Here is a 60,068-nt window from a genome sequence, read left to right as displayed (position 1 = left end):
TATTTTAGTACTCATCTCTTTATGATTTATTACACAATTTAAAAAGAATTAAAAAAACTGTTTGCTATATTTTTAAAATGGCTAAACCCTTTTCTAGGCAATGTATCATATAGGATACATATGCTTGCATTTTTTCTCATGAACTAGAACAGTAAAACACCATTAAGTTAAAACCACTTAACCATATTTTTCATTCGTAACTGCATTATCACAATTCGTAATATACTTTGATTAAAATAAAGAAAAAAGTTTGGAATTTTGAAGCTTTTTCAACTATCTAATGCGTGAAAAAAAATATTTTTATATTGCCAAGATAAAGGTTAAAATACACACCCCATGTAAATTTATACAGATTTCAGTAAAATATGCATAATTATCATATATTTAATTTACACTTATATTATCATCTAGTAATATCTATAGAATAATATAATTATGCATGAATAAGACACATTTAAAGTATATAATTATGAATTATAGAAAAAGCCACGTGTTCACATATTAATCGTCTACATCATATTATTTTATATGGGAAACCAACAGTTCTACATACATATTTATAGTAAACAAACAGATATAGTGTATAAACAGATTTACACAAAGTATACAAAGTTAGTAAAGAAAATATATTACATATTATATTAATACACATAAGTTTATACATATAAAAATGTTATTTTTATGGATATATTTTTTAATAATCAAAGAAAATATATCAACTAAATTACTAAATATTATGCTCTCATCAAATACAAACAAAATTATTATGTCTGTAGGACTTTTGCAATCAATAATAATTATTAACATATTAGTAAAAATATATAAAAATATAGAAGACGAGTCCAGTAAAATATATTTGATTTGACAGTCAAAATGTTGAGAATAAAATGATTATTTATGAAATATTTTAATTTCCCTGTGAATTACAACAAGTATTTTGCCATAATGGAGTATTACTTTTGACGATGAAAAAACATTAACGAAAATATATATTTTTCATTAAACATCTTAAATATACATTTAATAAAATAGATTTATATTGCGTTACTTCTCAGTGGATATGTTTTAAGCTTGCAATAAAATAAATGCAGCTAATACTAATAATGACATTTCTATAAAATTACACATTTCAATTTCATGGCAAACTAACCAAAAATATATGACAATAAAATCTGTCTGTTTGAATTGGATCTACAATTCCAGTGAATAATTTGTTTATTTTATTCTGAGAAAACAACAGCCATTTCAACAAAAATAAAACGTTTGCAAATTATATATTACCAAATACAAAGCAAAAAAACATAAAAAAATAATGCTCACTTCTGTAAAGTATCACTCCACATGTAAAAATGTGTTTATAACATAATTATCAATAAAAAATAGTAATTTTAAATGAGTGACAATTGCATAGCAACTAGCAACTAGCAAGTAAGCTCACCCAATCTTTAGGTTTTTTTTAGTTTTTAAAAAATAAAAAAATATAATCAATTTATTAAAATCTAGGGTGTAGGGTACGAGCGAAATGCTTGCTAAATTTATTTTTATATATAATTATAAATATATGTATATATAATTATAAATATATGTATATATATAATTTATGTTTTTAATTACTTGGAGAGTTATTATTACTTCTTAAACATATCATATTTATTAATATTGGAAAACATAAAATTACGTGAATTCTTTAGTTTCTTAGCTTTATAGATTTGGTATATTAAATTTTAATGTATCGGAATTATGAACCCTGAATCATTTACATTTAAGTATGGCCACCATTTATTTAATTGTCAGTCTTCATAGATTATCATATTAAAACGGAAAGGAAGAACATTTTAGATAAGGAAATATGGAAGTCTAGGCATTTACAGGGCTTACGACCTGTTATTGGCTGGTTTTAGTGGCCACTTCACACACTGTGTAACTAACATGAACTATTTTGCCCATGTCTGAGCATCATATTTCTTCTTTTTCTGTATGTTGACTTTTGTGCCGTCCTTTCCCATCAAAGGGAAGTAGTGTTGCTAACCCTTGGTGTTGAAATTGTCAAACGTAGTACCTACCTAATAACGATGATGTGATTAAATTGATGCAGTTAATAACCTTTAAATAGCAGTTCTACATGCTTGCATGATTATGGGATTTATCTTTTTGTGACTTATATGAAGGGCGTCGCAGTTAGGAAAATAAAGATAATTATAATAATTTGACGTTATTAAATTTATAAAATTACAATAATGGACGTAGGCTATTATGATACAAGTAAATACAGTGTTTGCTACCGTTTGTGTTTGCAATATAGTCATGAGGATGATTGACAATATCTGACAAAGGTCCTACATGTAATTTGCTAAACTAGCAGTGAAAGACTGAAGAGTTAAATGCAATTGAAATGATATGAAATAAATGAAATTAAAAATTTGAAAAGAGTTACTCGTTTATTGACAAAAAAGCATTGCTTTTTTGTATGAGTGAAGCCGATAAAAAAACCCACGGTCTTTAAAACGGTTTTGGGTTTGTGGAAGAATGTACCTTTACTGTTGATTTTTGTGAAGTTAAATTGTCAATGTTACGTAGTGTGTAAAGTGGCCAGTTAAACCATCCAAAGACAGGCCATAAACTCTGTTTATACCTAGACTTCCATATTTTTTCTTCTCTAAAATGTTCTCCATTTCTGTTGTAATATGTTAATCTTAATCACTCCCTAGGGCGTGAAATCCAGTCTTTGTCTACAAAATTTTGAACACACTCAAAATATTTACAGATTATGCTGATAATTATGAGTCTCGTCTTTTAAGATTATAAAACACCTCATTTGTCTCCCTAAATGAAAGTCTAAAATGGGAAGTTTCCATTTATCTTCAATTTTATTGACTAAGTAAAATTAAGTTTTCTGTATGAAAAGCAGAATATACATACAATTTTTCCTTCTTAACGTGTTCAATTATAGGTTACCGATGAAGACATTTTAAACGTTTATGCAAATATACTCAGTTTCGTACACAAATACCGGTTTTTCTTTAAAGACAGTCGAAGATAACTCTAATAAAATAAATAACCACAAAGTTAGTGCTTCATTTATAAACTTTTTATAGAAGATAACTCTGTTTACTTCCCATTATAATCGGGGCCCTGTTGGTCGTAAAATGAACGTGGCAGTGCAAAGTCATTAAAGTAATATTAAAATTTTATTAGTTGTTGACATAAGTTGTATTCGTTATTTTCCAAGGACATAACAAAAAAATATGTTAGCATCTAATACTAATAATTACAATTATTATAAAAGTAACTGAATTTAGTAGTTAGTAACTATGAAAAACAGGATTATAAGTAGTATTTTTTTCATTGCAAAAACAATTATTATTAACATAAGCCCTGTTTGCTTTTACAAAATCCTACTACATAATTAGTAAAAATTAAAGTAATCTGCCAAATCTAAACCAATTTTTGAAGGCATATTGTCAATGGATTATTTATTGTAACGAGAGGCAAAAAGTTGCTAGTACGCCGACACAGATTTCTAATAAGTTGGAGTAAGTTTATAAACGTATTTTTTTAATTTTCCGCTGAATTTTTAAAAATATTGGATAAACTTTCTTTTAGTGTGCCACTCTACGTTTTTTCACTTGCACAAAAGTTTTTTTTTATATCAAACATAACGGTGAAAATCTGCAATTAGTTTAATATCCTACAAGAAAATGTTCATTAGCATAGTTAATCTTAAGAACTAATTTATATAAATCAGCAAAAGCTTTTAGATTATTCAAATAAATACACAGAAGGCACAATGAACATTGAGTAGTTAGAGTATACAATAATTTATTAAGTATTATCATAAATATAAATAGGTTTTTTTTTATACAAATAAGTTTTGATATAATATTTATGCTTGATTATAAATATATTTTAAATATATTTTTAATATATATAATATATTCAGAAGAAACTAGGTATTTTAAAATTTCATGAGATAAGTAGTAACTTTTCTAATTATTCTACGTTTATTTGAAATTCTTCCTGCCAGTGCCTAAATAATAAGATTAAATGAAGTATAATATGCGTAGACACAATTATTCTCTGTTTTACTTTTTTTTATTTCAATGGCAAATTTTTCATGTTGTTTTTAAAATATTAGTTACTCAGAATTTTTTATGTATTTTTTCTGCATCTTTTATGCTGTAGCTTCATGTCCGGGTATGGGTTCCTCCGTTGGAATCCTAGAACAATATAATTGTTTTTTTTTTTTTTTTAATAAATAATTTTGTATACTAAGTAAAATAACGTTCTCTGTATGCAAAATATAATATATCAGGGTATTAGAAGCAAACTTGGAAATCTCCATTGAAGGCGTTAGTGAGATATTTGCGAAAAACTTTGAAAAAAGAATTGTGAGATTTTTCACAATCTCAATGGAGAATGCTAAGTTTACGTTGTCAAGTATTATGATTAAAATCTGTTTTAGTAAGATTTAGAGACGGTTTTGAATTACGCTATTATTAAGGTTGTTAGGTAGGTTTTTATGTATGGTTTATTTTGGTATCAATAACTAATTTTGCGAAGTGGGATTTTTTATTTATTCATTTTATCTCTGATCTCAAATATCTGCTATGTGAAGGTGATGTGATCAGTCTTACTTTTCAGGTGCCAGTCCAGGTCCATAATAGATTAAAGATATTTTATTTAACCAACACGACGTAATTATTATACAAAAAATTAAAATAACTTAGTGGCTCATTAAGTTAGGAAGAAAATGAACTGAAAGCTTATTAAACTACATTGCAAAGTAGGTAATATTCATATTAACCACGACAATTTAAACACTATACAATACAAAGACAAGAAGGATAAAATTTACTAACACATATTTATATATATCATCATCATCACTCCCTTTCCGCACCTAATGGTGCATGGGCACTGCATTAGTACACCTAACGCAGCGTATCTTGATCATTTTTGTTACATGAAGATAAGGTTATCAATCTTACGCTTCAGGTACCAGTCCAGGGACTATGAAATATTATATTGTAAAAACAACTTTTTAAATAAATATTTCATGTCAACAATGTCGAGAATCGAACCCGAGACCTTTTGTATGGTAGGCTAACGCGCTGACCATTACACCACGATATATATAAATGTATGTATGTGTATGTAAGGGTGTGTATGTAAGGGTGTGTATGCATATAATGTAGGAAGTAAGTACAACTAACTTTGCATTAATAACCGATGAACCGGAGATTCAGTCTGTTTGTATAATATACTCATATAAATGTCTATTTATTTTTCATTTTGCTGAATTTTTGTGCTTAACAATGTGTGCCTATGTAAAATTTACAAACCTGAAATGCATCTTTTTTTTATTACTTTTCTTCTATACTTCACTCTTTTACTGTAAATTTTTTTTTTTTTTTTTTACTATGCAATACTTTTACTGAGTTTAACCATAACAATAAACTATGTTTTATTTATATAACTTTGTATTTAACTTTAATTTTGTACGAATTGGCTACGGCCGTTAGTTATAATTAAACATAAATTAATAAATAATATGTAGATATTTAAATAAATATATATGTTAGTCAGCCTTAGCACGGGTCTTCTCCTACTAGGCATTAGTTTATAATATATATTTTTTAAAATCAAAAAATCTATCAATAAACTAATATATTTTGCAACGGTACAATAATACACCTTATGTTATAAGCGTTGTGGAAAAACAAAATTGAAACAATAATAACAAGAATTTAATAATGAAAAAAATGTATTAACCTGTCATAACAGTGCTAAGTGGGTGTGGGTTGAGTAACTTTCTTCCTGCAGCAGCAAGATAAACAGCGTAACTTGGCATCATCACCAACCTGTGAAATAATCATAATATAAGTTATACAGCTATTACTTTTGTGAAAAAAAATCTAGACAGCCTCTTAGGTGCAAACTGGCTGTACACGATTTCAATTTCAATTTCTTTATTTTATTCGTTTATGTTCATTACAAAAATTTTTCAAGGCAAACATAACACGAAAAAAATTATACTTAAATTTAAATATACAAAGATGGTAAAATAAAAATACCCAGCAATTATAGAAAAAGGATGCTATCCTCTCTGAACTTTTTTTCACTAATATGAAAGATGTCGATATCCGAAGAGATATGGTTGAGTAATTGCTCTTCCTCCTGGCATTACCATCGGCAGGTTGGTTCTGCAAGCAGGAAGATAAAACAGCTTAGGCTGCCTATGTCTAAGGTAGTCATTAGGAGCGTAAAGAAAAATACTCTCCATCACACCTATGTTGATCGTAATACCACGGATTCATCTGAAAAAATACATAAGCAAGTATGCATTTCTTATTTTCTCCAAACTATTGTAGTGAAGCATTCCCAGTATGAAGCTAGACAGGTACAGCCACGGATAGTTTTCGCACTCCCTTGAGTAAAGATACCTCAGAAATTTCTTCTGAACCATCTCCAGCATAACAGAGTACTTCAATTCGTGAGGCGCCCAGATCAGAGATCCTCACTCAAGTCTGCTTCGCATCAATGAGTTGTAAAGAAGCCTAAGAAAACGAGAATTCAAGAACACCTTAGCTGTTAGACGATAGACCCATCGAACAGATCATAAAGTTTAAGCACCTAGGAGTGGAGATATTTAGTTGCAGCGATCTGAATAATGATGTCAAATAACAGATTAATAAAACAGTAGTAGCAGTTATTTCCGGATGCCCGAGGGACACTGTTTAGGACAATGAACATATGCTGGTGGAAAGCAAAGTCAGAATCATAGAATCACAATAGTCCAGAAACCGCATGCGCGCATCAAATCCGGCTAAACTACTCACATATTAGTAGTTTTACGTGTTGGCCATTAAATACTCTATAGACGTGGCTTAGTACGCAACTGCCGATTTAAATTCAACTATGCCGTGTTGTGTCGTTTACAAGTGTCAAAATACTGCTGGGATTAAAAGGGCATACGGTTGGATCACATTTAACGTGTAAGAAGCGAATTCACAAGTAATATTATTTAAGAATTCTATTATTTTACCATCTCTCAGATTGTTAAATAAAAGTACGTGTACATTTTATTAGTATTGCCAGGGTAGTCTAATTTTTTACCCGGCTTTAGTGTAATATTAAACGGTATTAATTTAAACTTATAATATTAGAAATCAAACACTGATTTGAGTCTACTGAACACTTTATTTTATTTTTACAAATATAAAAAATATAAAAACAAAAATTTCGTGACGATTGTTTCGCCTTGTTAGGGCATTTTCAAACGAATGTTATTAATTTACTTAATTACTAAATTATTATTTAATGACTTTTTACGTTTGCCATTAGGCAAGTTTTTTTTGGCAATTTTGCCATTATTTTTTAAAAAGTACCTGTTTTTTTTTATAAACCAGTTAGTAAAATATTTTTTGTTGTAAAATACAACATAACGTAACACAAAATTATCTTATATTTGGGAATATTGTTCACGGTCTAGTAACATTACGGGGCCACTTCACGCATGCGCGCGGGCGGGATGTCAGGTAGAGGAGGGAGTTTTGGACATAGTACGATATATAAAAACTTGGTTCTACGCGCCTTCTGGTATATTATAATTCTATGGTCAGAATATATTTATTTATATATATTTTTTTTAAAGAAATATTTGCGTTCTTATAATTTACGAGGGCCATTTTCAATGAGTTGTAAATAACTCACTATTAGAAAATGGAAATCAAGTTGGGGTAGAGTGGGATTCGAACCACGGATCTTTGATCCGTGAGTCCGAGACACTAGCCACGGGACCACAACCCGATTCTGCATCCGACCAGATCCATAATGACTTACGGGATCGAAGCGAGAGCAGTGGCCTTACTCTGTAAGTATTTCGTTTCGTAAATTTAATCTTATCGTATGAGAGGGAACGAGAGCGTACTACTTCGTACTAAATACGCGCTTTAAAAGTGTTTTCTTCGGCCGCGAGAGCGTTCGGAATAGCAACACAGATACTGTTCTAACGAAACATCTTAGAACTTCCGAAATGAAAACGTTGCGACCCATCGTAGGTCGAACCCTCAGAGATAGGATACCATTTGAAGAGATTCGCCGAACTTACAGCAAAGAGGAAATTGTGAGATGAAGTGGGCAGAGAAGACGATCCTGGAAAGACCACGTTGAGATAATTCTTAACAGAAAGACGCCGACCACCAGGACGATCGCCAAAGAGGCGGAGGGAAAGTTGGACGTCTGCATCGCTGGATCAAGACTAATATCCATTCAAACAGATCGCAAGATCTATAGAAAGTAGAAAACTTATAAATTATACTGTGTTTTTTTATACTGGAGTTGCAATATAGCTGGCAGCTCCCGTGATGTAATGGCCATTATTTTTTAAGTCTGGGTGTTCAGTACTGTAATAATTAACCGCTGTAATTAAGCCTCCTTGCATGTGTGGTTAAAATAAAATTATAAATACGCATTCATCTTTTCTGTATTCAGGCGGGTGAAGACTACCGTTTTTAGTGTAAAATAGAACCAGAACCTTAGCTGGTGTTTTCGACTCGATGACTGCTTTAAGTGGAAAATTGGGCGCGGAAAGGTGGATAATGATGATGGTGATAAATATGTATACTATTCATTTGCATATTATTAAAAAAATAATTTTAAGTAAAAATTATTCATGCTGTAGAAGTTAATTATGTACCTTAGAGGATAAAACACGGGAGTCCATTTTTTGCCATTTTGAAGTTAAAAATGCAGAAATTATCGAAATAAGCTATTCTATACGTGTATAAAATGCCGAAGTCTACGTTCGTAGACCAACCAATATATTATATTAGTATGTGTGTACTAGAGGTGTTGAAATTGAAACAATCGTTCATCAGAAACAGCTAAAACAGCTTCACTACAGAAATGAAAAAATAAAAGAAACTGCTTCCAGAAACTGTTTCTAAAAATAAACAGTTAAAAACAACGTGGGAAAAACTGAGGATTAATTTATTTTTCTGAAATTGTTTCAGCACTTGCTTGTTCCAGATTTTTTGTCAACGCTAACCTAAACTGTTTGTCTGTAGAAAACGTTTTAATAGTAGTTTAATTTGTGAAACAGTAACCGTTACTGCTACTCATATCTAGTGTGTACTAGGGAGGATATAAGTTTTACCTTTTTTAAAGTTTTCTAAAAACACGAAGAAAGAAGCATCTATCATTATCAAGCCATCTAAAATCATTATTTGTACAATGTAATAGTCAACACAAATTTTTTTTCTTTTCATTTTTATGCGGCACAACATTTGTTATGAGTCATACGTATTTTTTTTATAGTTTCAATGTTTCTCCTATCTGATCGAAATATAGATAATTACCTTAACAGATCTATTGATGATGCATAATGTGGTGAATGAGATGACGAAAAGAATACTCGGTACGAGGACAGCTATCATCAGCTCTCGCCATGTTTGCTTCAAGTCAAATCTCGCCAGCACCAACGAAGGGTCGTTCTGAAAATTTATTGTTAAATAAAATAAGTTATTATTAAAAAAATGTACGGGTAGTAAAAATGTCTTAGATTATTCTTCCGGTTTTCAGATTTTGTATTTTGTTCGATCAAAAAAGGAAAGCAATAAATGAAACCAACGTGAAGTACAAACACACTTTTGTTAAATGCAAACAGTAACCTATAATTTAATTTTAACACCGCCAGGTATGTAGGCAATTATCTTTTTAAATTTTACACAAAAATAATTTACTTCTACAATAAGGAAGTGCGGGGATTTTTTTCCGTATTTTTATTTGTTAATTAACACTATCAAACTAAGGTATTTAAAAAATAATTTATTTATTGTTTTATCATCACCATGACTTTTAAAAGTTATGTAATTTTGAAATTACTCCACCCGTAACGTCTCTTGTTATCGTCGGTGAGTTGTTCTGATATTTAAAAAGTGAACCCCGTACATATGAAAACACGCTAAACATGGCTTCCCGGAAGCTGCTGTTTTTAAGAGCCGTTTTTTATTTTTTTAAATTAAATATTTTTTTGGAAAAAGAACAGAAGCTATTCCGCTATTTTGATAAAATTTATTTGATGTTCAAACGTGTATCTTGGAAAATATTGGTCCAAAGAAAAAAAAGTTATTACGATTTTTAAGTAAATTTTATTTTCTCAGACTTTTGTTGAGAAAATAAAATTTACTTAAAAACTTTTGACTTCTCTCAATTTTTTTCTATAAAATCTACAGGGACGTAATTATACACAAAAAACTGATTTTAAGCACCATTTTTTCAAAATGGTGGCATGAGTGGTGGTCGTTCAAGGTCACAAACTAAAGGTTTTACTTTGGACCCTATGTCCACCAATCCTGTTAAGTTTTAAAACATAATAACCTTTTTAAAAAAAAAAAATGAAAAAGTACATACCGAATGACCTTGAACGTCCCATACTTATAATAAATCTCAACAACCACTCGATGGATCTAAACCTCGTTTTCACAGTCAAGTAAAGTGCCCTAAAACAAAGCTACTCGTATTTGTAATATTTTTGATAAATAAAAATTGGTACGTCAAATTCGTTTCTTACCGAAAAATACCGAAAAATACCGTATTAAAATACGGTAAACCGAAATCTGGTAAAATTCCCGTAAAATACCGCGGTAATTTTACCGCCTTGCATCTCTAGTCCTGACTAGCACCTGAAACGTAAGACTGATCGTTTTACCTCCATGCAACAAAAATAATCAAGATACATTGCGTTTGGTGTACCAATACAGTATCCTATGCACTATTAGATGTGAAAATGGAATGGTGATGACAATTCAACTTACAGCTGCCCATTTTAGTCCTGAGCCGGTATTCTGTCTCAATTTCGTTTCGTAAGTTCGTTCGTTTCTCACATATCCATCTCACTCTAACGAAATTAAAATCGTATTTTGCCCTCGTTCCCGCTCAAACGATTTGAATAAATCTACGAAACTAATTCGTACTACCTGTTGTATGTAGATTCGTAATATTTGATATTCGTTTCTGTCCGACTGGTGGTTAGAGGTCTAAACGAAATATTTATTTAAAATGTTTCATACTCTCAAAGTAATAATGCGTAACCTAGAAAGAAGCCCTATCACTTTGTTTCATAGAACGCAAGCGATGTTGGTTTGTTGGTTAGCAACCAATTGGTGACCATTTTGTTTTATTTGGCAACATAAACATAACGGTTCGATCGGATGCTTTTGTAGCTGTGCTTGGCTTTGTTTGTAAATAACTTGGATATATACGTTATAATAAATAAAAATCGACTATGGTGAATTGCAGTATGTTTGGTTGCAGCAGTAGGAGCGTCAAAGTGTTAAAGGAATCAGTTTTCGCAGGTAATTGATTCCGAATATTTTCCCATGATTTACATTGATTTTTGGCATTTATTGTCCCGACACGTGTATTATGTTGCTTAAAAACTTTCTTTATATCAACATATTTACTTCAGATACTATTTTTTCTCAATTTAGGGGATAATTTGTGAACTAAAATATATTTACTGTCGATAATGACAGTTGATTATGGGCAATATTTCAGGCCGCACTAGGCATCCATATAAAGTTTCAGTTTTTATCGAGTAGAGGTCGATTAAATTCTTACTCGAAAATAGCATCGTTAACCTTGAAATCGCATCTAAAATGACGTGTCCAAATTTCAGGCCGCTACGACTCGCCATTTCGGAGATGTGACGGACAATCAAACAAACTCAACACAGGACTTTGGTTTAACGGAGTTGGGATTTATGTATCAATGAATATATGTATAGACAAAGTTATAATAACTTTCACGGCGAAAATAGCAAAATACTTTTGTCAATTAAAAAAAGCGTGCGTAACATTTAAAAAGTCGAAAAAGCGATGAGAAGCGCGCGGCCCAAACAGTGAAGCCAAACCAAAAAACGTCCCGTCAGGCGTAGCAACCTCACAAAACCAAAATTAGCCAGCATCTACTTACTTATGATTATTCTAGCTAAAATACATCGAAACAAACTATTGGCTCAACCAGGGGATTTAAATAGGAATCTCTTTGATGAATTTTCAAGCATTTTTCAGGCAGCCCATAGAGTTAGGACTTTTATCCCAAAAATTGTAAATTAAATATATTTCTGTAAATAAATAAATAGTCGCAATGTACTTGACGCACCATTATGTTCAGACAAAATAATAATAATAAAGTTTTAACGATCGTTTTAATATTTCATTTCATAATGAGATCTCGTAATTAGTTTTTTTACTACCCTCCCATTCCTACTCCATTTAATTGGTATTGACATCCGAAATTCCATTCGCCGTATTTCGAGGGTGGATCGTTTTATTATTTATTTACAGTAAACTTTATAGCGTGACATGGCGTGACCTTTTTCCAAAATAAGTCTCCAGCTAAATAGTATGCCTGGAAGGGAGAACGCATTGTCCATTCAAGCTAGACAGTTTAATTTTTCTCCCTAAAAATGTAAAATAATACATGAAAACACGACACGTTCTTTTTTTCTTAATGGTGGTTAAGTAACGAATTTCGGAAGTCTGATCTTGTGGAAAGTTTATAAACACAGAATAATTTGTTACTTATTTTGAGTAATATTTTAAACATTGTTTTTCTGTCACTCTCTGGCAAATGCCTCCTCGATATTGCCTAACTAAAATCGAGAAAATTCACGTTTGGCTGTTTGTTTCCGCACCCCAAAACGGAACCTTTTTGATTGTTTTTTTTAAAAGAAAAAGTAACAGAATAAAATTTTCTGTGTCGGTATTTTTTACATTTTACAAAATTATTCATCATGTTTGTATTTCGCACATCCGAAGATGGCAGGTGAAACTGGGCGCTTTTTTGGGTTTTTGGATGGTCGTAACTCCCATAACCCATAAGAAACAATTTATCAAAAAAACAATAGACACGCAAATATCCATATTGTGTAAGAATTTTTTTTCTCTAGTGCCATAATTCAGGGAGAAGATACGGGAATACGTTTAATTTTTCGATATAACATATTTTTTAAATTTCACGGATTTGTAATGCCAAATTGCTATGGTTTATTACGGTGTTAGAACGGCAATTAGGGAAATAATGACATTCCATTCATGGAATTAATTAAATTAGCAAGTTTAGTAAGTACTTTTAGAAGATTTTACTGCCATAGCGTTTAAATATCTAAAAACTATTAGATAAATTCATGTCAGCCGAAATAAATAATGCATTTATTTTTTTTAAATGTCTGGCGTACTTGAATTCTTATTCGATTTAGGCGACAGTAAAAAAACGTCGCGTGTCTAAATTGAATTGTTGGGGCTTGTCAAATTACCAACTCTATTAAGTGAAGTGTAGTGTAAATGAAATTGAAGACTTTTAATATTCCACAATATCATAATCAGTCACAGAACTTTAGTAGAATTTTCAGTTTTCAATATAATTTTTTAAATTAAACAAATGCATTATTCACTCGTTTAATTATTTTTATTGAAATGTATGATTTCGGTAATCTTTTAAATGCTAAAATTTATGGTGCGTTGGGGAACGTAGCAATATGCATTTTATTACTCTTCAGTCGTTTAAAACAATATGTATTAATCAAGAATTGTAATTTACATAGGTGCCTAAATATTAAAACTTGGTTTCCATTTGTGTTAAGTTATTATATATTTTATAATGAGAATGAAACTCGAATCTCTGATCCGAAGTTCGTAATATTACCGTTACACCACAGTTTACATCATAACAAATATTAGATATGTCCAACTATTCGTTTTTTTTTTTCTTATAAAGGTTTATTAAAAATAACTAATTTCATGAAATACATCGGTTATCGAACATTTGATTTACGAAATATTTTCCAGGCCAGCCAAACAATATTTTCCAAGGATGTAAATTTTCTTCGCTCCCAAGCATTAAAAGGTTTATTCTAGTTTTGTTGACTTAGTTGTTCCATTTTTCTTGAAGAAGCACTAGTCACTTTTACCGGCAAAGTGTCGGAATACTGTGCAAACAGAAAGGCCGATAGTGGAATCTGCTAGCCATTATCTACAGGTCCCCGTCAAGCCCCCGCTACGCCATACCTCACCCACATTGTTTTATATTTTATTTGTCCCAGAATAATAATAAACATGACATCGCAATTGGTTTTAAAAACATTATTTCGAATATTTGATTTTAAATACAAATTAATAGTAGATCAAAAAAAGCATAATACAAGTACACGCACAGACAATCGTCAGATGGGTGAAAGATAATGCAGTCCCTAGCTCAAATATTCCCAAAACAACTAACCTACATACTTTCAGATGCCAATAGTATTTTTAATATTTAAAAAAGTCCTCCACTATACAGAGTAGATAGGAAGTAACTGCCACCAAAAGCAAAAGGGCAGCTTTTTGACAAAAAGTAAGATTTCATAATCTTGATTACAAGAAATTACGAACTATTTGATAAATGGCAATGAGCAGTAAAAAAAATATTTCAGTACGTAAAACTATTTAATGTTATTTACGTTTTTAAGCAATTACACAATATCTTGAGATTCATATGCAAAACCTAATGTAGATATGACACACATAGGTTTTATGCTTTAGAAGCAATTAACATACCTATTGCGTTTTTACTTATGTGTAAGGTGTATGGTTTTTACTTATGTGTTTGGACTTGGAAAAACAGGGATGAAAGTAGGCTGAATGCTGTCGAAATACGATCTCTCAGGCGAATGTGTGGTAAAACTATGTACGATAGATGCACAAATGCTGAGATCCGTACATCATGTAAGGCTGAGATAAGCATTATCGACAAAATTAAGAAAGGAGCTCACCGCTGGTTTGGACATATAGAGTGAATGGATAGCGAAAGAACGGCTTAAAATATTAACAATGCGAATGTTTATAGATGCAAAAATACAAAAAGACCTAGAAAGACATGGCGTGACAAAATCCAACAAATACTTGAAGATGGACATGTTAAAAGTCGGAATAATCGACGCGCGTGCATGAGAAGATGTAATGTAGAGGAAGCGAGATCTGTATGCAAAGATGGAGTTATGTGGCGTTTTATCCTCTCTGCCTACCCTTATGGGGAGCGACGTGGTGGTTTGTTTTTTTAAAACTTTTAATTACTTGATAAAAAATAAAAAAAATGCATAAGGTTAAATGCTAAAAAGTGTCATATCTCAAAACGTGACTTCTGCAAATAACTGCCTTTTTGCTAATGACGACAGTAAATAAAACCTTATGTTATATTAATAAAAATCCTTTGAATATAAATCAATAGCCTATTTCCAAAAAATGCTTTGCACATACGATGCCAGATAAAAATATTTTTAAAAAACTCCGCGGGTAGTATTTTCCTCGTGTTAGTGTAGAGGAGGGAGTCACGCATATCCCCGTCATGTCTCCTCCCCCGGTACCCACCTTGTTGTAGTAGCAGGGGTAGCGGCTGCGGGCGGTGTGGTCGCGCCCGTCCTGACCGTAGTCCTGCACGAACTGCTTGCACTCCCCGCGGAGGGTGTTAACGCAACCCCCTAGGTTGATGTAGATGCGACTCGGCTGCGGAAAGATCTGGAGGGAGACTCCGTGAGGAAGGAGCGACGATTCAGCGTGAGGTCTGAAATATTACAATAGGAAAATATCACATGCTACGAATACCGATAAAAATAAATGAAATGGATTTCGAATAATTAATTGTATTTTTACAATCAATTTGGGTATAGTAGAAAAATATTTTCATACATAAATGAGAAAAAGAAATTCAATAAAACTACATTCGTAGAAATACGCTACGCGTTAGGCCTCGGTTGTTGTGACGTCAAGATTCGTGATATCGTTCCACACAAATTTCAACGTACAGGAACAAATAAACATGAATCGTGACGTATTAGGGGCGTGGCCAACGGAATCACGATTTTTGCGGGAATTCAAAATTACAAATATAAAGGTATTTTTTATGCTACTAGTAATTAGATTTTTTTATACCTTAAAGTATTTTTTAGATGTTTATTACTTTGAAAATGTAAAAAAGGGGATATTTCCCTATTATAGGACAATTACACGAGAATTTCGTTTCCATCAAAATGTAATAATAATAATAAATGAGCTAGATAAATATTGTGTACAAGGTTACAGCTTTTATGTCGGTTGTTATGTTTGCATTTATTAGCGCATCTTAATAACGTCATTTTTTTCGCTTAATTTTCCCTCCAGTGATTATATTTAACTTATTATTTTCTCCCATATGCTACTGAGTAAAGCGTGTAAACCTAACCTAACCTAAGGTCTCGAGATTTATTCGGCTTATTTTACGGCCGTGTCGTAACAAATTGACAAACATTCATTAGAACATACGCGGAGAAGTTCTTAAAATACACCACATCCGAAACTATCCACAAGATTTTTTTATGTTTTATTTATTTAAGAAGGTAAACATGAACAGAAAAATAATGCAAATCACTAAACCGCGAAACCGGCTTGTCAGAAGGTTTTTTTCTATTTTCTTTACAAATAAAAAAGTCGAATAAATTATATAAATTTGAAAAATAATATAAAGATTATTAAGAATTAAAAGATAAGCAAACGTATGTTCCACACAAAATATCATTTTTACAAAAATTTCAATAGTTGACCGTTAACATAAAAAAAGATATAAAAAGTAGTATTCTCATATATATAAAACAATAATATGTCCATACATAAATAACTGTTCTTCCATTCTTATTTTATGTAATGAAGGAGAAATTAAAAATGCACAAATTCTTCAAAATAAGGCGATGAGGATTATACTCAAAAGAAATATATATTCTAATGTAGAAATAATGCACAAAAAAATTGGCTTGCTCATAGTAAAGCAACAAATGAAATATAATGTAGCAATTTTTAAACATACAATAATTAAGGGGATGAATAAAATAAAAACAATAATAAAATTTAACCAACAATGTCATACATATGAAACAAGGGGTAAAAAAAGATAAGATTACCAATGAGGAGAAAAACAGAATCTCAAAACTCATTGTACAAGGGATTGAAGCTGTACAATGAGTTACCTGAAGAAATAAAGGAAATAGAAAAAAATGAAATATTAAAAAATAATTAGAAAAAATACGTTATTGAGAAATTTTAATAAATAAATTGTAGTATTATTTAATGTTTATATTAGTTCTTAAGATGTTACGAACTAACGTAATAAAGCATAAATAAATAAATTAAATAAAATAAAAATCAATATAAAGCCTTGTTGCATATTAGCCATTTAACTATTTTTTTCTCAAATGTTTTGTCAAAATTTTCTTTTAATATCTGCCTAGGAATCTTATTGAAAATTTTAGGAACTGTATAATGAAGTGTTCTTTGGCCATGCTTGTTTAAAACCTCGGTACTGACAAGCTTTCTAGTTGTGCTAGCCTTGTATTATGTATATGTATATACCTTTTCTTGTAGGTACTGTCAAACCGATACCTAGAAACGAATTTGAGGACAGGCACCCTTGCTTTTTAAAAAGTTCAGGTACCTCTTCTAAATAAAAGTCTAAACTACAGCATGCATCTGGTTTTCCTTTGGAAGTAAACGTAGAACAGCAGACCGAATCGTTATTACCGTTGGTTTTTCTGCAGAAACTCCCCCTCCATCGCCTTCTCCCACAGAATCCTAAGTTGTGTGAAGTTCATGGCGGGTTGCGGGATCTGTGAAGCTGGTATTACTGTTCCATTTAAACAGTCCGTTCCTCTGGCATATGAAATAAAAATATTTTTTTATGAAATCAGTCAAAATAGCATGCAAAAATAATATACAAAAACACACTTTATAAAAAAATGCATACTAAGGATTGTGGAAAACTGTTAGGCCAATTCATCGATTCGATTGAACGCATTTTCGAATGCAAAAAACACTGTCCATGAATTGTGATTTACTATCTCGTTATTTCTTATTGTTGATGACAACGCAATATATGTTCCATATCAAATAGAACTTAATATTCTGTTCATATTGTATTTTATAACATTATGTACCTAGCTGCTTTAAACCTTTAACTGCATTTCTTTAGCTTAATTTAAAAAAAAAAAAAAGGAAAAAAAAACATATATATGTATTTAATTATATATATATATTTTTTTTAAACCAACTTAACTTCTGAACACAGTTCTATATTTTATTACTTTATATTGTATTTTTTAAAATTTATGTTAAAACACTCATCTTTTTATTTTTATTTTTATACCAACTATTTTTTATTTTTTATTTATTAAATCATACAAAAAAAATTGTTCCTATCTTATATTTCTGTATATTGTATTAAAAAAAATATGTTGTTTAAATACTTATCTTTTTTTTTATACCAACTTTACTTCTAAACACTGTTCTATATTTTGTTAAAGCAACAAAAGATAGAACAGTGTTTAGAAGTAAAGTTGGTTTAAAAAAAAGATATAAAGCATATTGTATTCTTTAAATTTAATGTTGTTTATATACTCATATTTTATATAACTTTCATGTATGTAAAAGCCTTATGGGCGTGAAAAATTAATAAAATATTAATTTTTTTAAATATCGTCGTTGCACATCAAATATGGGCCATGTGACTCGGAGCACATTCTGATAAAATCATCAAAATGCGACTTTTTGGCATAAAGTAATTAATATTTTAAATAAATATATTACTTTATATGGGTATCCATACACAGAAGTGCTATTTTTGGTTTAGTTTTTTTTTAAAATCGTTTTTATCGATTTTCTCAGAATGTGCTCCGAGTCACATGGCCCATATTTGATGTGCAACGACGATATGTTATATAAAGTTACTTTGACTTGTCTAACTAGGGTACGTAACCCTGCTCTAAGACAAAAAAACATTTTTTTTAAAGTGGTTGCAAAGTAAAAATAATAAAGGCCCTTAAAAATTCGTCATTATCATTCCTTTTCCTCATCTAATGGTGCACAGGGCACTGCATTTGTACCCCCGATCGCGGCGTATCTTGATCATTTTTGTTACATGATGGTAAGATGATCAGTCTTACGCTTCAGGGTACCAGTCCAGGGACTATGAAATATTCCAGTGTGAAAACATTCTTTTTAATAAATATTTTATGCCTAACATGTCGGGAATCGAACCCGGGACCTCGCGCGTTTTAGGAAAACACGCTAACTATTACACCACGAAGCCGGCGAGAACGCTTTAAAAATTAATCGACAAAAAATAACAGTAAGAACATAAATATGTCAGAAATCTATCAGCTATAATCAACCTTTTAGACGCTCCGCGATCAATTCACTAAAAAAAGCAGTCGGTAAATCTTCAGCTCGAGGCTCTTACAAGATTTCCGCGGTTCTGGCATTATGTTATTAGTCATGTCGGGGGGATATACCGATCGTAACGTTTGTATTTTAGTGTTATGTTGTGTTATAGTAAAACAGTGATGGATTTCCGATTAGTTAGTTTATGACCGGTAGGTACAGAGTTTCTCGAGGTAGTCTTCACGTTTAATTAAACAAAGTGCTCCTTGTATTATGACTTAATTTTACCGTGGTTAAGTTTTTTACAGACGTCGAAGAACGGACATTTGTATTTTAAATCGTGTGGAGGCGAATTCAACTCTTTAGTTTAATTTCTGTTCTATCTAGTTTTAATTTATTGGAAATAATCCAACATTGAAATTAAGGTTCCAGAAGCAAAATGCACGTACTGCGTCCCTGGGCCTCGATTATAATGGGAAGTCAACAAAGTTATCTTTAACTTTCTATAACGTAAAATTGAATTTTCTGTATGAAAATGTTTGGTATCTTGGTCAGTAATTTGTATATTTTAAAATTTGTCTAAGCGTCTCCGGTTGAATCCGACATCAAATTGCTTTGAGCTTTTACGAACACTTTTACTGTTGAGTAAAACATGGTAAGTCGGTCTCACGTGATGGTGTCTCGGCGGCGCTGCGCTCGACGGTGTGGCACGAGACAAGCAGCACGCCGTCGCGCTGCTCCCACACGGGCGCGCGCGGCTCGCGGCCCGCGGCGCCCGCGCGCGCCGCCCGGCAGCGCGCGGCGAGCACGCCGTGCCGCGCGCCAGCAGCACGTTGGTGGTGGCGGGCGTGGTGCCGATGCGCGGACACAGCCGCTCGCACTCCAGCGGACGCCGGATCTTGAGGCAGCGAACGCCTGGGTAGACAAGAAACATTATAATCTAAGTTTAAGGAAAAATCCCATCTTGAATTTCAAATATTTGTAGATAAGACTGCATCCACTGCTTAGGGAGTTATTTACGCCACCTTGTACGACAACAGCGTGACTTTCAGTGATTCCTCGTGATCCCGCGAATCCCGGCAATACGATCGCTGACCTTGCCATTTGAGTCATAACATACAAGGAGAAGGCGTATGGCGAATCTTCGGGGTCCCAAAAGCAAAACCCACCAACTAACGTAACCTCTACAGGAAATCCCTGGCGGAAGTAACTAAAAACCTCTCCAGTAACACTTCCCAGAATATTGTTATGGTGAGAAAACCATTTACCACGGCGATCAAAAACGTCGGTAGGACTTGACACGGCACAAAAAGAAGATGAAAAAAAATGCAGTTATTTAGATTGAAAGGTATTGCAACAGAAAAGAGAATGTCGTGAAGGATTCTTTCGACGAAGGGGGGTATGTGTTTTACTTGGTATGCGAGGAAATGTAATCAACCAGTCATCTCAGGTAAAAGTGCGTACAATATGTATTAACTGCAAAAGATAAGCGCACGAAGAATCTACCATGGCTAAGGCAAGCCATGTATGTCACAATAATAAATTGTGAATCTGATTAATATTTACGTGGTTCTTTTAGAATTAAATTTGTGATGAACGCTGATTTTTTTTTTCATTTTGATTCTATAAATACTCGTTACGTTATTCTAGACACCCCTATGTGTTACAACTGACCCCGATAGTGGGGTCCAAATTAACACTAAGCATGTCTTCCACATAGTTGCCCAATTATCATGAGCAGGCAACAATATAATTTATAAAATTGTAGACAAATATGCATAATCCCCGACTGTTGAACGAGATTTAGTCTATAGTTATTCGATTTTGCACAATAAGTACCATTGTAAAAAATTTACGGACCCAGCTCTTCCCTACATACATGAATAAAATATTCTCTCGATTCTAAATTCCTATTTTGCTTTTACAATCCTTCGTTTCTATTGTCTATCATTATTTTTCTGGCTGATTTACTCACCGTGACACTCGTAGTGTCCCGTCAGCTTCCCGCTGTCGTGGTCCACGTCCACCTCCGGTTTCTCCCCCCGGTTGGTGCACTGCAGCAGCTCGGAGTAGTTGGAGCAGTGCCCGAGCGAGCAGTTGAACAGGCCCCGCATGGCCGTGCACTGTGTGGCGTTGTTGCAATTCGCCTTCACTAGCCCCTCGAGATTAGCCTGGACGCGAAAATACAATTCAGTACTTGAAATTCATTTAATATATTTTTATCGGTATTCATAGTATGTGATATTTCCTTATTCACAGACGATACTGCTCTTATAATAAGCCATACAAATGTAAAAATGTTTCAAGAAGATATTTTACATCTCAATTGGGCGCATAACTACCCATGCCTTAGTAATAAATTCTAAAAAAACAAAAACTCTTCATTTATCCTCGCCATAAATGACTAAATGTGAATTTAAAATTGAAACACAAACTCATATCAATTCTTGCTTTCATTCAAATTCAAATATAGAATCAGATCAATGTATTTGTCATATTATAGATGTTGTGAATAATCATACTTAGAATTAATTATTGATTCTAAATTTAGTTGGGGTGTTTATATTGATGGAATTCGCGACAGCTTAAGGTACTGGCTTAAAGTCATTTTTAAAATCAAAAGCATACTACCTTTCAAAACGTTAAGATATATATGTAGGAATATGTAGTTAGGAGTTGGAGCTCCTACCCCAGTTAGAGATTGACAGAGAAGACGCGAGATTGCTGTTTGATGTTTATTTTTTACATGGCGAATAAATAATTAATTATGTCGGACGAGTGTCACGGCGATGAGGAGTTGAAGTAACTGCACTTGAACTACATGCTGGAGCTGAGTGAACTGCTGTGCACTGGTCTTGTTGGGCTGACTGATGTTGGCTGCGTCCTGTGGTCTCTTTATAGACCATGCTCCTTTGTAGTTCATTTCTTCATGGTAGGGGCGATGTGAATGTACTGCAGAACAATGCTCCCGGTTTAGCGTGCAATACTATAAGAATTGCATTATAAGAATGTATTGGATTCGACAGAAAATGATGACATTGCATCGTCAGTCATTAGTCTACTTCAGGTAAAATTTATGAGATTCAAGTGATACTATTAAAGGAGATTGTACCGAAAAGCATAATCCGTGAGGCGAAGCATATGGGTGAAGGTATATATTTTAAATTCTGTAACGTCCTGCCGGCAAAACAACTTTGTGACTACAAATTGATTGTTAATCACTTTGTCGATCCGGAATATAAAAAAAGAGCTTCCCACACTCACAAAACTAGATTTAAAACTAAGGGTTCCCTGGTCGTTCCCCGAATTACAAATTACTTCGGAGAACGTTTTCATTATTTTCCAAAGAAGCATAATACATATATCTCTTTGTATAAATTTCATTTCTAGTTTCATATTTGAGCTAAATAATTAACATGACTTATGAATATTTAGGAAGTTTCCGTCATAGTGTGCAACATTGTAGTGACGTGTAGGTTGTAGGTATGAATATGCGGTATTTAGTGACCCTTAATAATTCATGAGTACATTGCACGACACCTCAGAGTCAGCATTTACGAAGTTTTAATTTCGTAAAAAACAAAGCATTATCTTCATTATTTATAAAACAATTGTCTTTTTTCTTTGTAAAATTTTGCCTTTTTTTATTAACATTTTACCTGTAGTGTTTATTGTATTTGACTATTATCCTCGTTGTTATAAAAGATGTGTAGTAACTAGTAACTAAAAAAGCATGCTGTAATGCAAATAAAAAGTAAAGTTTGATGTTTAAAAAAATACATATACAAATAACACATTATTAGTACGTGCGAAGGTTTTCACGGTCACTGTTATCAATATGTTTTATTTTTTGGGTGTACCGTGTGTATTGGATTTGTTCCGACGTTTCGGCTACCATTGCAGGAGCCATTTTAAGGGTAAGCTGATTGTTTTGTAGAAAAAAGTGTGTGTTTAACTACTAGTAATTTGCACCGTGTCTCAGTCGGCAGTAGGCACATTTCTATTCATTTTTGTAGTATGTAGTGCTGGGAACTATGTTGAGTTTAATTTAAGCCCGTCATCTTTGTTTGTGTTATTTAGGTGTCTTTGTAAGGTGAAACGTCGGAACAAATCCAACACACACGGTATCACCCAAAAAAGAAACATATTGACATTTTTAGTCATTTACAAAAAGTTGCAATATTATATATTTAAAAAAAAACAGAGTATAAAGAAAAAAAAAACAAATGTAAGAGTACGAAATAAAAAGTTAAATATAAATTAAAAAATAATGCTAAAAAATATTGTTTTAACTATATAATTAGAATTAGTGCAAGATGATACTCCTATATTTTCGGTAGACTGGTAAAACTCTCTTCTCTCCTCAATGGTTTTTCAAATATTTGAGGTACTTAATTTCAATTTTATTTTTTCATGTACTTAAATTATTTTTTTTATCATTGCGTTTTTCTTCTATATGTTGATATGCCATGATTTTTTTAACGATGTTTTTATTCTGTAAATTATATATGGTGATATTAATTGTATAAGTGCCAAACATATATTCAACCCAAATCAACACAGGATTTGGAGTTGGGATTTGTGCCTAAATTGAATGTAAATATATTGTATATAAAATAAAATAAAATAAAATAAATAAAGCATTCATTTTGAAAGTTTGACTCAACAAAAGTTTAATCAACATGTTCTGAACATGATGCATACTAATAAAACCAACCATTTTCATTCCTTCAATTGTGTCAATAGCTGAGATTCCGAAAAAAATCTTATGAATAAAATGTGTGGTTTTCATTAGAAAACAATCTTCAAAAGTTAGTAAGTGTTTATACATGATAACTTTGAAATTATGATCGGAGGATTTAGAGGATTGCATCAGTTGGTAAAGCTCGAAAAATGACACAAAACTGCATTTTTATAAGTTGTTTTCTCAAATGTTGACAATTAGGGGGTTTTATAAGTACCGATGATATATGTTATAATGTACATTAAAAACAAAAAAAACATAGCTTGAAAAAAAGGACAGAATGTTTAAAGCTTTAAACAATGTACTCGTATTTAATAAAGATTTTAAAATTAAGTATTGCATTAAAAATATCTAATCACAGGTGATTTTTTAAATTACATTCTAATAATATTAGGTGTCTCAAAATCTACTTGACCTGAGAATAATTTTCATTGAGTCAAACATGGAAAGAGGATATTTGCAGTTGTCATTAAAGGCAAAGTTATGCAGCGTTTTCCAATCAAGCAACGCATAGAAATTGTGAAAATTCACTACCGAAATGTTGAGAACTTTACCGAGACGTTTCGAAAATGTCGCACGTTTTTCGTTCATCATTATGCACCATTTCTAGCCACTGTATAGAATTTAATGAATACATTTAAAACTGTTGGCTACGTTCAGGATGTTAAAGCAGGTGGCCGTCCTTATACGGTTTGATCGCTTGAAAATATTGCGGCAGTCAGAGAAAGTGTACACGAACTCCCATCTACCTCCATTCGTCATCGTTGTCAAAAATTAAACGTCTCCAGAAGTTCTTTGCAATGAATTTTGACTAAAGACTTGCACATGCATGCTTACATGATTAAATTAAACATTTAAAGCCAACAGATCCTTCGCAGCGCCAAAAATTCGTCAATTTGATAATGGAGCATCAACAATTCGATGGTGATTTAAAAAAAAAACAAACATATTTAGCGACGAGGCTCTCTTCCAACTTGATGGGTACGTTAATAAATATAACTGTCGAATTTGGGGGACCAAAAACCCACGAGTGATCCATCAGCAGCCTATGCACCCACCGCGTGTGACCGTCTGGTGTAGATTTCGGGCTGGCGGAATCATTGGCCGGTGTTTTTTTGAAAATACCACCGGCAATTCAGTTACCGTCAATAATGAAATTGATGTTGAAGACATTTAGTTTTAACAAGATGATGCAACCTGCCACACCGCGGTAGAAACAATGCGGTTATTGCAAACGAATTTTCATGGACGAGTAACCTCGCGGCGGGGAGAAATTGACTGACCACCAAGATGGTGTGATCTGACACCTCTTTGGGAGTTTCTGAAGGAAAAAATTCCGGAGCTCAAAACGAAATTTCGACGAGTTATTGAGGAAATTCATCCACAATTATGTCAAAATGTGATCGAAAATTTCGTGAAAAGGGTGATTGTTTGTCAACAAATCCAAAACGGGCACTGGTCCACAAGTAACCTTGTTGTGTTCCACACGTAACCTCTATGTTCATATTTTACAATGAAAAGAAAACACCCTCAAAATTCAACTGCAGTGCATTGTATTTTCATAAATTTTAATAAAACGCTCACGTAAGTTTTGAATCACCTTTAAAAACTTAAAAAACATCGTAATCGATTTCAATAATCTCCTTCGTCGCACTAGACATACTACGTTACTGAGCAACGACAAATGCAATACCAGAGCAGCTCAGAATTCTCTTTTAACCAATTAGTAATTTTTCCAAATTTGACTATATGTACAATTTTGACTTAATTAACACTCAGCTCTCCGCTGCAAATGGAAGCTGAGTCTCACGGACAATAATAATATTTAGCCTCTATTAATAATATTTTACCTATTAAAAAAAAAATAAAGGTAAAAAAACAATGATAAAAAATACTAAAACCCTGTACATATAAAACAAACACCATATTTTACACACATCATTCCATAAGCCACACTCCTTATTCACAACAATGGAGGTACCAACAAAAATAGAGTCACGTGTTATACATATTCTCGTCACATTTTGTTGTTCAGAAATTATATTATATTTTGTGTTGTGTACGTAATTGGTGCTGTGTTAAGTATATGTTTTTTTAAAATAATATCACTGTGTTATACCAACGTAGCACTGTGTGCACAACAATAAACGTAAATAAATAAATGAAAGTATCGTTTTTCGCACTGAAATATTGTTTTGTACTGCTCATTGATATTAAATGGTTTGAGATTTATTATAGAACAGTACCACAAATTAAGCTCATTTTGTGGTTTTTTACAATAAAAACGGCCTTTTTGCTTACGACAGCAGTATAACATGGTTGTATTTTCATTTTTTATTAGTGTACCTAAAAAAATCTTCTTTATTAATACTGCATAGCCACCTGTATTTTTTTTCTAGGCGTTCATTTAATAAAGTTATTGGCTATATAATGTAGGTAACCCGAAATCGGAGTGTCGTCCATGGTTAGTATCTACATACGTATAACAGGCGCAAACAACTCAATACGCATATCAACTAGATTTGATATTTTCAGTAAAACATTTCATATCAAATAGAAAACGAACTCATGGCAAAAGCATGGAATACAAACTCTTATACTGAACACTGGTTGAATGTTTTGATTTTCGTTCTGTCACCACTAAAAAGTAATCAATAGTAAAAATGTGGTTTCTAAAAGCTACAGGAATTATTTCATGAATCGCCGTAAACATGAGTAATTTATTAGCTGCTTTTTTATAAGGCCATCTATTTACATCCCCGGATAGTAGTCATATAGCTAATTGCGTGTCCTACCAACATGTGTGGGGTCGGGGTGACATCGATCCGAGGGGGTTAAGAAATAAAAGCCTCCTATTAAAGTGATGAAATGAAGAGATTGTGGATATATATTTAGGTAATTGGCACATTTTGATGGTCTAAAATGGAACAATATACAGTAAAACATATCATTGAGTGCAGTATGTTTTCTTCAATAATTTAAATATATCGTCGCATTGGGGAAACAAGGTTCTATCTGACAAAATATGTTTTTTTTACATTAAACATTTATTATATTTATATTTTAATATCGGTTCTATATGCATTAAAATTTTAAAGAAAATCGAAATCAATCCTTAATTACTGTTAAGTTTATTGAGACAGAATTAATAAAACATATTTGATAAAATAAAGTCTTCATTTCAAACTTTATTTTTTATAAAAAAATATGAATCCACATAGAACCTTGTAACCCCAACGCGACGATATTGGTCTTCATAAAATATAATATGGTGCATGATTGAAATCTGTTTGGCGACTCAGCTCTCCGCTAAAAACAATAGCTGAGTCTCATCGATTTTGACAAATTAGTATTTTTTGCCCCACGAAAAGTTTCAATTATCGCTTAACTAACACAACACACACACCAGTATATATATATATGTATGTATGTATGTATGTATACACTAGATAACTAGATGCAGATAGCACTAAGCACACGTATTGTGTTCCATTCAACCTAAGTTTCAGAGCCTAACTTGTAGTCAGTAAACGTGAAGCAGCTTGAAAACGCACGAAATACAGATTTGAATTAACAGTAAACTGGCATATACATTTAGTCTTTTTTACTCTACTACGCGTTTTGCGCGGCAATGTTCATGTGAGAACGCTCATTTTTCGGAACATAATTTCAAACAATCGTTCTATAAAGCATCATCTCTATTTAATTATACCTCAGTGTGTTGTGTACGTAATTAACTGCTGTTGTGCAAAATTATTTTTATTTGTCTAATTTTCTCTTTAAAACAGTAAAAACCCGAATGAATAAATTACTGAAGAAAGTGTTCTAAAGATCGCGTATTTTTTAAATAAAAAATAGATGACTGGAATAGTTCTCCTTTAGAAAATAATTGTCTCTATCCTAGTAATGTAATATTAATTCTCTCTATCCTATTCACAACTTTGCGTGATAATGGTGTTAACCTTTACATAATATATAAGCTAATACTCTGCCACGAAATATCCCGGATTCCAATTTTCTCAGCTATTTTTATGTACTACGCGTTATGGGGGTACGATGGAGGAAGCTTGTTTTGCACATCGCAGGTTTAAACTGTGCAGTTCGGTTAAATTTAAGTATGTAATTGTGAAAGCACTACACTATTTACGATCATCATTATTCGCCCTAATAGTGATAGATCCCTGCATTGTTCAACCGAATGCGGCGTATTTCGATCATCAATTACATGGAGGTAAGTTGATCCATACTACACGGTCCAAGAACACTGAAATATTAAACTTAAACTTTCAAATCAATATTTCACGTAAATCCTGTCAGGAATCGAACTCGGGACGTCGAGGATGGTACGCGAACGCGCTCGCCTCTACACAACTAGGCAAACTTATCACTCGATTCATGATTTTAACCTGAGAGCAGCCATCGTCGAAACTAATCGTCCAGTGTAGGGTTCTGATTCTATTTGGCACACATCGCTATATTCTTCATCCTCTTGGACACTGAAATTCATTTATAATAGAATATCAAATCGTATAAACACGCCTTATTGTGTGGCATGAACCACTCTTATTATGGATTGAACATTGAAAAAAAAAATAGACTTTGCACTATAAGCTAAGTAAGTGAAGTGGTGTTCAAAATGCGATTGTATGGCCAGCCATGTATGGTTTAAAATATACATAAATACGACTCTCTAAAAAACAAAAAAAATGTAGATATTCAAAGTTAATGACGTAACATAAGCCTTGAAAATACCTAGTCTTCCATACAGCCATCATTGATAACATTACTGTACTTGTGGGGGGTTTGATGAGCGGTGATAGCGGGGCGGTCCGCTGTCATTCGGGTGAATATAAAAATATTTGAGCGAGTGATCGTAGATCGCCTTGCTGTCGTTTTATGCAGTGCTGCCTGCAGGTACGGTACCCTACCGATACCACACCATGACCATACATATACAACTTGCATTTATCTTGGTACTGGTTTACCTACATAGATAGACGCAACAAAAAAATAATATTGGGAAACATACAAAGCACATTGTAATAGTAATTAGGGATTATACATGTATAAAAATATATTTTTCATGTGCACACTGTATTAATATTGATGTTTCTATGTAAATGTGATCTTTTCTTAAAATGCCTAATAAAGATTAAAGATTAGTCTTAAGTCGTGTATTTTTTTCGAGGTTCACTATGATGCCACTCCATAGTTTGATCGTACAAGGTTTCACTATTGAAAGGCTCGGCTGTTGATTGAAAATGCAGTTGCTATAAATTAATGCAATTATTATATAAGTGTGGTGGAAGGAAAGGTTCTAGCTAGATAATTCTTAGAAATGCTTAACAATTTCTTGAGAAATTCTCTTCCTATACCGAGTAAATGATATTTACGTAAATTTGGATCATGATTTAATCTTTATTTTTATTTTTCATTTGACGATAACATTTTGTACAGAAACGTTTTTTATTAACTAAACATATATTTATAAATACATTTTACATTTCTCTACCAAAACTTTATTTGACCAATCGCTGCCCTAGTTCTTGTATGTTCAATGAACCATTTTGTAAATTTTACATAAGACATTTTATTTGTTTTTAAAGTCAAATGAGTAAACTGAGTAAGTGGATATTGCCACTAAAAAAATGCTAAAAATACTATTTACTAACGGAAAAAAATCCTTTAGCTACATGGACGCGTTATAAGATAATGAACATATTGTCATTCATAACTCAATTTTCTAAAAATGGTCTATTGAACATACAAGAACAAGGGCAGCTCAATGTAGTTATGTCGAAATAAACTATTTAAAACATAAGCTTCTTAATTTTAAAAAATGCATAAATTTAATCTAAAATAAATTAAATATTATTTTAAGGTTGTTTAATTGTACCCAATTAAAGTTTATTTGAAGATAGAAGAATAATTATTTTGACCGTGGTTTTTTTTTTTTTTTTTTTTTTTCGGTTATTTTTCGTAAATTTTCGCAAATTTTCGGTTATTTTTCATTTAACAACGCGTTACTGACGTTTTTGTCGCTGTGCTTGATTTTGCTCGTAAATCTTGAGAAAATTTCCTAATTATAATAATAAAAGAAGAATTATAGAGTTTGTTGTTGTTGAGTTGAGTTGTAAAAACAATAAAGTGCCAAGAATCCCAGTGAAAGGAAGGTAATTGCATTTATTTGTATTTGGGTTTGGTGGCTAAGAATATAATGATAACGCAAATCCGCGAACCAGCAATATTCGAGAGTCCACCAGCTTCTGGCGAGTGGCGTGATAATGTACATTGGCAAAATATCTGCGTTATTTGTGAGACACGAATTAATGTAATAAATAACCCAAGCGATTTCACCGTTTAATGATTTAGGGAATTTTGGGCATTATAATATATTTTTAGTGGAACTTTTTAATTATCAGAGTGAATCAAAGAGAGGAAAGTTTGATATTAAAATATTATTTTTTTCTCTTGTATTCATCGACGGGTTGATCGGTGTACTACTTTTTTATTTAAATATAAAAATAAATAAAATAGTCTGCGGATACTATAATATTCCCTCGTTTATTTTCAACGTATATTATAACCAACATTTGTTTTTATTTTGTATGGAAATTTTATATTTTAAAAACACAATACATTAATAGATAAACTGTAAAACATTTAACATGTACGTAAGTATTATGTAGGTACAGGTTGATTGTATTTATCGCTCAGACCGACGAAGATTAAGATGTTAATAAAGTTTTATTTCGTCTTCGTGTTCCGTGCAGTAAATTGAAGTAAACCCCTTGTACAATAATCTACGTCTGTACCTTCCAAAAATGTTGTAATATAAATTTAGATTAGATGTCTCTAGATTAAAAATAACTACGTTAAGTACCGTATCTACAATAATTTTCCTAGCAATTCACTTCGTGTCATTCTCATTTTTAAAAAAAATATTTTTTTAAATAAAATAAACATTTGCATTCTTATGATTTACTCGAATATTTCGATTTTGGGGCCATTTTCAATGAGTTGTAAATGACTCACGACTAGAAAATGTAAATTAAGTTGGGTAGAGTAGGGTTGGAACCTAGGACCTCTGATTCACGAGTTGGCAACACTAGCCACGGGATCACAACCATGTTAATTTTATAACCTCAAATTTTAACATTTCACTAGTATGTTAATGCCTATGTAAAGTATTTTAAATCTGATATTTACATGATTTATTTTTAAGTATAGGTGGCTTATTGGTGTAAGGGCTAAGACGCTTGCCTTATGGATTTATTAATTCTTTTTTAACGATTTTTATTTTGTTCATTTTAAAAATAAAAAATTATAAAATTTAAATTTTATTTTATTTTTCCAGAGAATCTTCAGGTTTGTTTAAAAAGAGAAAATTGATTAATTCTGTGGACTTTTTCCAATATTTTTTTATAATAACTAAATTATAAAAGTCCGTGTTATGACATAATATGTGTGGGAAGATTCTCCTAGTAGGGGAACTCTTTTGCCATCCTAAGGGCTTCCGGGAAAAATAGTTTCTTTATCATTCTAATTCATATTTCCTTCTTATATCTGCGTCATATGACTATCTACGTCATCTTTTAGAATACGTTTATAAGCAATACATAATAATCAAGTTTTAAAAAAAACAGCCTTGATTATATTATTGGAAAACTATGTACTCTCATAAATAGTAATATTTTTTTAGTTATTTTTTTTTTTCAACACTTTACAAACTATTCAAATTGAGAAAATCAGTGATATTATGACCATATTGTAAGTATATTATAATATTTTCATTGTAAAACAAAACACATATGTATATATTTTTGAAAATAAAAAATTGACTTAATATCTACACTATTATATGAAGAGAGGAGGGAATAAAGAAAGAAGGAAAGAGGGAGGAGAAAGAAAAACATTAAAATATTCAGAATGTGACATTCAATACGCGATTTGAATCTAAATAAAGAAGGGGCGTCTCTGACATTAGTGGAGAGATTATTCCATAAACGATCAGATACTACTGTGAAAGAGGAGGCGAAAAAAATGGAGTGGTAAAGGGGTAAAGAAAGGGTTCTCTAAATTCGTATAATTTTATAAACGGTTTTATTTATGATTAATACACAGCTGTACCTTTTATGAAATGCAAAATACTCCAAAATTAAATATACCTACGCTGGTTTTTATAAGTAGTGTATATTCGTCAAATGTATTAAATAGTCGGTGTTTTTTTAAAATAAGAGGTTGACACATTAATCCACCTTTTTTTTTCTTTTCCACACCCGCTCCTACTCTTGCCTCCTCCCATGTTCTTTGGTTCCGCCGAATAAAGTCGAAGAGCGTCATCAACGGCCTTGCAGGACGGAATCTCATTTAGTTAAATATAAAAACTAATTATCGGTTTCATCGCTCTCGCGACATCGTCACACTGGTATGGTTTTAAAGAAGTCTAAACTAAATAATATGCTGTGAAATTTAAGTATGTGTGGGGGATGGGGTAGTTGAAGGCGTTTTTAAAAATATAATTTAAGAAAACGAAACCAGAATTTGAGAAAACACCCACGGGTAGTTATCTGCTAGTTACCTAATTAGTTGAACAAAATGACTCGCCTACAATCTGTATTGAATGCTGCAGCGAGACTTATTTTCGGAATGTCTAAGTTCAGTCATATCACTCCACTACTTCGGGAACTACACTGGATACGTTTTTTCCACAGAGGGTCGAATATAAACTCTGTTGGCTTATGTATAAGTCACTGCACAACTATGCTCCGGGATATCTAAGGGAACTACGCATTCCAGATGAACTAGCTGACAGGCGTCTCACGCTTAGATCAGCTACGTCTACGGCGAGAGGAAAAGTTATTATACCTCTGCGCAAACAGCGCACTAAATTTAGTGAACGCGCATTTGCGGCCGCAGGCCATATGGCATGAAATGCTCTCCCAGCAGAGGTGCGAGGCTGTGAAAGTGAAGTGATGTTTCGTAAAAAACTTAAAACCCACTTGTTCTTTAAATCATTTGAATACATCCGTAGAATGTGACAACAAAATATTTTTTTAAAATTAAAATACAAATTTAAAAGCTTCAATTAAATTTATTTAACAATAGAATCACTATGTAAAGCGCCCTTGAGGTATTAAATTACAAAAATAGTGCTTTATAAGTTATCCATAATAATAATAATACCTGCAGAATGTGTTTACGCGCGTGCAGCCTGTAGCCTGTGAGCAGGAGGCCCGAGCCTTTGCAGCTGCGGGCAGAATCTGGAGGTGCAGTTGACTGCTAGTTACCTGCAGAATGTGTTAACCCTTACCGGGGGGCAGTTGACGTGCTGGGCGCGCGTGCAGCCCGTGAGCAGGAGGCCCGAGGCGTTGCGGCGCACGGCGACGTGCACCTGCGGGCAGTAGCCGGAGGTGCGCGTGAGGCACCACTCGCCGCAAGACACCCACGAGCAGTTGTTTTCCATCGTCGTGTTCACCGTCTGTGGACATTTTTCACAATCAGTATTGAAAATGTACACAAGTTTGTTTCTAATCAACGAATCGAGCGTAGCGTCCACGTCCACGCCTTGCAGTGCAATTCTAAACCATTTTTTTTAAATCAAATCTTACGTACCTACTAATTAGGCAAATCTAGCTATTCTAATATGATTTAACTATTTAAAGGATATGAATAAAGGACTGGATTTATTTTAGTAGGAGGGATTTGAGTGGGAAACTCCTTGATGATTTTCCGAATGTGTTTGCTGTTCACCACATTGATGTGCCATTTAAAATATATATTCGAAAAGTGGAGCACGATCACGAGCCCTCAACATCCAAAACTGATGTTGTCATTGATCAAGTAAGGACCCTGGTCATGCAAGATCATCGAATAACAATCAGAGAACTTGCTGATGAAGTGAACATTAGTTTTGTATCCATTCATTCCATTTTAACTGAAGATTTGGCCCTCAGAAGGGTCTCAGCAAAATTTGTGCCAAAGTTGCTGATAATTGAGCAGAAGCAACTTCGTGTGGAGATCGAACTGGACATGCACACGACGTTTGTCAACCCCCTTACCATCCTCATCTTGCTCCCTGTGATTTTTGACTTTTTTCCCAGCTGAAAATACCTTTGAAAGGGATCAGATTTCAGGCCAGGGAAGACATCATGAACATTGTGAAGAACCATCTGCGCGCCATACGAAAAGAGTCTTTCCAGCGTTGTTTCTGACAGTGACAGAATCGTTTGGAGAAGTGTGTAACAGCTCAAAGGGACTACTTTGAAGGGGATTAGTGTCATTTAATTGTATCTCAATAAATGTTGTTTTTATGAACAAAAGACCGATACTTTTTGAACAGACCTTGTATATCAAAATTATTATTGTTTTCTAACCCAATATAGTATTTGGGATGATATACTCGTTTGTCTGCATCAACTAATTACTCGTCATAATAAGGAAGTTCACAGGTTATTTTTTTATTTGTTTAATAGACTATTAAACTAATTTTCTCTAACCCATATAGTGTCCATGCGGCTCGACTGTAGAATCATCTCCCATCCACCATCAAAGATGTTACTACATTATCTCTGTTTAAATCACGTCTGAAGAAACATCTCCTTTCTCTTCTTTAATCTCTCCTCCTTTCCTTTTTCCTCTTTTTTCCTTTTTCCCATTGAGTAATAGTTTTGATTTAAGTTAATTCATAAACAAAAACGTTTATTTCTATTTTTATATAGCTTTAGCTTTTTAATAAAAAAAATTCCATTGAATATGTTCTGTAACTTGAATTATAAAAATAAAACTTTTATTTTATTGGTTGGTTGTGAGAAATCGCCATTTGGCAATAAGCCCGCCAATGTACAAATAACATTATGTACAAAAAGTTAAATAAATAAATTAAGCAAAAAAATATTTTTTTCAACTTTTATATATCGTATTATCAGCGCTACGCTTTAAAAAAATATTTGCAAAAAAATATTTCCATGTTAAATGACTTGGTATAAAAACATTGTTATTTGTTGCGGTAGTGCAACTTACACCTGATTGGTGTTTTCTGTAGGGGAAATCCGTAATAATTTAGAGCTATTTTCATCATACCCAAAAATCATAGACATATTAATACGTGGAAGCCCCCTTAAGATTAAAACATTTTAAAAAGTTGTGACACGAAAACGTACCTAGAGTTACTAAATTTGTTTATTTATACCAGGGCTGCATTAAACTATTATGCATAAATGCATATGCTACCAATAATTTTTGGATGCTCATTCATGGCAGTTCCCACATTCACGGAAAATTTTCTCAATGTCAAACTGAAATCTGGTAGCCTTAGCATCTTTGTGCTGAAATAAGGTAATCCAGAAGTACATAATATGTACTTCATTGGATTGAGAAAAGAGGGAAGTGAATTCTTCACTGACTGGGATTAAATTGATTGGACATGATTAATTCGCCGAAATGATTACAAAACTTTTTAAAAGCCTTGAAATTTTTTTTGAAAGCCACCAGATCTGTATATCCAACAGGACCTATAACAGGGCCACGGATAGTTGCGAGAAGCTCTATTCAGTAATCATAGAGAAGGGGAAAGGGACAAGACCACAGGATGTGTTCAGAAGATTGGTTAGGATATCCGCAGCAGCACAAAGGGGAGTCAACAATATTAAAAACAAATAATGTTTGATTAAATTTACCATGACCTGATAAAATCTGCGTAGTCCAGTGATTGGGGATAACCCAAGAAGATTGAAATTAACAGTAAAAATTATATCTTGATCCTGCCGGATTTGAACCCGAAACCTCTGGCATGGTACGTAAACGATTTAACCAGTGAATTCAATCTCTCTTCACTCACACTTGTCCTAATAACGGAGGGTCTTCCTATCGGTTTCGCTCCTTCAAAAACATTTTTTATTGCAAAAATTGAGTTGCTTTTTCAAATTTTAATTTCATAATTCGCGATTTCAATAAAATTTCATTGCTTTCACTGTAAGTTTGAAGATTTCAATGTAAGGCATTTGTCGAAATCTCTACTCGATTGCCTTTTCGGGATTCTTACCCGAGAGTAGTCATCGTGTCGAAAACACTCAGACAGAGAAAGAAACAGTGTTTGTTGAAATGTATGAATTTGCTCGTTTAATTTCTTAGAACTCCAAGCTCCAATAACCTATACGGGCAGACAGGCGCCAGTCGAGATGAAGCTATCCCCAAATTACTGTCTTATCCTGAACTCGAGTTGAGCCACTTTTACCAGATAACGCTCTACCCCCTCGCTCTCCTCTTTAGATTTGAAATTTTTGACCCACCCCATGAATCATGCTATCAAAACCTTATTTTTCCATCCACGTTCAGCGAAAAACTAGCGCAAGAGCTGTACGCTATTACTGCACGTTTAAATTAACCCGTACATACCGGGTGTTCATTCAATGCAGTGCTCTATGCACCATTATTTGCGAATAGGAAAATAATACAATACATTCCGACCGTTTTCGGAAAACAAACGTATCTAATTTTTTTTTCAATGAAATTTCAACAGAGACGGAGAACAGAGGAATATGGAAGTCAAGGCGTTATTTTAAAACCATAAACAATTAAATGTAACTGAACTCTTTCAACTAGAATCCTTAATTTTTTTTCATAAATTAGCCACTGATGTAATTGTAGACGAAGAATTAAAACTTGAAAAAAACTGTAGTAAACATGAACACTATACGAGAATATCAGAAAAATATCATACACAATCTTTTAAAACGAGAAAAGGACAATCGAGACTAATACACTATGGACTGAAATTATACAATAAGCTACCAGACAAAACTAAACAAAAGACTCAGACAACCTTTACAAAAGATGTAAAAATATTATTATTAATTGTAGAATGTGAATTTTAAAAGTGAAAATATTTTGTTAAATGTATGTAACCCGTAAAGGTTTATCAAGGAAATTTAATTAAAAATATTTTAACCCTTTCAGCCCAGTTATTACCTAATTATAATATACAGTGAGTTCGTATGTTGAATAAGCCTATTTCAATGTGTTATTGCCTGTCGGTTAATCATGTTAAAACACCGATTTCGTTTGTGTTAGTAGCCATACTCGAATATTTCATTTGAAAACGTTAGGTAACACATAATCAATGGTTTATCAAAGATTTGAATGAATTGTGTACGAAATTTAAGATTTATTTACTCCCGTACCTACTGAAACTAATAAGCAGCTATTAACATATTACAACAGAGATAAATAACATTTTGGAAAAGGTAATATAGAAGACTCAAGGCATCTACAGGGCTTATGACCCGTCATTGACTGGTTAAGGTGGCCACTTTACACACTGTGTAACATTCACCATTCAGATGCTAGTATCAAAATTTCGAGACCAGCAGTACGATTCTGAACGCTCTCTGGGGGGTAGAGCACACGTTTTTATCATTATGTATCTTCTATAAATTTATTGTATTTTTGTATGTTCATATACATTGTATATGTATGTGTGTATATATATATATATGTGTGCATGTATGTATGGATGTGTATATGTATGTTTGTATGTAGTATGTATGTAGTATGTATGTGTGTATGTGTGTATATATATATATATATATATATATATATATTTATATATTTAATTTAATTTTTACATTTAACGTAAACGTAACTGTTTTTCTATTTCTTTAATATTATTTTTATTTATAGAAAACATATTCAAAAACCATATTTGCCGCTACAAATCAGTTTCTTAGAACAGGCATTTGCCCATATAGGAACCGATTGCAACATTAGGCATACTAATATTTCTGGCTTGCCAACCCTTCATATACTGAGCCTACTCAGCCTAGTACAAGCAGAATTTGCCAGAGTGTTTTTTGTGCCATTTTTGTAAAAATGTATGTTTAAACTAATAAATATAAATAAATCGTGTAAATTAGAGTCATCGCGACATTTCAGCTATCATTGCAGGAGACATCTTCAGGGTAACCTAATAGTTTAGCTACATAAGTCCAAATAACATACCATAAAATTATCGAAAAATGGTACCTCCGACGAATAATTGTCTTTCTGATTATTTTTTAGTTTACGTATTTGCTATTTTAGCACATTTTTTAAAAACAAGACTCAGACTGGATCAGTACGACACTACTCGAATGCATGCTAAAGTCTGGAACTGTCTGGAACATGAAGTCTCGAGTCTCGAAAAGACTCGAAATTTTGAGATTTGGTCTTGTCTTTTTTATTTTATTTGGAAAATCAACAGTTCTACATACATATTTATAGTGAACAAACAGATATAGTGTATAAACTCAGAACTAATTACAGATTTCCACAAAGTATACAAAGTTAGTAAAGAAAATATATTACATTTAAATAATTACATATAAGTTTATACATATAAAAATGTTATTTTCATGTACTCGTAAATATTTTTCAATAATCAAAGAATTTTTAAATATTTTTTTAAGAACAGTAAGTTATTGTAAATTGGGCGGTATTAGGACAAGAATGCTTGAAGAGAAGATAAGGAGGCGAAAGGAGATGTACATATTTATTATTATAATGTCTGCTTAGTTACATAATGCATTTTTAGTTTAAATTTTAAATCTGACAGTGATGTTTGTGTAATCTATATCCATAGGAATTAATTTAGGTCTGAAAGAGTTGACCGAAAACTGAACAATGAACGTAAGTGGCTGTGGTTGCTACGCCATTAGATAAATACGATAAACATATATTTTATATTGGATATTAGAGCATGATTCTTAGTTTAAGCATATCATGGCAAAGGAGATAAAGGTACTGACGTATTTCATTTTGCCCCATCAGTTCTTGTTATTGGTGGAAAAAGAATATTTCTTCATCCAGAAGATTTTATCTACTGATTTTTTGTTCGAGAAAATGATCAGAAACGATCGATATACTCGTACAGACCGCTATTAAATATTTTTTACGATTGACTGTTATTTTTTTCATATTTCATAAATGAAGAGGATTACTCCATTTTACAATGCATTACCAGCGACGACGGTGAGTTTTAATATCATTTCATATTTAAACTTATTTCAGAGAGTAATAACCCCTAGAATAACTCCTAGAGAGAATAACTCCCTAGGGGGGAAATCCAGCCAGTCTGCAAGCATTTGGACATACTCAAACATTGTAGAATTAACTACCTGGTAAAAGAAGAAGTATAAAAATTAGAAAATTGTTTTCAAGCGTTGCCTAGTAAGTGATTTGGTTCAGCCGGATGAATCTCACCCACGTGATAAAAGTTTCAGCTCTTTTACTTCACAAAAGTCAACAGATGAAAGAGTTGAGAAAATGTGGATGTTCAAACATGGGCAGAATGGTGAATGTTACACAGTGTGTAAAATGGCCACTTAAAGCAGCCAATGACAGATAATAAGCCCTGTAAATGCCTATACTTTCCTTTTTTCTTCTCAAAAATGTTTTCCCTCTCTGTTGAAATAATTTGATTTTTTAAGTTAATGAAATTTTTAATGTATTTTATTATTGTGTTAGTAAAAACTATCTTTCAATTCTTACAATAATTACGTTTTGTTTTGAGCGATGGAAAAGGTCGATTTCGCTATATTTCCTCGTTCATTTTATATTGTTATAAATCAATGGATCAGCTTTCATTTTCAAAGAACTAAAAAGTTCGTGACATTAAGCTTTCGTATCGTTAATCCTCCTTGAACCGATACGTGGAAATTAACTCTAGCGAATAAAGCGATTTTCAAAACCTGTAAATAATTAATAGTCAGGCTATTCTTTTCGCAAAATGAATAAATATCCACCCCTTTTATTGTTCTAAATTATGTTTTGAAAAACATTAAACTTTCACCTCGGTAATAATTTGATATTAGAATATTTTTAATATTCAATATCTGTTGAGATTTTTTTGTCCACTAACTGAAATGTAACCAACCTAAAATGTGATAATTACGAATCCCAAAATTGTAATCTTGCTTTGTTATTGTTTTATTTGTTTGTCAGTATTATTTTTGGTGTTTTGACACACATTAAAATCGAAATTTTAAAAATATAAACGTATTTGAAAATAGGTTTTTTAAATTCATTACTTCGTATTATTTTACCACATTGAAAGAAAATATATGAAATATTTACGTGTTAAAATAAAATTTTATGATAAAGTTTTTTAATAAAAAAACATAATAGGAGTTCATTGTATTTGGTACTTAAATCCCAAATTTTGTAATACATTAATCAGTACATTTTAAAATGTTCTCAGTGAGGACGCATCATATCTCATATTTTATAATTTCTCTGTGTCCAAGCGGATAAAATGAAATGAAATATGTATAAAATAGAATCAGAACCATTGATGAGAAATGTCGACTCGATGGCTGCTCTCACAAAAGTCGTGAATAAGGAAATCGAGTGGAAATACATACACCTTGTTATTTATATTAGTATTATTGAGTTCGAAGTTTGAGTTGAATCAGGTAATGAATTTAAATGGAGAGAGAAAAGGAATAACAATATTTTAAAAACAATAAAATGAAGGGAGGTCGGGGTTCTAATGATATAATGTTATAGTAATGTTTCACGCGTTTCTCGGGGGTGGCCAGGGTGCACTTTTTTTCTGAAGAGGTAGCTCATTCCAAAGTCTAGCACCTTGAACCAAATTTTTTATACCTATTGACGTATAATTAAATAGACTTTTCACTAGTGCGAAAAAAATGGCATATCAATTTATAGTTAATAATTATCTTCCGTATCTTTACTTAACGGACTTTCATCATAACATGCAAAACCATGCCGTTATGAGTGATGTAAAAATGCTTAAATTGCACTCTAACTGTGAAAATACGATTCAAATTAAGTCACAAGTGGATAATTTTATCGGCCTCGTGGTAGAATGGCCAGTGCATTTGCTTACCTATTTAAGGGGGTGTTTTTACACTTGAATATATTTCATAATCCCTGGACTAGAACCTGAAGGGTAAGATTGATCATCTTACCTTTGTGTAAGAGATATGATCTAGCTAGATACGCCGCGATTGGTCTACCAATGCAGTGCCCCATGCACCATTAGGTGTAGAAAAGTGCTGATGATGATGATGATTATTAAGTTTGCCCACCATTCTTAAAGACCTGGGTTTGATTTCAAGCAGGGCGGATGTGAAATATTGGTTTTAAAGTTCGTTGAAATATACATTGGTACGATCACTCGCTCAAAGATGGCACAAAGGAGCTTTACCTTCTTAGATCCTAAATTCTTCAACCATCTTCCAGCAGTTGTAAAGAACTCTACACGTGTTTAAGAGAAATATTTGCAATTGGCTGCCGCGCATTGATGGGGACGAGGTTATTAAATGGTTCAAGATTCAGGAGTGATTCATGATTCATATTTTTCTCATCTTAAATATAATTAATAATAAACATAATGTGACCTCACTGGGGTTACTCGTGCCGAGGACACTTAACAATGTACTTTTTTGAAATGTTTTTACATTTGAGAATAAACAAAGAAGACTAACTTAATAAACACAGATAATTAACAACATATTCACAGTTTCAAAAACTAGGTATATATGTACATCTATATTGTTTATATTACAAAACGCACAATGAAAATAACAAAAACCTTACATAAGTTATACACTTGTGGAGCAATTGATTTAATATTGGTTTGGGCGAATGAGACAATCCATTTTATTTCTACCTAGCTCCACTATCCATTTATTAAGCCTTTTTAAACATTTCCTCGTTACTAATTATCCATTATTGCTTTCATTCCTTATCCTTATTTCCTCTTTGTATATTTTCATGTTTCGTTTTATTATTTATAACTTTATAAACCGTTATTTCCTTGCATTAATGGGCGTATTTATAACTTTCAAATGGGGGGGTGTTCTAGAGAAATATAAAATGGCACCTAATATTTCCATCTACATAGTTAGGCCTAGGATGTTCTTATCATACCGAGATCTGATATTATTGGGGGGTTTTCAAAACTCATTATATCTAGTGTAAACTACTTTTTGATGTGGGAGGTTTGATCCCCCTAACCTTCCTTTAATTTGCGTCGTCGATTACATTTTCAATTATCTAATTTAATTTTCATTTTGAATTTTTTAATTCTTATTTCAATTATGTTTCTGTATTATATTGCATTCATTTTAATGATAATTTTCTTGAACACTAGTTAATGTTTGTAACGACATATGTATGTATGGTTTGTATTTCATATTTTAAGTATTTAATGCTATTTCTCTTATTGCGATTGTTATTTTTTAATCTAATATTGTATCGTACGAAATTATTAATAATTTAAAATGATTTTGTATATTTTTTGTTAATTATTATGACCTTACACAGGCATAGCCTAAAAAGCCATAATAGGTTAGTGAATATGTAATAAATGTAAATTGAAATGAATAAATAAATATTTCATTGTTCATAGGCTGGCACCTCAAGTTAAAGACTCATCATTTCGCCTTACAGTACAACCTTATATTAAGAAACTTACGTTGAATCATTAAATTTAAAGACAAACAGATAAAGACGGGTGTAGGTAGGTATTGTTTTAAATACTTTTAGTCGAACAAACCATTGAAACACATAAAAACGGGGTTTAAAACTTGAACAAAGGGATACATTCTATTTTAATATTATTAGTAGAAGCACGTCTATTGATGGATTCCTTTTATTTCCTGGTGTAATCCTATTAGGCCCCATTATGAGAGGCTAGCTAGTTCAGTGTTGATATTGTCGCTGGGGTGATGAGTGATCGTATAACGTATACATCACATCCGGCGGCGGAGGCGTCCCGTCGTCCTGGCGCCAGAACCTTTCCACTGACACAGCGTCGCGACGCCTCCCCGCTGAGAGGACGTCTCTACGCTAGACTATGAGCTGGTTTTAGGTAGACACGACAAAGAAAACATGATATTTGTTAAGTTAGGTTATTTCGAAAAATACTTTTTGAGTCCAGGAGGATGAAGGATACCGTTCTGTTTGGGGGAATAGAACCAGAAACCTTAAGTAAGCATCCCGAAAATGGAAATCGAGTACTGCAATATTTCATAGTACTGGGACTGGCACCTGAAGCGTAAGCGTGATTATCTTGCATTCATGTTTCTTACAAATCATTGACACGGGTTGCGATAAAAGTATCAATGCAGTGTTTTATGCACCGTTACATCGGATGCAGATAAGAAAATTATGACGATGATGACATTTTTTACGAATAAAAAAAAATGCATTGATAAAACGAATTTTATTTGTATCGTTGGAAATATTATGGACCTTACTTATTACATAGAATAACTATACCCGTTAAAACTGTGAATCGGGTTGTGGTCTCGTGGCTAGTGTTGCGGACTCCCGGATCAAAGGTTTGACGTTCAACCCCCACTCTACCCTAACTTGATAACCATATTATAAAAGTGGATTATTTTCAACTCATGGAAAATGGTCCCAAAATTTAAATATTTGGGTAAATCATAAAAATATGTTAGAAAATATATTTTTTTAAACTTTTTATACTCTCGGTATATAAAAAAGCTTACAATAATTAAAATACTAAAATCAAACATTTTTTTGAGTTAAAATCGACTATTTTTATTTTAAACACAAAAACAAAATGCGGACAATTGTTTCACTTCGTAAGGGTATTTTTAAACGAATGTGAAGATTGATTGGCCCGAAGGTCCCTCTATTTGTAGTTATATAATTCTAGGTAAATATAAAATAATAAATTTAACGTATCAAATTCAGCATGTACAATCATTTTACTTATCGGAAAACCAATAGTTTAGGGTAAGGCCAGGTGTTCTTTTAGTAATTTGGAATTTATATATTTAGAATACAAACATATGTAAAGATTAAATGATTATAAATAGAAACTATTAAAAATGTTTATATAAAAATAGTAAGGCTTACCATCTAATAACATGTATTGGCTTAATTATACTCAAATAAAGCGACGCCGATTTAAACTATATAAAATTAAATATACTTTGAATTAAAAAATATTTATATGAACAATACAAGGAGATAGTAGGAAGGAAAATAAGGAAATTGATGAGGAGTTTTGGAGGAATAATGAAGGAAAGTAGGAGTGAAAAATTGCATTTGTTTTTTTTTTTTCTTTTTAAAAGAAATATTTGCGTTCTTATGATTTACCCAAATATTTCATTTTGAGGGCCATTTTCAACGAGTTGTAAATAACTCACTTTTAGAAAATGGAATCGAGTTGGGGTAGAGTGGGATTCGAACCACGGACCTTTGGTCCGCGAGTCCGAGACACTAGCCACAGGACCACAACCCGATTTAAATTTGATGACGAGAAATAAAGAGAAAGAAAAGACAAAACGTATTTTCTCTGTTATTCTGAATCAAGCCCATTAATTCTCTTTTATTATATGAAGTGTCATATATATCTTTTATAAACATAAATGTACTCTATATTTATTTATTTTTTATTTTATTAACATAAACGGCAAATCTGCCTTTTACAAAAATTTATAATACTAACATATTTGGCTTAATATTTTTTATTTTTTTTAAACATAAATTTCCTTATATCCAAGATTTATAAAAGAATTAAACCTAAAAATTATAACCTAAAAATTATACAGCATATTTAGTAGAAAGTTTAAACAATTCAGATACGTGGGAATAACTATTGCCGAGTTCATGAAGTCTGTTTAATACGGCATTACAAGTATACACTGTCCGTGAATTGTTGCTACAAATCGGTGGCACCTTTCTAGTCATTCTTCCAGGCACCCTGATTTTGATGAGAGATGATAGTTCAAGGCAATCCCATATTGAATTTACAATTTAGAATAAATTTAAAAGGTCTTTAATTTTTCTTCTATCGTTAAGTTTTAACAAATTTAATGTTTGATTATGTCCAAATGCTTGCAGACTGGCTAGATTTCCTCCCTAAGGAGTTGTTCGTATTTAAATTTATTTCAACAGAGAGGGAAAAAGCTTTTGAGAAGGGAATATAGAAGTCTAGGCATTTACAGGGCTTATGACCTGTCATCGGCTGGTTTAAGTGGCCACTTTACACACTGTGTAACATTCACCATTCTGCCCATGTTTAAACATCCACATTTCCTCAACTCTTCCATTTGTTGACTTTACGCTCTTTACTTTCAGCTCTTTTACTTCACAAAAGTCAACAGATGGAAGAGTTGAGGAAATGTGGATGTTTAAACATGGGCAGAATGGTGAATGTTACACAGTGTGTAAAGTGGCCACTTAAACCAGCCGATGACAGGTCATAAGCCCTGTAAATGCCTAGACTTCTATATTCCCTTCTCAAAAGCTTTTTCCCTCTGTTGAAATAAATTCAAATTTAATGTTTTTAGTAAAAATTCATGACTGATTTAAAATTTATGTACCGTAAGAAGTTTTTTCGGGCTCTTTCAAGAGAATTTTGGTGACAATTGTAGTAAGGAGTCCATATTGTAGAGTTATACTCTAACTGGCTTCTCACTAATAAAGTATACATCAACTTCAAAGTGCCTGTTTTTGAATTCCTTAGTCACTAGTAACACGAAGCCTAACATTTTTAGAGATTTACTAGTAATATTATTTATGTGCCTAATAAAGGATAATTTTTGATCAAAACCGATACCCAGGTCGCGCACCTCAGAAGTTGAGCCTAATTGCATATTACCCATCAAATAATCAAATAAAATTGGGTTTTTTATTCTAAAAAATCTCATTATGTGGATTTTTTAAATATTTGGCTGTAGTTTATCAGTGGAGCACTACTGGAACATTTTATCTAAATTACAAATCATAATATGTATTTTAACGAAATAAACAAAAAGTTAATACATAAAATGCTTACTTATTAAATAAAGAGTAATACTTCATAAAAATAAATCATTGTGGTATATTCCTAAAATTAAAAATAATTACGATTAAAATGCTTTTTAATAATTACAGATACTTAAAAACTTGATGGGGTTGTTTATTTTCTTTCTGTATTTTGAATTCAGAGTGAGCTTGAATATACAACATATGATAAAAATAATTTAATAAGGGGATTGTCTCTCGGGAAATAAAACGGGACGATATGCAAACATGCCACAAGTGCATTATGCATACTAATTACTTAAATTTTGCGTGCTATCCTATAAAAACAGAACTCTATGAAAAAAAAAAGAAAAATTATGCAGTCAAGATAACGCTGCAAGACGCTTTCAGTAAAGTTCTTTTATACGAGCAAAAAGCAATATACCATACTTCTTTATTATTTGGAAAATCTAGTTTCAGATACGGATTTTTTTGGTTTAATCCTAAATACTTTTGATTCAATCTTATTTAAGATTAAAAAAATAATTATTACACTCGGCTTACTGCCTTTAAAGAAACACAAAATTAAATATATCTACATACTTGACATTCGTTTTTATGAGTAATGTAAATAAACAAATTATACATTACGCAAAAATATTATACAGAATATAAATGAAATAGAATCGGAAAAATCAAGATAGAAAATGAAAATAGAAAACACTCTGTCTCAAACAATTAAAAGTAATTGCGGTTTCCTTTTAGTCAAAGCGTTTTATTGTAGATGAATTGTTTTGGTAGGGTCTTTATATCACGAACGGTTTCAGCTTTTTCTTTATTATGCAAAAATCAACAAGTACCTAAATCAACCCCTTAAAGATATGTAAATAACAAGTCTAAAAGTCCTCCTATTAAAAAATGCTTTCCATCTCCTTTGTGACATCTATCTAGTTTTTTGAAAGCCAAAGAACAAAGAAAATTTCAGAGTCAAATGAACAAATAATTTTAAAAAAAACCCTGAAAATATATTACCTCATCTTAGAAGCAATAAGTATAACATAAACTATTGTGATTATTGTAAAAGCTTCGATATGGATTTTATTTTTAGTGACCTCAAATGGAGCGCATTTATTCGGGATGTTTTTTTTTTGTTCCACAAACCTTTTTGACAATTTTATTGTACCATTACCTTTTGTAGTTAAACATTTCCGGTAGTTTTATGGATTACCACTGTGAATATCCATTATCATTAATAAAATATTGTGTTATCAGCGTCTACAAATATATGAACATAACTTATCTATGTATTTTCACTGGTAATCAAAGCTTTCTATTCGACAATGTAAAAAACACTATTCGATTATTTTTAAATTGTGTTATAAAGTAACCGTTAGCTGTAATAAAATCAGATGCGTTAAATGTGGTGACCTCCTTAGACGTACTGAATAGACAAAGTTGATTCTCGGTCTGTTGATCATTTTATGTTTATTTTCTGAAAACTTTTCCGCAAAATGGAAATTTGCTATCCAAGTGCTGAACCACAATTCAGAGCTTTTCAGAAATAAAATTATTCATCTTAAAGATAAAGGATGAAATTCAATCATTAAGTTATTCATTCACTATGTTATGTTTTTAAGTGTAAATGTATTATTTGACAGCGTAATCAATACGGGTTTATTAATTTATTTATTTTCAGTTCACAAACAGTAAAATATATCACAATATAATATATACACTTCATAAAATAAAAAACAATAACACTAAACATCTTTCACAAATTACATATGTGTGAACACCAATAATGAAAAATGTTAAATTAAATAAAAATTCTTTTACAATATACATAATTTATGCAATTTATAAATATTTCATTTTAGCAGCCCTGATATGTGTTATAACGGAAGGTACACATACTTTGCACATGGCCTACATTCGATTATTTCTATCAATCGGATGTGTAAAGAGAGTGAATAAATTCAGTTAATACGTCTCGCACATGATCTACATTGGATTATTTATATCAAACTGGGGTGGTATTCTGGATCTTTTCTACCCCTAGAGAGTGATTAATTTGAAGAATTTTATTATTTTAAAATGACGAAACTTTCCTTCACATAATGGCCACACCGATGATTAAACGTCAAAAAATATGAACACGTGAAATCAAACATGATAATTTTCATTTAGAACATTATTGCGACCTTAACTGTTATCCAAAACACCTAAGTATTAAAAATTATTATTATATTTAAAATTAGTTTTATTTCCGTTTTTGCAGCAGTTTTATACACCATTTGACGTTTAATCATTGGTGTGGCCATTATGTGAAGGAAATTTTCGTCATTTTAAAATAATAATATTCTTCAAATTAATCACTTATATGAATCTTGTCACTTTAAAAGAATAACATTATTTAAATTAATCGCTCTCTAAGGATAAAGAAGATTCATAATACCACCTCTGGTGTGTATAGTAACAAGTAAAGAAATGCATGAAACACACATACCCCGCACATGACACACATTAAATTATATATTTTAATCGGGTGTGAGAAGAGTAAAAGTAAATTATTCGCACGTGCCTCGCACATGATCTACATACAATTATTTATATTAACATGTTGATGTGGTAACGAAATAACATGTTTGAAATACACATACCTTATACATGGCCGACATTCGATTATTTTTATAAATTGGGTGTGTAAAGAGAGGGAATAAATTAAACACCCGTGCTTTGTACGTGATTTATATTAGATTATTTCTATCAATTTGGCGTTTTCAGTAACAAAAGAGATGAAGCATATGTACCTTGCACATGTCCTACGCTATTTATTTCAATCAATATGGATGAAACATACGTACCTCGCACATGACGGGCTCTGGGTCATACCCGGAGTGAAAGGCCTTGTGGCTCGGACCGTACACAGCCACAGACAAGTACATGAGAGCAACTGCACTCAGGACAAGGGTCAGTTGACAAAGGCAAATGGCGCCTATGATGCGACCATCTTGTTCTGGAATCACGCGCGGTTTGTCCTTCTTCTTACCCATTGCACCTGGATTCACTCACCTAAATAAATAAAAAATCACTCAGTTAATATCTGAACCTCAAAGGATAAATCACGGGAGTTACACTCAACGAAATGACCAGGAAACAAGATTTTGCTATAGTGCACTTTCCAAAACATCGTAACTTTGGAACCAAATAACACATAACAAACATAGAAAGGATTGAAAATGTGTAACGAATTTTTTTTAAATACCTAGATTATAAAAACAATAAAACGCTTTGCCAATCTGATAAACAAAATTGATTTTTTACCCCTAAAAATAGACGCACGATTTCTGAATTATGCTATTTAAATAAATTATTATTTAATAAAGTAGATTCTTTTAACCTATTCTCCAAATTTAATCTTAATGTTCCCTTTCGTGTGACAAGAAATAAGTATTTATTCCATCTGCCAGTCTGTAGCACTAACAATGCACAACATTCTTTCTTCTGTCGTTCTTAATCTAAATATAATGCTTTTTTTCATCTATTGATATATTTAACACGCCCTTTAATTTATTTAAAAATAAATTATGACCGATTCTTTCTGGCTGTGATACGATCCCATTTGCTATTTAATGATGCTCACACTTTCACAAGTGGCATTCAATGTTTCGATCCGTCGGTTGAGAAATAATAATGTGCTGTTCCTCGATCAACACAGCACAAACTATGGCTTGCATGCACCAATGTCCCGATCGTGTCGTATTGTAAACTAAAGACAAGATCTGGACTTTTTTGGTGTAAGTCTTTACAGATTTAAAAATTCATAAGATAGACCGGATCTTGTCTTTAGGTAGTAATTTTTATTTTTTTTGTCCTAGCTTTAATTTTATTTAATTGTATTGTGTTTTATTAGTGCTTGTATTTATTATATGAAATTGTATTTACCATTGTTAGAATGGACTGCATAAGTCCGTCAAATAAATAAATAATAATAATAATAACACACACACCTGAACACTTACTCGCACATACACACAAACACACCTATACACTTACTCTCATACAAAATATAAACACACCCTTTTGTTGTACCACAATTTAATATGTATGATTTTTATTTAGAAACTTCGCTAGTCTGTCTTTAAACAGTATTTTTTTTATGTTATTATATCAGTGTCGACTGTTTGTTTCTGTAAAATAAATAAATTAATCGTTTCAATCTATAAAAAACTTTCAATGTTAAGGAATGGTTGTTTTGATAATAATATAATATGTTGATGTTTGTGAAGTTAAAGAGTTGAAATCTTTATTGATGCTGGTGAGATTCATTTGTTGAGTTTAATTTACTAATTGTTGAATTGTATTATATGGTTGTAATTTATTGATGTTTAAAAGTGATTAAATAAATCCTATGTAAATAATATACTATCGCATTGGCTGGTTTAAGCGACCACTTTACACACTGTGTAACATTCATAATTCTGCATATACTTTAATATTTATATTCCTTCAATCTGTTGATATTTGTGAAGTAAAAGAGCTGAAACCTTTATTGATGCGGACGAGATTCATCTTCAGATTTTTATTTCAATTTGAAAAAGCATTCATAATACGAAAGTGGACTTTGGTCGTTTATTTACGTATGAAATAGCTTATTGCGATAATTTCTGCATTTTAAAATGGCAAAAAAAAAACTCCCGCGTTTTATCCTGTATGATACATATATAAAAAATAATCGAACTCATTTATAATGATAATAATAAGTACCTGTTTTTACAATATTAATTATTTTTCTAGAAAATATTTTAAATTCACGATCTTGCTTAACGTTTTTTCATTATTTAAAAAAATAACATAATTTGGCAATTTCAGTTGGAAACATTCTTAAGCCTTAGAGCACTACATCGGTACTCCAATCGATCATTTGTAATATAATAAAGGCAAAATAATCCGTGTTACGCTTCAGGAGCCAGTCAAGGAACTGAAATATTGCAGTCAAAAATCACTAATTATAAATAAAGTTGACCTTGTTAGGAGTAAAACCCGGGATCTTAAGACGTGGTAAGCAAACGCAATTATCACCTTATCAGATCAGATCGAAATGGACTAATCTCTACTTAATTTATTTTTTAGGAATATTTACCTAATAGTAGCCATTGATTCCAAACACCAGTTTTGCTTTTCTTTTCACATCCAGAACTGTAATATTTATTCCACCCATACAGGTGGTAAATTTTTACAACACAAAGGTTTATTTTCTTAGAACAGTAGAAAATATCGCATAATGTAAGGATTAGTTTTCATGTAATATTTAATAAAAGCATTAGCTTTGTGGTTAAACCTATTACTGTGACCTAGTAGCACGTTATTTTTTTATTTTTGTGCAACTACTACGAGTATAGTGAAGGTGTCAGTGTCGAATGGTGATTTTGTTTACAGGTAAGCTACAAAAAAATAGTACTTACATAGTACATAATATTATATAAGTAATATATAAATTGCAATTTTTTGTGGTTCTGTGTTACGAGTATTCAGCAATATTTCTCCTCTATGAAATTAAATAACGAGCTGATTTCTTAGCTCTGCGCTGGGCGCGCTTAATTAATATTTTTACTAATTTTGGAGGAAAATCCGGAAAGTGGCAAAGATTTATATAAGTAATATATAAATTGCAATTTAATTGCAATTTAATTTAAAAATAACAATTCTTTGTATTATTTTCTGTAAACAAAGTTACAATAAAACATTATTATGGATTGATTTAGTGTTTATTTTGTAGAACTCCATATTTAAACTTATAATATTAGAAATCAAACACTGATTTGAGTCTACTGAACACTTTATTTTAATTTTACAAATATAAAAAATATAAAGACAAAAATTTCGTGACAATTGTTTTGCCTTGATAGGGCATTTTCAAACGAATGTAAAGATAAGATAGATTGAATGTCCTTATATAGTTATATAATTCAAGGTAGATACTTAAGTAGAAAATAAAATAATCTTATGAACTATAGCATGTACATTAATCATAATTGAGGGAAAAACCAATGGTTAAAGGCAAGGCAAAAGTAAATTTGATCGGTAATGGGGAATTTAGGTATTTATATTTGAATTTCGGAAAAAATATAAGAAAGTAAGTATTTATTGACATACATGTATGTATTGTGAGATAATTAATGAAGCTTTATAGTTTTTTAACATTAGATAATTATTGTCAAAAATATATTAATAATATTATGGTAGGTTGCTGTTCATTTTAATTTAAAAACATGATTGAAATGTTATGAAGCAATTTATATAAACGTATTATTATACAATATTTTGGTTTTTAAGAATTTCTTATCAAAATATATAAATGCAATTGTAACATGATTCATCTATTAATTACGCGTCATATAAACGTGTACATACAGAAACAAAGTGACAAATAACAGTCTATTTAAATATGTTTAATAGTGGTGAAGATATAAGGTTGGTTTGTTCATTGATTATTTTAAAATTAAGGTTATTTAGATATTTTTTATTTCCCAATTGTTCGAGTATATTAAGTTTACTAAAACAAAGTGTTCAGTAGACTCACAGTAGACTCAAATCAGTGTTTGATTTCTAATATTATAAGTTTAAATTATAATGGATAGTCAAATATAATGGTAAGCTGCGCATTATCGCTAATATGGACGATTTGCCCCTGGAAGAGGTGCATAGTGGGGTTTTCATGTTAGTGTAATTAATGTCCTGACGGGAGAGACAAAAACGTCTCGAAACCGATACGCGTAGAAAAGTCGGTAAGTGGTTATGTAAAACTTTTATTTTATAGTATTTATTTATGTATTATATTGCCTCTGCTACATACAACTCATTGTCTATAAAGTTGGGAAAACAAACTTCGTTACATTTAGGTTCAATGAAATTTAAATTATAAATGTTCGCTCTTCCAATGCCCTCACTTCATCTTTTGAAATTCGTAACATGAATATTACATTTTCATGCTCAAATAATACGAAAGGAGAGCTATTTATATTTCGGGAATAGATAATTTGATTCCCGTTTTACTCCGTGAGAAAATAAATGTACTGAGGATAAACATTTATAAATGTTAGGCCTATTAGCACGGTTTAACTAAACTTAAATATATTGAGTTTTTCTACCAAAATTTCTTGGTGAAATTGCGTTTTTAATTATAATAATAAAAATACATACATAGTTTTATTCCACTTCTATTTATAAATTTCCAGTCACCAGTTTGACGATGTCGGTCACGAAGAAACCCGGTCTCTGGTAAAAATGTATAAATAAAAGTGGAATGAAACTATAAACGTATTTTTATTATTATAACTTGAATTTAAACTTAAATGGAATGAATCGTTGTGTTCGTAGAACAATGACTGATGTGAAAAAATGCGATATTGACTTATTTAAACATTTGATCAAGAGGATACACAAACATTTGATGATGACTCATGAATAATGATTGAATTCCAGGGTTGAAAAATATCCATACCCATGTAATAAAATTATACAATTGGCTATTAGACAAAACTAAACAAAAGACTCAGACAACCTTTACAAAATATGGTAAAAATATTATAAACAACAGTAGAGTATGAAGTTAAAAAAATTGTCGGCCTTGTGGTCAGCGCGTTTGCCTAAGAAACAAGATGTCTCGGGCTCGATTCGCGACATGGTTGATATGTAATATTTATTTAAAATGGTGTTGGTGTTGTGAATGGTTATAAATATATATTACGGGCTAAAGCCGGCAATGCTTTGCTATTACTAGATTTGAGTACATACTCGTACTTATATGAATACAATCGAAAGTTTGATATCTAATATTGCATTTAGTCAAAATTAGATATGTACATATGCATTATTGTTTTTGTGTTTCGCATAACAGAAATTGTGAGGATATGCGGTGACAGAGAATTTTGATAAATATATATTTTAACGTTATTTTCATGTCACTGTCTTGAAGATGTCTCTGCGATGCTATGCGAAAAGGACAACTCAATTTCGGACCTTTCATGCATAACTAAAATAGATAAAATCGACGTGTCGTTTTCCCGTTTTCCGCACCTCAAAACTCAACCGATTTTTTTATTTTAAAAAAAAGATTATTCGAATGAAATTTTATGTATCGATATGTTTTGTGTTTTTCAAAAGTAGTTATCATATTTGCATACATTGCGCCCGAAGACAGCAGATAAAACTGGAAGTTTTTATGGGTTTTTGGATGGTTCTAGTTTTCATAATAAACTATTTATCAATAAAGTAAAACTATTGAAACACGCCAACGATAAATATTTAAAGTGCCATAATCCAGGGTGAAATATGAAAATACGTTTGTATGAAGAAAGTTAGACCGCGTTTTCTCTTAAGATAAAACATTATTAAGTATACTTACAAAGTTTGATTTATAATGCTTATACGTAACCAAAGAAACGAGTTCGGTTTCCTTAAATAAAACCATTGACCTATTAGTACACATAGAAGCACCCTGAGCCCTAAAATGATGACACTTAACTCATTCCTAAACGCTCAGTCATAGCCAACGCGTATTTAGTCGTTTTTTAACCGCCAGCCGGCTTTGGCGTGAGCTTGATATTACATTTGAAACCCAAGTGCGTGATTCTGTATGAAAGTATGTAAAAACCGTTTGTATAAACGTAAAAAAGAAAGTGTAACTTTTCATTAGTCCGTAGGTACCTAGGAACCTAGGTACTTGTTTATGGTTGCATTCTAAAACTTTAAATAATTAATTTTCAAATACAGAATTCATTTGGCAAGTGTCAAACTTTGCTCTTCTCACCAACAGGGTTGCACTTTATGTTAGAATACAATTTTCACAAATGTATTTATTAAATGTCAGTTTATATTATTGAACATTATTAAACATAAATAAATGTGTAGAAATTATACGGAATTTGAAAAAAAAATCCGATTGGGATCCACAAAATACGAACGTTGTCTGTTAAAATTCAAATACAATCTCTTTTTGTATACCAAAAACTAACATCCTTTCATTTTTCATCCGTATACTCTTCTAACTGTCCACTGAATTATGTCAAAACATTTGACCACAATAATACAGTTGACCTTAGTTGCTGCCATATATCGACCAAAGATGTAATTTATTGCTCTCCAATCTCTCAAAGGTAAAACCAATACCGGTCCTGATTGTATTCCCGAAATATTAATTAAGAATTGTAAATTTGTTATCTCACTACCCCTATCTATCATTTTCAATCTATCACTTCAATCTGGTGAGTTTCCATTAGCTTGGAAATCATCGTTTATTACACCTATCTTTAAATCTGGAAACAAATCGGACGTCACTAACTATAGACCAATCTCAATTCTATCTCACATACCTAAACTATTCGAAGCACTATTAACGCATAAAATTACTCCTATTTTCAAAAATATCTTGGTTGATGAGCAACATGGTTTTCGGTCTGGTAAATCAACCACGATCATTCTTTTGTCTTTTACCGATACTATTTTTAGGGGTCTGGAGAAAAATAAACAATTTGATGTGATTTATTCTGATTTTTCTAAAGATTTTGACAAGGTCGATCACCAAACACTGTTGACAAAACTGTCTTCGTTTGGAATTCGTAATCCATTGTTATCTTTTTTAAATCATATCTCAGTGAAAGGAAACAGTTTGTAAGGGTAAATAATTTCATCTCAAACAGCATTAATGTATCTTTGGGTGTACCACAGGGTGCTCACCTTGCTCCTTTGCTATTCAATCTGTTCATCAATGACATAAAAAATGCTTTTCTTACTTTATCAATTTGGCTTTTTGCTGATGACACTAAATTTCTCAAACAGATTGACAGCCCTTCCGATTGTTCACTATTACAATCTGACTTATTGTCTTTTAGCACCTGGTGCTCATCCAATAATCTACATTTCAACTCAAGTAAGTGCAAGGTTATGAGATTTTTTCGTCTGAAAAATCCAATCATATACGACTACTCACTGAAAGATGAAATATTATCATCTGTCTCTAGTATACAAGATTTGGGTATTATACTTAACACTAAACTTTCTTTTACAATTCATATTGAACATGTTATCAATAAATCCTTAAAACTTCTTGGATTTATTAACAGAAGCACAGCTGACTTCAAAAATATCAATACCCTTAAAACTCTCTTCTGTTCCCTAGTTCGCCCGCACCTAGAATATTCATCTGTTATCTGGTCTCCATATTATGATGTTCACATCGAGAATATTGAATCAGTTCAACATCGATTTTTAAGAAAGATAGGCTGGAGGTTGGGCTTATCCAGAGACCTTTATACGTATAATGAGTTAGAAACTACCTTGAATATATCTTCTCTTCAAGACCGTCGAAATAAATCCGACTTTATAGTCCTATTTAAAATTCTCAACTCAGTCTTTGATGCGCCTGAACTACTGAGCTCAATAAAATTAAATATTCCAACTAGAAACCTCAGACAAAACTCACTCTTTCATACCGATAACCATAGAACTAACTATGGTTTTCATCAACTCCTATGCCCAGAATTCTTAGGTCTGCCAACAAACATACCAGTCTTGATTTCTTTCAAAACAAGTTGTCTTCTTTCAAACGATCACTGAATCAAATTTAATTATAAACACCTCTCTCCCGCTTCCACTCCCACAAAGTCTACTATAAACCATTGAGCTTTTCTAATTTTGATATAATAATTTTCTATGTATAAATGTGTCTTTAAAAATGCCCATTGGGCGTATATATAAATAAATAAACAAATATTTATTTTTTTTGTATGCATATGTGAACGATAAAAAAATCATTTACACTCCTAACTTTTCTTCTTCTTAATAAATGGAAAATTTTAAGAACTTTAAATATGCTCATGGCAAAGATCAACATTTCGCTGAAAATCGCGGGTAAATCGGCCCAGTAGTTATTCAGTCTATCAAAGAAACACTTCCGGACATTGCCATTTATATATAGATGGATATGACGTATTATGAAAGCCTTTGGTTATATAAAAAATATTCAATGCTGTCTTAATATTTTATTCATTCGATAATTGTTATTACATAAAATAAATTTACCAGAAAACAAAATATACAATACGTTATTTATATTCCCATATTATCGTTTTTATTATAAAAATAAACAGCAACAGGCTTTCATAATATGATGAAGATAATAATATTAACTGTTTTCTGTAACCAGGTGGATGAATAACGCAGATCCATAAATGAAATGAAAATAGAATCCTGGACGAGAGTTTTCAACTCGATGGTTACTTTCTGGTAAAAATCCCGAAAAACGAGATTATGAATGGATAAGTCGGTCTCGAATCGTAATAAGTAGTTGACGCGTTCGCCAACCATGTTTGAGGCCTCAAGAACGATTCTTGACAGCAAAATACCGGTTTTAATAGTGGTTCTTTACTGCATTTTTTTTATTGTTCCCTCAACCAGCATCTTAAGCGTAAGACTGATCATCATAATTTCATGTAACGGATTATAAAGATGCGCAGTGTTTGGTGTATCAATGTAGTGCCCTATGCACCATCAAGTGTGGTTTTTATTTCTAATAATATGGTTCAGAGTAATAATTCTTTAGAGAAGCCCTTAAGCTCTATTCGAACAAAAGCGTTCCAAATTTTTTGTTTGGTTTTAGTTTGGTTTTAAGTTTAACAACAAACGTGTAATCGACGGTTTTGGATTGCGCTTGCAATTCTCAACCCAAGAACCTAGAGCCTGTTGTTTTGGTGTAATCTGTAGCTAACTTCGTGGTTTATAAATCAAATAATGGGGTTTCTGCGTATGGGCGACTCGAATAGGTTTTATGAAATAAATATATTTTATATATATTTTTGCAAGCATCTATTAAAATGTTTATATTTTTATTTCAAAATATATTTCAAATTCAAGTGTTTCATTCTAAAACGCCACGCCTTTTTGTGAGTGATCACTAAAGGGTGCATATTATCATCAATCTCCATCTAATGGTGCATAAGACACTGCATTGACACACTAAATGCGGTGAAATTGAACATTTGATTGATGAATATGAATATAGGTGTTGAAATTGTCAAACGTAGTACCTACCAACTAACGATTTTTCCCTGTGACTTGATTAAATTGATGTAGTTAATAAACTTTAAATAAGCGGTGCAACATGGACGACTATGGGATTTATCTTTTGGTGACTTATATGAAGGGCGTAGAAGCATAGAACCTTTAAAATAACGATAATTATTATCTAATCTGCCGTTATTAAATTACAATAATGGACATAGGCTATTGTGATACAGGTAAATAAGTTTATGATTCCATTCGTGTGTGCAATCTGGTCGTGAGAATGAATGACGATATCCGTCACAGGCCCTTCATATAATTTGCCAAACTCACAGTGATAGGGGAACAGTGAAAGTAGTGGAGTTAAATTCAATTAAAGTAGTATCGACAAAAAACATTGCTTTTTTGTATGAGTGAAACCGATAGGAAGACGAACGGTCTTTAAAACGGTTTTAAGTATGTGGAGGAATGTACTTTCTGATGAATATGACCAGTCTTACTTTTTTTTCTGTGTAATTATTGAATTGAATAAATTTAATGCTTCGTGTTTTGTTTGATTGTGTTATCTTTGAGTACCCTTAAAAGATATTTATAATTTAATATTGCTTACTCACGAAATACCAGTTCGTTATTTCCTACCCTCATGCAACAGTTTGTTTGAGATCGAAGAAACTTGGAACTGTAGCTTAAAAATGCTTGTCTCGAATTATGTTTACTCTAAAGTTCCGTTGAAACTTTTACGGTGGAGTTATCATAAAATTAGAAATTTTAATTTTAACAGATAAAACGTATCACAAAAATATTAAAACGCGTAATTTTGAGACGGTTTTTATTTTAAACAAAGCGGAATATGATGGACTGTCACCAGAGTATTATTATAATAGTAACACAAAGGCGTGTTATATGATACGTTTATTATTCCCATTAGATTGGTAGAAACATAATGTACATAATTAGGTTTATTTGTACAATTAATTGTTTTTGTTTGTTTATGTAGAGTAAAAACAATCTTACAGGTGTTTCGCGTCCGACACCGACCGAAGTTAGGCGATGACTGAAGCGACGTAAAATATGGTACAAAACGGATTCGCTGAAGCTTTAAGACTATTTATTCTAATAAATTCAACCACTGTGTAAAAAATACCGCTCAATGTCGCATTCTAAAAAATCGGCTATGTATTTCTGGGGTTCTTTTGTAAGAGGTGTCTCTTCACTTGTAGCTTCGAACGTCTGGCTATGTTTTTTTCCTATTAAGAGGGTGGTGTATTGTAGATTTGCACCCTCCCTCCGGGTGGGTGACCGCGCTTCGAGAAAAGTCCGGAAAATGCCTTTATTGCTCCGACTGCAGCTGATTTAAGAGCCTAATAAACCGCTGTTACCTGAAAACACAACTGGAACCTCGGGATGTTTGAGTCATTCAAAATAATTTAAAATATTTCAAAACATACACGAGCATATTCCTTTATTGGAAAGGTTAAAACGTTAAGTTTATAATGCACAAAATATTATATTAGATGGCTTATTTTCGGAAAATATTTTTTTTAACATAAAATGCATACAGAATAAAAAAATAATAGACTTACGAATTGTCAAAATACTATCTGTACATTTTCCACACTGAAAGTATGTATAAATAAAATAATACTACTTTTAACAAATTACAACTGGGATGGAGAATACCTTAAATAAGGGAATATGGAAGTCAAGGCATTTACAGGGCTTATGACCTGTCATTGGCTGGTTTAAGCCCTGTAAATGCCTTGACATCCATATACCCTTATTTAAGGTATTCTCCATCCCTGTTGTAATTTGTTAATCTTAATAACTCCTGAGGGGATGAAATCCAGTTTTTTGTCTACGCACATTTGGACAAACTCAAATATTGTAATAATACTACTTTATTGATAAAATGATAGAAATAAATACAAAAAGCCAAACTTTACCCTTAACCTTAAAACCTTTTTCACCACTTATTTGTTTTAAATCTTTAAAAGTATAAAATTAAATCTTCAAGTACAATGAATAAATAAAACATCGATTGACTTATTGCTGAAAGTTTTATCTTCCAGTTAACTAAAAAACAGGCTGGTCAAAAGAAGAGTTATTTAAATTTATTTCAACAGAGAGGGAAAACATTTTTGAGAAGGGAATATGGAAGTCTAGACATTTACAGGGCTTATGACCTGTCATTGGCTGGTTTAAGTGGCTACTTTACACACTGTGTAACATTCACCATTCTGCCCATGTTTGAGCATCTACATTTCCTCAACTCT

General features: G+C 31.9%; 1 protein-coding gene across 1 annotated transcript; it reads right to left on the bottom strand.

Annotated features, from left to right (window-relative positions):
- Nucleotides 1-3,938: 3,938 nt before the first annotated feature.
- Teh4 (tipE homolog 4 phospholipid transfer protein) lies at nt 3,939-48,788 on the bottom strand. The gene is made up of 9 exons (XM_088239050.1): nt 48,600-48,788; nt 33,281-33,448; nt 21,199-21,394; nt 19,851-20,138; nt 17,589-17,715; nt 15,411-15,603; nt 9,360-9,494; nt 5,773-5,861; nt 3,939-4,217 (listed from the first exon to the last, which is right to left on the bottom strand). Exons 1-8 carry the CDS (start codon nt 48,786-48,788, stop codon nt 5,787-5,789), a joined length of 1,371 nt encoding a protein of 456 aa, XP_088095176.1. The 3' UTR covers nt 3,939-4,217; nt 5,773-5,786.
- Nucleotides 48,789-60,068: the final 11,280 nt, after the last annotated feature.

This window comes from Micrasema longulum, unplaced genomic scaffold (assembly GCF_059751315.1).
Source record: "Micrasema longulum isolate JH-2025_06_02 unplaced genomic scaffold, ASM5975131v1 h1tg002046l, whole genome shotgun sequence".
Classification (NCBI taxonomy): Eukaryota; Metazoa; Arthropoda; class Insecta; order Trichoptera; family Brachycentridae; genus Micrasema; species Micrasema longulum.
The sequence above is the reverse complement of the archived record's forward strand: the minus strand, read 5'-3'. Positions and strand labels throughout refer to the sequence as shown.

Excerpts from the sequence above, each read along its gene's own strand:
- Teh4 (XM_088239050.1), bottom strand. The coding sequence starts at position 48,788 with ATGGGTAAGAAGAAGGACAAACCGCGCGTGATTCCAGAACAAGATGGT. Across the intron at positions 20,139-21,198 it reads GGGACACTACGAGTGTCACG|GCGTTCGCTGCCTCAAGATC; the intron begins GTGAGTAAATCA and ends TTGTCTACCCAG. Across the intron at positions 15,604-17,588 it reads TTTCTGCAGAAAAACCAACG|ACCTCACGCTGAATCGTCGC; the intron begins GTAATAACGATT and ends GTAATATTTCAG.